This window comes from Lactuca virosa, chromosome 1 (genome assembly GCF_052849685.1).
Source record: "Lactuca virosa cultivar CGN04683 chromosome 1, Lactuca_virosa_CGN04683_v6, whole genome shotgun sequence".
In the NCBI taxonomy this organism is placed as follows: Eukaryota; Viridiplantae; Streptophyta; class Magnoliopsida; order Asterales; family Asteraceae; genus Lactuca; species Lactuca virosa.
In genome coordinates, this window is record NC_136426.1 from 176,736,100 (window position 1) to 176,808,188 (window position 72,089).

At 35.8% G+C, this 72,089-nt stretch overlaps 2 protein-coding genes, 1 long non-coding RNA gene and 1 other non-coding gene across 4 annotated transcripts; all 4 read left to right on the top strand.

Annotated features, from left to right (window-relative positions):
• Window positions 1-22,587: 22,587 nt before the first annotated feature.
• Window positions 22,588-23,091, top strand: LOC145124451 (uncharacterized). Its single transcript, XM_079059779.1, has 2 exons — window positions 22,588-22,848; window positions 22,948-23,091. Exons 1-2 carry the CDS (start codon window positions 22,588-22,590, stop codon window positions 23,089-23,091), a joined length of 405 nt encoding a protein of 134 aa, XP_078915905.1.
• A 6,215-nt stretch (window positions 23,092-29,306) lies between these two features.
• Window positions 29,307-30,939, top strand: LOC145161701 (uncharacterized). The gene is made up of 2 exons (XR_013738601.1): window positions 29,307-29,465; window positions 30,580-30,939. It is a non-coding gene; the product is annotated as an uncharacterized LOC145161701 (long non-coding RNA).
• Window positions 29,563-29,649, top strand: LOC145151874 (small nucleolar RNA snoR116). Its single transcript, XR_013732423.1, has one exon. It is a non-coding gene; the product is annotated as a small nucleolar RNA snoR116 (small nucleolar RNA).
• Window positions 30,940-33,269: 2,330 nt separating the features above from the next.
• Window positions 33,270-34,888, top strand: LOC145124457 (uncharacterized). The gene is made up of 3 exons (XM_079059791.1): window positions 33,270-33,461; window positions 33,989-34,628; window positions 34,698-34,888. The coding sequence occupies exons 1-3, from the start codon at window positions 33,270-33,272 to the stop codon at window positions 34,886-34,888; spliced, it is 1,023 nt and encodes a 340-aa protein (XP_078915917.1).
• Window positions 34,889-72,089: the final 37,201 nt, after the last annotated feature.

Below are 72,089 nucleotides of genomic sequence, written 5' to 3' on the forward strand. Positions count from 1 at the left end.
CTGGTCATCAAACCAAATCAGAATCTTATCATCGAATTGAATCCGTTCGTCTATGATTCGTACATGCTTCATGTGGTTGAGTGTCTCAAGTACTCCCCGCTGGTGATTGCTCTAACTCAGGTTGAATATGTTCCCATGTCACTGCTCTCACAGGTCTATTCATCTGCTATATACGACAAACGCAAGGAAAGGATCTTCTTTGACATCTTCAATCACAAGACTTCTGTCTCAAAGGCTCACTTTTTTTCTCTGCTACATCTTCCTTCAGACGCCTCTGTCATCTCTCCTGAGTTCATCACCACTACACAATTGTTCACTGTGTTCTATGACATGGGGTACACTGAGGTTCTAACCACGGTAACAAAGTTCAAGAAGTCATGCTTACCACCTCAATGGAATGGTCTTTTCACCCTCATCTTCAAGGGATTAGCAGAACGGGTTGCTGGGTTTGATGGTGCCAGCAAAGGCTTCATGACCATTCTTTATGGTCTCTATCATGGCATTAATCTAGATTATGGCTCTCTCATTTGGTCTCAACCGATGCAGAGTCTCAATTCCTCGACCAGATACTCTGAAATTTCGTGTGCACGCTTCTGGACGTTGATTACTCGAAGGGCTATTGAGCATTTTCAGGTTCCAATCATGGCCGATGCTATGATGTCTTCCATTCCCACTTTCCATACAACCAAAATCATTGTCACCGATCCAACCAAGTACATGTTTATTGGGTCCATTCCTGAATCAATGTACCGAAGTGTGGCTACTATAAGCAAGGTCATGACTGAATACATAAAACTTTCTCCTATGGGACCAAGGTGTAACATCCAGATTTCCAGGTATCATAATTTAAGTATTTATTTTGAGTTAAGAGGAGGGATTCGATGAGTTGACGCCTAAACTCGTCGAGTAGGATCGCGACTGATGACTTGGATTAATGAATGGACTCGACGAGTCCGCGCTGTGGACAGAAAGCCTAAATCTTTGGGCCTGTGCCCTATTTAAAGGTCCTTATGGCCTTCATTGGCGGCCACGCACACCCTTGAGAGACCCTAACGAACCAGAGAGCATAGAGAGTGAGGGAAGGAGCTAATTACATCACCATTAGTGCATTCTTGCAAGAAGGAAGGAAGGGATTCAAGCTAGGCTGATTGAGGAGCTCAGATCTGCTCTCACTTCTTCAAAGGTTGATTTTTAAGGTATGAACCCATGCCTATTTTCGTGTATCTCATAGATCTCATGAATCTAGGGTTTCTTTACCCTTCTTTAGTTGGAATAGGGAGCATATGGAGTCCCATTGAGGAATAGACATTAGATCAGGACCTTGAGAGGTCCAGAGAGTCCCAATCATCCAGCTTTATGCAGTCCCATGAGAGTTTTGAGCCTAGGTTATCATTTTAAGAGTTATTTCATCAAATAGAGCCATATGTGTGATGCATGAACGTAAAGGTTGGACCTTTACGTGACTTTTGGGTGTTAGAAGGTCAGATCTACAAGTTAGAGAAACAGATCTGACCTCGGAAAGTCAAATGAGTGTTGTCATGGAGGAAACTCGTCGAGTCTATAAGACGACTCGACGAGTCAGATCGGGTTGCCCCGTGATTCGTGATCAAGGGTAGCCCGTCGAGTGAAAGGTTAACTCGACGAGTCGAGTGAAAGGTTAACTCAACGAGTCGAGTGAGGCCTTAATAGGATTCAGAGGACACGCATGGACTCGCCGAGTCACTCGAGTGCACTCGACTAGTCTGGTCAAAGTTGGACCGTTGACTGGAGTTGACTTCTGTTGACCTTAGGGTTTTGGTTAACTGATTCAAGAGAGGCCATGAAAGGGGTAGAATGGCCTTCTACCCATTCTTTAGAGATGAGAACATAAAGAGAGTATTGATTAGAGATATTATCATTCTGATAGGCGGAGGCTAGATCAGGGATATCGAGCACGAGAGTTACTAGACATCATACGAGGTGAGTCTTCTCACTATACATTACCTATAGTGGTATCTATGTGCAGACCGGAAGGTCTTATGTGTTATGTGCTTGCTTGAGATTATGTGCATTGTGATTTATGTATGCTATGTGATGTTAGACCAGACCGGAGGGTCCAACGACTTACGAGGCCAGAGGGTCCTCAACCAGACCGGACCTGAGGGTCCAACGATTTAGACCGGACCAGAGGGTCCAACGAGCTAGACCGGACCGGAGGGTCCAACGAGCTACGGGACTGGAGGGTCCCGCTGAGACAAACTGACCAGAGGGTCTTACCGAGTTATAGCCTCGAGTGGCTTATGTGTTGTATGTGTCATATTGGGGAACTCACTAAGCATTTATGCTTACCGTGTTATGTGATATGTGTTTCAGGTACCAGCGAGGATCGTGGGAAGGCGCCAGAATGATCTGTACACACTGATAGAGTATTATGTACTATGTATTGAGATTCTGGGATATGTTTTACTGAGATAACATTTGATACATTTGAGTTTTGAGATTACTTTATGAGATATGTTATGTTTTGAAAATGAAAAATCGTTTTGAAAATTTACGTCGTTACAAGTTGGTATCAGAGCCTTGGTTTGAGGGATTCAGATGCACCTTCGGGCGTATCTGAACTCAAACTGAGGATTTGAGAAAATTTTCATAAAAGAAACAATTTTTCTAAAAGAGTAAAAGGTCTTTGGAGAAAAGCAGAACGAAACAGTGTGTACGATCAACCAGCGCCCGAACGGTGATTTCCCAAAATACCCTTACATTATGTGTTATGAGATATTATGTGATGTGCTATGCATGCTAGAGTAGGCTAGGTATTCATATTTAGGACTAGAGTGGACTGATTTGTGATGCCTTAGCCTAGGAGATTACTGTTGCTATGAGTTACTTCGAGAGTAAGTAGGTAGTAGCGAGGAGCTTATGAGAGGTCTACTTGAGGGTAGCCTGTGATTAGCGAGATATAGACTACTTGTGATCTGGAATCCTAGGAGGAAGACTTGGGATGAATACCGATGCGGTGTGGAAGGTAGTATAGGGCCCGTACTACTGGAAACACCGGATCAATGGGCAGTCCAAGTAAGAATCCTTAGGGTACTAAGGAACAAGTAGGGTTGAGTTATCGAGTGCGAGTATACTCGAGCGAGTCTCTGATTTCTTTGTGTTGTGTTTCAGAGACATCATGGTTGGGACAGGCCACACTCCGGAGAGCAGCGGTGTTAGCGATGAGGAGATTCGTCGGATGATTCATGATGAGGTGGCCGCTGCTATTAGAGAGGCTATTCCGGAGATGTTTGGGTCTATCAAGACCACACTGATTGAGAAGTTTGACGAGCGATATGCTGTTGTTACCGAGGCGGCTGCTGCTGCAGCCACCGCAGCTGTCGCTGCCGCTGCCGCGAGGCCACAGGGGTGTGACTCGTTGCTGTACCGACAGTTCAGCAACACGAAGCCACCAGACTTTGATGGAACTCAGGATCCGATAGCCGCGATGAGGTGGATCTCTGACATTGAGGGATGCTTCTACACATGTTCATGTCTGGAGCATGTGAGAGTACGGTTCGCGCTGAACCAGCTTCGCTTGGGAGCGAAGGACTGGTGGAAGTTTGTGACGGCTGAATTCACCCCTGCAGAGATTACAGCGGTGACCTGGGAGAGGTTCACCACCATGTTCCGAGATGAGTATATTCCCCCGGTGGAGATGGAACGGTTGGCGCAGGAGTTCTTGTCCCTCAAGCAGGGGATGGAGTCCGTAACTGTGATTACACGGATGTTTCATGAGAGGGCGTTGTTTTGCCCTGAGCACGTGTCGACTGAGCAGGCACGTATGAGCCGATATCTGAGCATACTGAGGAGAGACATTCGTGAGTTCGTGGCGAACTCGACATACCGGACATTTGCCGAGCACCAGGCAAATGCTCGGAAGAGGGAGATCGAGCTAGAGACTCATGCCAGGGAGGAGGTCGAGTCTCAGAGGAGGGATAGGCGGCCGGTCCAGTCTCAGCCGGCAGCCAAGCGAGCGAAGCGCGCCGATTCGATATCTGGAGGACAGAAGGGCCGCACTTGTGGAAAGTGCGGAAAGATCCATGAGGGTGTGTGCAGAGCGGGGGTGTGCTACAAGTGTGGCAAGGAGGGGCATATCGCGAGGGATTGCCCTAAGGGGTTTGCAGTTTGCTTTCACTGCAACCAGACTGGCCACCAGAAGGCCGAGTGCCCACAGCTACTTTAGGGATCAGCACAGGGATCTGCACCTGCTGCTAGAGCTATCAAGGTCCGGCCAGCGAAGGAGGAGGCACCGAAGGCTCGCGGGAGAGCCTTTCAGTTGACAGCGGAGGAGGTCCGCGCAGCGCCCGATGTCGTGGCTGGTATGTATTCTTTTATATACTTATACTGAGTTCGAGATATTATGCTTATATTATGGTATGCATATGTACTTTCCTTGTGAATTTTGTACCTGCTTTGGTGTTATTTGACTCGGGTGCGAGTCGATCTTTCATGTTATTAGTGTTTAGTCAGCACATCAGTATCCGACGAGAGGCGTTGAGTCGACCTCTGCGAGTTTCTATAGCTGATGAGCGAGCGGTTTTTGCTACCGATGTGATTCGAGGATGTGTACTCGAGATTTTCGGTGTTGAGTTCCTGATAGATTTGGTACTGATTGTGATGGGGGATGTCTGTGTCATCGTGGGCATGGACTGGTTGAGCCGATTTGGAGCTGTTATCGACTGCGAGCGTCAGTTGGTGACCATACGAGACCCTAGTAGGGGAGTACTTACAGTGTATGGCGAGGGTACCCGATCTGGGGTAGCATTTTGCTCGGCTGCCAGGGCGAGACAGAGTCTACAGCAGGGCTGTAGAGGGTTTGTAGCCTATGTGATGGATACACGAGTTGCTGTAGAGAGGCCGAGTTCTGTCGATGAGGTTCCGATAGTGCGTGAATTTCCGGATGTTTTCCTCGAGGAATTGTCGGGTGTGCCTCCGGAGAGGCAGGTGGAGTTCCATATTGATTTGGTTCTGGGAGCGGCGCCTATTGCCATGACACCCTATCGCCTTACGCCACCAGAGATGCAGGAGTTATCCTCGCAGCTTCAGGAGCTGCTGAGGAAGGGATTCATCCGACCGAGTAGCTCGCCGTGGGGAGCGCCGATCCTTTTTGTCAAGAAAAAGGATGGTTCACACCAGATGTGCATTGATTACCGGGAGTTGAACAAATTGACGGTCAAGAACCGTTATCCACTACCGAGGATCGACGATCTGTTTGATCAGTTGCAGGGCGCATCTTGGTTCTCCAAGATAGACTTGAGGTCTGGATATCATCAGATGAGGGTACGTGATGAGGATATCCCGAAGATGGCGTTTAGGACTCGTTATGGGCATTACGAGTTCGTGGTGATGCCTTTTGGGCTCATCAATGCACCAACAGCATTCATGGATCTCATGAACCGAGTGTGCAGGCCGATGTTGGACCGATCGGTGATTGTGTTGATCGACAATATTCTAGTGTATTCGTGATCCAGAGAGCAGCATGAGGAGCACCTGAGAGAGATCCTTGGAGTATTGAGATCGGAGAGGCTTTATGCCAAATTCTCCAAGTGTAATTTCTGGTTACGATAGGTCCAGTTCTTGGGGCACCTCGTTAATCAGAATGGGATATTGGTCGATCCGGCCAAGATTGAGGATGTTATGAGCTGGGTGGTACCGAGATCCCCCACCGAGATCAGGAGTTTTCTGGGGTTGGCCGGCTATTATCGGAGATTTATCAGGGATTTCTCCAAGATTGCCGTTCCCCTTACCAGATTGACCCGGAAGGGCGTTTCTTTTACTTGGGGTCCCGAGCAGCAGACCTTATTTGAGACTCTTCGCCAGAAATTATGCGAAGCCCCGGTGTTAGCCCTTCCGGAGGGAATGGAGGATTTCGTGGTGTATTGTGATGCGTCTATATCGGGGTTGGGTGCGGTGCTTATGCAGAGAGGGCACGTGATAGCATACGCATCGAGGCAGCTGAAGCCTCATGAGACGAGGTATCCCACCCACGATTTGGAGTTGGGGGCAGTGGTGTTCGCCCTCAAGATATGACGCCATTATTTGTATGGGGTCCGGTGTACTATATGTTGGATTAATGTCTAATTCCATAACTATAATTGGTAAGACTTGACCCGACCCGGCATGGTCCATTTGGGTTGCATGGCATCATGCATTTGGATAGACTATAATGAGAAAAATAACAGTTAAGGTTGGTTAATATATTATAAGTTCTAATATATTAATAAGGTTATTTAATTAGTATTGATCAAGAATTAATTTGGAATTAATTAAGTGATCAAAAGGAGACTAATTAAATATATGGGTTGATTGTGTAAATCATTCATTCTTATATATGTGGGCTTGTGATCCAAGATTCCTTATGTTGGACTAAGTCCATGGGGTGACCCATGGATACTCCATGGAGGTTAAAATCCATGGAGTATAAGGAATGGGTAAAGTTATGAGTTACATGGTGTAACCCTAATAGCCACCATATAAAAGAATCCCATGGCTCAAGAAATCGTGCACTAATGTGTGAATATGAGGGCTAGACGATTTCAAGGAGTGTTCCATTTCTCTCAAGTCATTCCATGTGCATTTGGTGTTGTGTGAACCATTTGAGGTGTCACACTTGGGGCACTAGGCACTCAAGCTTCATGGAGACAAGCTACATCAAACAAAGGTATGTATTCTATCCATTTGATTACCTAAGTATCAAGTATTGTATGCTAGATAGGGTAATACCTTGGAAAGTTCATAATTGCATGTATAATAGAGAAAACATAGATCCAAGGTATTTAGGGTTGCATGTACACTTAGGAGTGTTAGAATGCTCAAAACCCATCAGTGGTATCAGAGCCAAGGCTTGTTTTCTTGTTATACTTGCAAAATTAGCTGAAAAATCGAATTTTGGAACCCCTGACAGCATATATTCGACTGTTTTGGCTAGAAATGGACTAGGAACATTACCCTTAGATGTTTTTGGACTTATAAACTTGTTTTTGATGTCGTAATGTTCATGCTAATCCAATTTCAAAGATAATTGTCAATAGATTCATGTTTTGTATTAGTTTAAAAGTTATGCTAATTACTTGAAAAAAAAATTTGATGTGAATTATCTTTGTTCATATGAGTTTATTAGATTAATAGAAAAGTTAATTGATTATGTGTTTTCAATCCATTTTAATCTAAGAGTTGATTCTAAAGTGTGTTTTTGTAAGTTGTCCTCAAGTTATATGAAAAGTCACATTTAAGTTTCATAAAACTCATAAAAAGTTGGCAATGGTTACAAAAATGAAGAGTCTTGTCCTCATTAAATGGTTTTATGACTCCATAACTTGTCCTCAAGTTATGGAGGTTCAAGAGTCACTTCATTAAATGATAAAATGTGTAACCTTAATTAGTTCCATAAGTTACAAAAATAAAGAAAAGTTACATTCTTTTATTAGTTTAAAGTCTTCCATAACTTGTCCTCAAGTTATGGAACTTGAAGAGTTTTTTTTTTAATTAAAACTACTTTAAACACATAAGTTATGGAATTAATTAGTTTTGAATATTTTCAAAACTTGCCCTCAAGTTTTGGAATTTGTAAAGTTTTCCCTATGAATACTTCAATTCCAAGTTAGCCCTTAGAATTTTAAAAGTTAAAATTCAACCCTTATACTTTATAGTATTATAAGTTAATAATAAATATATGTATAAGAGCAAGTCAGTCTTACCGTTAGTAGGCCTCATTCACGAAGCCGGTCTATAAGGGGGGGGGGGTATAAGGTTACTGCCTATAAAATGGCAGTTTAATGGGTGTCCACTCTCATCCACCGCTTCCTTGACTGGTGGAGGGTCGTTAGCCGAACGGGTAGGACAAGGACTATAATTCTCCCTTCATTAAAAGTATTAATGATAAATACTAAGTAACTAAACACTTATAAATTCCCAATCTTAGTTACTTAGGAAAATGTGAATAAGGTGCTAATCCATGAAATTACACTTTGCACTTTGTTTAAACCGTTAGTGGAGCGTGTGTGGTTAACCGGCACACTAACCTGGATTTAACAAAGTAGGCAAAGGGTAACTTAATATTTATCATAGTATCGGTGGAGCTCGTGTGGTTAACTGGCACATCGATTGAGGGGTAAATATTAAGGGTACCAAGTATATTTGCATGGTTACTTCACACCTTGTTTTGTGATCCTCGGCATCCCAGTCACAAAACCTGAAGGGCACACTCGAGATTGAAACATGCCATTGAAAAGTTCAATGAATCTCAAAAGATCTAGGAGTTTCAAATCTAATTAAAAACCTAATTACATTATTTCGTTTTTCATGGTGGAAATTGGTAAATCGTCATTTACCTACCTTCAACTATTTTATAACTCGGATTACGACATCCCTCTTCCAGTTATAAATAGGTTGTTGGATCCTAGCCTTAATATTTCATATTGGGTGTTATATTAAGGACTTTAGATCAACTATCTTGAATATCTCCCAAAAGATGTCTAGTTCAGACATCTATGATCTTCCCAAATCTCTTGGAACTTTACTTCCTCCACCTCCTCCAAATATTCTCCCTAACCCACAAGTTCAAGGTCACTCAAACCCTAATGGCAAGCAAGGTCTATGTGTGATCACATCTTAGAGATGAAGTCACATATTGACAAGCTGGGAGAGTTGGGTGTCAAAGTCTTGAGAAAGTTGGATGTTCAATCACTTTCTAAGTCACATAGTGAGTTCCTTTGGGACTACTATGAAACAGACTATGACATGAACCTTAATGATCATATCTATTTGCTTGGTGCTGCTGAATCAGCAATGATTTGGAACGATAGTAAAGCAAATTTGATTAGAAGATCAACTTCCCAAAAACTTTATGGACAGTGACAATGGTGACACTGGAAATCCAGAAAAAGCATTCTCTTCCCAATGGAAAGGGATTGGCCATAGTCAACCCGGTTGACCAAATGGTAAAGAGAAAGGCTAAGTCTGAGATAGTCCCATTACCAAAGGGTCCATATGTTTATTTTGCCAAAGGAAGGGGCGTTGATTGCAAAGCTGCCAAATTTACCTAAGGATGTTAAAGTCAATAAGTTTGACTCTACATCAGGTAGAGCCCATTATCTAACTCTGTTAAGTTCTATTCTGAGATCCTCATTACATGATGTGACTGGATCACATGTTGATGTTTTAAGAATCAAAGAATAGAGAGAAATCTTAAAGGAAGTATATGTTGATTCTGATCGCGAAGGTGGATTTCGATCGCATCAGAATTTTGAGCAAGGAATAGATAACAACAATTTTCCATGTGGATTGTAAGGATAAGTTTTTCCGCAAAGTTTTAAAATAAAAAAAAATTGTTTAATTTTATTTATTTGAAGTATCCTTACAATGGCATTTGTGGAAAATTGTTGCTTATATGATTCCACTGACAGCAATATTGGAAAATGGATTTGATTCTTTCACTTGTGGTAGTGTCTAAATTTACCAAATCAGGAAAGTTCCTCATCGCCCAAGTTTCAATTGGACCGAAACTTGGAATCATGCAAGTTGAATAGTATGATGAATGAGAACTTTCAAGCATTGGAAAATCAAGACTAATTACTTGTTCACATGGATGTGTGAGTCAAGTGAAGGACTAAAGGATCGAGTACACATTCTTGTGCACTGGTCAAGTCCACCACAAAAGATCGATAAGACTATTCGTCATGATTTACTAAAGCTTAGTAAATATGGTTATACTTACAAGTTTAAGTATAATTCTGAAACATTGGAAAAGATTCAATGTATGGCTGAACGAATGGGAAGAATCAAATTAGGAAGAAAGATAAAAGTTTCTCAAATCTGAAAAGATGGGAGAGTACTTTAGTATCATGTTTGTGATCATCTTAATGATTTAGAAATCATATCACAATTAGTCCTCTAAAGGTCATCTTAGTTCATTCTTATGACTAAGAAGAGGAGTCATGAATTGTTGAAATGGTTAGATCAGGAAGATGAGTCATACTTCGTTCCAAAACAATTCTTAGAGTCATACTCCAAGATTGTAACTTGAGTGACATATCTTAAAGAAAGGTTTAAAACACTTGTCAAATGTAAGAGTAAAAGTGTCCTACTCTTGTACATTTGAAATTGGTAAGTTGTGATGTTTTGGATAAAACAAAGACCAACTAAGGCCAATTGTGTGAAGTGTTTGTCTTGATAAAGAATCCGCACTATCTCTTGAATATTTGGCAAGATATTCTTATATGTCAAGAGGATAGTGGGAGTCTTAAAGATCCTAAAAAGAATTTCAAGAACTAATCAAGAATAAAACCTGAGGTTCTTCACTAGCACATGACTTGAGGTTTATAACCTATCGTGTTGACATATTCTGTGCCCATTCCAGTTAAAGTTGGCTTTGCATAGGAGTTCTGAAAGTTCTCAATTGGTTGCATAACAACTTGGAAGCAATGGCAGGCCCTGTACTGCCAGGTGGCAAGAAGTTAAGATTGCATAAGTTCAGTCCATATGAGTTTGGATTTGTCATTATCCTTGTCTTGTGACTATGGTTTTGACGATTCACATGGATAAGAACACATACACCATAAAATCTAAGGGTCATAAGGTTTCTCTCCGATTCATGAAAATGATGGTGAGGAAACACTTCCACCAAGTAGATTTGAAGCAGATGGCAAAAGGTCTAAACAATTGAGACTGTGATTACGGCATCCCTTTTCATAGTTCTGAAATTGTTTAGACACACATGCATGCTATCTAAGGAAAGGTGTATGATTTTGATAAAGTTTTATCAAAGCATCTCGTATCATAAATCTGAACTTTGGTAAGGAAGTCAATAAAGTATTGATTTCTAGAAGTCCAGCTGATTTCTGAGTACATGTCAAAGCTAGTGGGAGCATAAGTGTTATGCTAATAATCATCATGTTAGTGGGAGCATGATAATTATTGTTAGTGTTGCAAGTTAGCAATGTTAATTATAGAAAACAAAAGTTTCAATTCGTGAGGCTGCAGGGATTGAAAAAGTTGTTTTGCTATAATTAAGGGAGAGGATATACTTCATTTCAGTTCTAAAGGCTTAGATTGAGACCTTAATCATCTTTAGTCAAGAATATATATATGAATTTCATGTTGGATTGGTTCAACTTAAGGAAATTCTATATATTGCGTTCTCAAAATTCGATTATGATTACGACATCCCTCTTCATAGTCAAATTTTGAAAACATGGCAAATAAAAATATTGTAGCAAAAGACTGGTCTAGAATCATGTCTTTATGTGAGACATCATGAATCGTGTACCATTTGCTTTGGGTACAGGATCGATTGCATTTGCTATAATATTTGCCATTTCTAAATTTTTCCAAATGCCCAGAGGCATTAAGAAGGGAAAAGGTCTAGAATTGGATATGACTAAAATGATTAAGCAATTGTCGAGGACAATCTGAGGTTTACCAAAGATTGGTTGCTCAGGGACAGTTGGAAGTATAGTGCTAATTTTGGAAGGACCATATTGACATATTCTGAAAAGAGGCATCTCTTATTCAGAAGTGATAGTCAAAATGAGAATATGGAGTTGTCTCCATAGGTGGAAGTTATCTGTGTAAGATTAGAAAACTTAATGCAAGAAGCATGTCCAAAGCAATGTACTTTGAATATGAGACTTAGTTTCCATGGAGTTGATCTCCATTGGAATACCTTATAATGACTGTTGACAAGTCTTTGTGACTTTGTGCATATTCATTACAGGAGGGTCAGTGCATATAAGTTTAAAATCTAAACAGATTTCGATAAATGATAGAAATTTGAAATTCTCACATTTTTCGATAAGGATTTGGGAGTGTGAAATTAGAATCATTGAAATTATGTTCAATTGGTTTATTTCACAAAGTAAGGATCATAGACAAACATAGAGTGCATACTTGGTGTATGGCAAAGCTATTGTTTAATAAAAACATAGTGTACATGCTTGGAGCATGGGACAACTAGTGTTTTTAATTCAAGTATAAAGTTGATAAAACCGAAACAATGAATAATGAGTAATCAGTATGGTGATAAATAACAGTGTTTATTTATATTCATAGGGTTTGATACCATATTTGATTCATTTATTCTTGTGTTTCACTTTGCATGTTTTGACTTCCAGAATAACTAAGTCGCTCTTCCTGAATGATTAAGTTATTCAAACCATCCACAGTCGGTCATATGTTGGAAGTAGATATGAATCAAGACTGTCATGGGTTGGTTTGTAGAGGTCCAAGTTGGTGGACAAAGTGGTGCTACAACACTCATGAGTGCTCATAAGTTCTGAGTATTGGATTCAACCCGCGCTCATTTGAATCACTTCATGGATTTTATCACGAGTGATCATGAGACGATAATATCTTATATTCTTCAAACCTAGAGATATGAGTTGTTACTATGAGTTGGTTGTACATTGATTGCACGAAAACGCATTCGGTAACTCGATGTTATAAAACGTGCCTTTGTGTATGATTCAACAAGTAGTAGAACAAGCCATATGAGTCGAAGTTTATCCATTCCTTTTACCTTCGGGATAAAAGCGATATCTGTGGGCCCCTCGATGATTTTAAGATGATACATGTGAGTGCTTGGCCAAGCCAGGACTGATTTGATTTGTTCAATCAGTCAGTCATCATGAATCGGAAATCGGGAAACAACAAATGGACAGAGAGAATGATTGATAATCCATGTCTCAGTCCATATGATATCTAGAATGGAGGAATATATGATCCCTTATCTAATGGACAAGTCATTGACAAAGGTTAGAGTTCATCGACAAGGTCAGAGTTCGACAGAAGCTTTTGAGAGCTACGATTGCTGATCGGTTCCTGAAGTCATATGCAATAATAGTTTTAGACTTATCCAAGTGGGAGACTGTTGGATTAATGTCTAATTCCATAACTATAATTGGTAAGACTTGACCCGACCCGGCATGGTCCATTTGGCTTGCATGGCATCATGCATTTGGATAGACTATAATGAGAGAAATAACACTTAAGGTTGGTTAATATATTATAAGTTCTAATATATTAATAAGGTTATTTAATTAGTATTGATCAAGAATTAATTTGGAATTAATTAAGTGATCAAAAGGAGACTAATTAAATATATGGGTTGATTGTGTAAATCATTCATTCTTATATATGTGGGCTTGTGATCCAAGATTCCTTATGTTGGACTAAGTCCATGGGGTGACCCATGGATACTCCATGGAGGTTAAAATCCATGGAGCATAAGGAATGGGTAAAGTTATGAGTTACATGGTGTAACACTAATAGCCACCATATAAAAGAATCCCATGGCTCAAGAAATCGTGCACTAATGTGTGAATATGAGGGCTAGACGATTTCAAGGAGTGTTCCATTTCTCTCAAGTCATTCCATGTGCATTTGGTGTTGTGTGAACCATTTGAGGTGCCACACTTGGGGCACTAGGCACTCAAGCTTCATGGAGACAAGCTACATCAAACAAAGGTATGTATTCTATCCATTTGATTACCCAAGTATCAAGTATTGTATGCTAGATAGGGTAATACCTTGGAAAGTTCATAATTGCATGTATAATAGAGAAAACATAGATCCAAGGTATTTAGGGTTGCATGTACACTTAGGAGTGTTAGAATGCTCAAAACCCATCACTATATACACAGACCACAAGAGTTTGAAGTATCTAATGGATCAGCCCAACCTAAACATGCGCCAGAGGAGATGGTTGGATGTGGTAAAGGATTATGAATGTGAGATCATGTACCACCTGGGCAAGGCTAACTTGGTAGCCGATGCTCTGAGCCGCAGGGCGGTGAGCGCCCCGATTCGAGTTATATGTATGAGGATGAGGATGATGGTGATGACTCCGGTGTTGGACACCATTCGAGAGGCCCATGCAGAGGCTGTAAGACCGAAGAACCGCAAGAGAGAGCGGGTGATTGGGCAGGTATCCGAGTTTGTTACCGATAGCTGAGGGCTTATGACCTTTCATGGTCGGATTTGGGTGTCGTTTGCGAGCGGGGCACGTAGCATGTTGATGGAGGAGGCGCACAGATCGAGATTCTCGATCCATCCCGGGGCCACTAAGATGTATTTGGACTTGAAGAGAGATTATTGGTGGCCCTGTATGAAGAGGGATGTTGCGTGGGTAGTAGAGAGGTGCTTGACCTGTCGTCGGGTTAAGGCCGAGCACCAGCGTACGCATGGCAAGTTGCAGCCACTAGAGGTTCCCCAGTGGAAGTTGGAATAGATTTCTATGGACTTTATCATCAAGTTGCCGAGGACCGTGAGGGGTGTTGACGCAATTTGGGTGATTGTGGATCGGCTGGCGAAGAGCGTACACTTCCTTGCTATCAGTGAGAGCTCTTCTGCAGAGAGACTAGTAGAGTTGTACGTGAGAGAGGTGGTGTCTCAGCATGGAGTGCCGATCTCGATTGTGTCAGACCAAGATGTATGAGATTGCACTTCAGTACCGCTTATCACCCACAGACGGATGGGCAGAGTGAGCGGACGATACAGACGCTTGAGGACATGCTTCGAGCATGTGTCATGGACTTCGGTGGAAGTTGGGACACGTACCTACCTTTGGCTGAGTTTTCTTACAACAACAGCCACCATTCGAGTATTGGTATGCCTCCCTTTGAGCTGTTATATGGGAGGAGGTGTAGGACCCCCATCTGTTGGGGAGAGGTAGGACAGCAAGTGATGGGTAGCACTGAGATAGTGCTTAAGACGACTGAGCAAATACAGCAGGTCAGGCAGAGGTTACTGACGGCCCAGAGCCGCCAGAAGAGTTATGCGGATAGGCGGCGATTCGAGCTCGAGTTCCAGGTTGGAGACTTTGTACTTCTGAAGGTATCTCCTTGGAAAGGAGTGATCCGATTCAGGAAGAGGGGCAAACTGGGGCCCTGATACATTGGTCCTTTCAGGGTGATCGCCAGAGTGGGCAAGGTAGCATACCGTTTAGAGCTACCCGAGGAGTTGGGACAGATCCATGATACCTTCCACGTATCCCAATTGAGGAAGTGTATAGCCGATGAGACGGCAGTAGTGCCGCTAGAGGATATTCAGGTGGATCCGAGCCTGAATTACATTGAGAGGCCGATCGCGATCTTAGATCGGAAGATCAAGGTTCTGAGGAACAAAGAGGTGCCCCTGGTTCAGTTCCAGTGGCAACATCGGAGAGGGTCCGAGCTGACTTGGGAGCCGGAGACGGAGATGCGGGAGCAGCATCCAAAGTTTTTTGCAGAGTGAGACTTCGAGGGCGAAGTCTGATTCTAGTGGGGGAGAATTGTAACATCTGGATTTCCAGGTATCATAATTTAAGTATTTATTTTGAGTTAAGAGGAGGGACTCGACGAGTTGACGCCTAAATTCGTCGAGTAGGATCGCGACTGATGACTCGGATTAATGAATGGACTCGACGAGTCGGTGAGTCGACTCGACAAGTCCGCGCTGTGGACAGAAACCCTAAATCTTTGGGCATGTGCCCTATTTAAAGGTCCTTATGGCCTTCATTGGCGGCCACGCACACCGTTGAGAGACCCTAACGAACCAGAGAGCATAGAGAGTGAGGGAAGGAGCTAATTACATCACCATTAGTGCATTCTTGCAAGAAGGAAGGAAGGGATTCAAGCTAGGCTGATTGAGGAGCTCAGATCTGCTATCACTTCTTCAAAGGTTGCTTTTTAAGGTATGAACCCATGCCTATTTTCGTGTATATCATAGATCTCATGAATCTAGGGTTTCTTTACCCTTCTTTAGTTGGAATAGGGAGCATATGGAGTCCCATTGAGGAATAGACATTAGATCTGGACCTTGAGAGGTCCAGAGAGTCCCAATCATCCAGCTTTATGCAGTCCCATGAGAGTTTTGAGCCTAGGTTATCATTTTAAGAGTTATTTCATCAAATAGAGCCATATGTGTGATGCATGAACGTAAAGGTTGGACCTTTACGTGACTTTTGGGTGTTAGAAGGTCAGATCTACAAGTTAGAGAAACAGATCTGACCTCAGAAGTTCAAATGAGTGTTGCCATGGAGGAAACTCGCCGAGTCTATAAGAGGACTCGACGAGTCAGATCGGGTTGCCCCGTGATTTGTGATCAGTGGTAGCCCGTCGAGTGAAAGGTTAACTCGACGAGTCAAGTGAGGCCTTAAAAGGATTCAGAGGACACGCATGGACTCGCCGAGTCACCCGAGTGCACTCGACGAGTCTGGTCAAAGTTGGACCATTGACTGGAGTTGACTTCTGTTAACCTTAGGGTTTTGGTTAACTGATTCAAGAGAGGCCATGAAAGGGGTAGAATGGCCTTCTACCCATTCTTTAGAGATGAGAACATAAAGAGAGTATTGATTAGAGTTATTATCATTCTGATAGGTGGAGGCTAGATCAGGGATATCGAGCACGAGAGTTACTAGACATCATACGAGGTGAGTCTTCTCACTATACATTACCTAGAGTGGTATCTATGTGCAGACTGGAAGGTCTTATGTGTTATGTGCTTGCTTGAGATTATGTGCATTGTGATTTAGTATGCTTTGTGATGTTAGACCGGATCGGAGGGTCCAACGACTTACGAGGCCAGAGGGTCCTCAACCAGACCGGACCGGAGGGTCCAACGATTTAGACCGGACCAGAGGGTCCAACGAGCTAGACCGGACCGAAGGGTCCAACGAGCTACAGGACTGTAGGGTCCCGCTGAGACACACTGACCAGAGGGTCTTACCGAGTTATAGCCTCGAGTGGCTTATGTGTTGTATGTGGCATAATGGGGAACTCACTAAGCATTTATGCTACCCGTGTTATGTGATATGTGTTTCAGGTACCAGCGAGGATCGCGGGAAGGCGCCAGAATGATCTGTACACACTGATAAAGTATTATGTACTATGTATTGAGATTCTGGGATATGTTTTACTGAGATAAAATTTGATACATTTGAGTTTTGAGATTACTTTATGAGATATGTTATGTTTTGAAAATGAAAAATTGTTTTGAAAATTTACGTCGTTACACAAGGCAGTTGACTCCGGAGATGCAGAGTGCTCTGGATGCAGTTGAGAAACCAACAAAACGGGGGAAGAAACCGAATTCCAAAAAGAAAGAAGGTGCTTCATCTCAAGCTGCAACGCCCAAAAAGCGTAAAGTTGAAAAGGAAGCTCCCTCTGCTCCAAAGAAGAAAAAATTAAGAAGACGGCGAAGAAACCGAAGGAATCCTCGCCTAGTGACTCCGATTATGTTCCTTCTGATCAAGAGAAATCAGCCGAAGGTGAATATGTTCATCAAGAAGGTTCACCGAGAGGAAACACGCCTCCTCGGTCCCCTTCACCTCAGGTACTTGTCGCTGAATCTATTCCCACTCCTGCTCTTTCTCCATCTCATACTACCGTACTTATTTCAATCGAACCACTTCCACCACCTCTTTCTTTTGTACCCACTTCAACTATACTTCTACCACCACCAATAATTTCTCAAGCAACTTCAACAAAAACAACCACAACCGAACCTCTGGTTCGTGTCAACGTATCTGATACGGGGGCACTAACCTCAGGAACCGAAACCACTCTTACAAACCCACCTCCATCTCCATCACCTTCAACCGAATCTGGTCATACTCTTGGTGGAGCTGACATGGAATTTGACACATGCTACTATAGTCCTTATTGTGTTCAAAGCGAAGAAGATAATGATGCTCCAATCACTCAGCGTCACTTAAAGGATCTCAATGCCAAGCTTGATCAATTGCTTGATTCTTCTGCTACTCCATCCACTTCAGCATATTCTGATGCTGCTACGAAGGCTTTAATTGAAACTTTGATCAAACAACATGATCAATCCATACTCAAAGCTACTCAAGCTGTGGATGCCTCCACTCTCTCTTGCACCAATGCTATCGATGATGTAAAGTCTCTTATTTCAGAATCAAAGCTTTTCATGGAATCGTTTCAAACCACTGCAGACAACAATACCAGCAAAGCGAATGAAGCGATTGCCTCTATTTTTAAATCTCTTAAGGCTGAGAGGGAAAAATTTGAAGTGATTCACCAAAGTCTTCAAGCTGACAGAACTCTTCTTCTTTCTACTGTTAAAACAAGTCTCACCAACTTAAAAACCGATCTTGCCTTGGATAATAAGGTCATGGAAGATTTTGCTTTATCCCAAACCCAAGTTGCAACAGTTTCCTTGGAGCTTTCCAACGCGAATAAAGAAATTGAATCCCTCTGGACCGAACGCACAATCATCAAAAGCTGTGTGAACGATGTGCACTCTCTTCTTTCGAATCTTTTAGAGGCACATGATTCGGTTCTCACCATTTCTGTTAGACGTCATCTAACGGATAAACTTCGTCCGGCTATGGAGATGTTAAGTCGGATTGGGGGTGTTACAGAGCCCATTGCTACTCTGCAACAAGGGGGAGAAGTTACTCAAGATCCTCCTATTCAATCTTCTGAAAAAGAGTCTACTGCAAATCAACCGAAGGTCACCACTAAACCGAAGGGTAATGAAGCTTTGGGTTCTAGTGTGTTGGACAAAGAAAAAGGTCTAATGGGTCAAGGTGATGAGGAAGAAGAGACTGAGGAAGAATCATTGAAAAGAAAGAAGAAAGATAAAGAGCTTGATGAAACGCTCAAAGTGGCACGAGAAGAAGAAGAGAGAGAGAGAGAGAGAAAAGGGAAAAAGAGGCTCATGATACGTTGGAGAACAGGAAAGATTTGTTTCCTTTATGGACTCTGGAGAAGATGATCAAAGAAGCGATTGAGTTTCCTAGCACTCATTGGCTGGAACCAGTTGCCTCTTTTGATTGTGATAATACCAAGGACTCACAGTTTGATATGCCTATCACCCGAAAGGCGTTTCTGTTTCACTGTTTTGATGCGGTAGTGAATATCCCTTCTCCAGACCCGAAGGTTGATCGGGATCTTATTGAATTCTATCTTAAATATTCTCAACCACAGTACTTGACGTGGAGTGCACAGAAGATTACATCCGTCAAAGTATTGAAGCCAACTTCTGCATGGCCATTTGTCAACGTTAGTTTCAGAGTGACCCGAGGGTCAGATGATTCGGTTAATGTGTTTTCATTGGTTGATCTACCGAACCTGAATCCTCATGATTGGATTCTTCTGAACAACATTCTGCTTTCCGATCCACAGCAGTAAGAGCCCATCATTGATCATATCAAGAGAATGCTAGCTTCCTACATTCATGAGGTCGCAAAGATGGATCAGGAAATTGCTCTTGTTTTAAGGAAAAGGCCAACTGTCAAACCCATTGGGACATCATGCGATGCTTCCAAAATGCAGATGGGAAAGATTGATTCTAAGTATCGTGCTGTTATGTTTACACGAGCAGAAGGTCAGAAGTTTGTGTTCTATCTTGATGATAAACACTTGCCTGGAGCATATTTTAGACATAATCCACAGGTGTAAGCAAAACAAAGAGGCAGATAAGAAGAATTTCACAGATATGCTTCGGTGGTACATTGCTTTCCGATATACTCTTCTGGCTATCGTACCGAAGTTTTTCAAGACTATGAAGAAGACCATTGTTGCTCAACCGAAGTAGTCTCTCGCCACAATTGGCGTAAAGGGGGAGATTGTTGGGTTTAAAAGTGTTGCGCCATTGGGCTATTTTGTATGGTCTAGTTTTGTCACGGGTTTGGTCCTGTCCAACCGTGTCTATCTTTATAGGGGTTAGTATATAAGGTGCATGTATGCATCCTTTGTCATTAACACTTTCAATTATTATCTCATTGATTGTACTGTAAACCCTAGCACACCTCTACAGAGGAAGTTCTTAATCGATCTCTTCTGAGGTGTGACTATATTTTAATCATTCGACATACGGATTGATTCATTGAGTGTTCCAGTATTTATTATTCTTATCGTTTTACCTGTTAAAGATCTAATCGATATAAAGAGTTCTCAACTCATCACTTGTTTTATTTGTTATTTTTGGATTTTGTATGCTAGATCTAGATTTTGTAAGCTTTGGATGATTTGCATGCACAATAGAGAAACCTAGATCCAAAGCTTTAGAGTGCGTTTGGTTGGCAGGAAAGGATTGGAATTCGAGGGAAAAGGATTATAATTCCCTCGAATTCTTGCGTTTGGTTCAACTTAAGCAAGGAAAGGGAATAGTAAATGAGGAAAACATTCCTTCATACGTTGGAAACTACATTCCTTCAACAAATTGATGGAAATAATTCCATACCATTTAGGAAAGTGAAATATTACCATTATACCCCTTTTATTTTAACAAAACCCTTCTAAAAACAAAAACCCTATTCGAACGTATTCCTCAAATCGGACTCAGCCAACATCACAACCGACATCACAGTGCTCATCTTCTCTATTTTTTCAGCAAAATCGAATTGCAGGCTTCATCAAACTCAACTCGTTCTCTATCTCTTCATCAAGTGTGTGTATCGTTACAACTCGTATTCTTGATTTCTCTTGTTGTCTCTCTCTAGCGCGCTCTCTCTATCTCCCTCGTAATCTTGATTTCTATTGATTCTACCCACTATTTCTTGTTGTGAAAAGTCGATTTTAGGAAAATCGATTATCTAGATTTATGCAGTGAAAATCGATTTCCTGAAACATGTATGTAATTGTTTCCTGTTTTCTGTTGATTCACACTTGTCTTCTTGATTTCCTGAAAATCGATTTCAGTGATAATCAAACTTGTTCCTTTTTATTTTTATCAATAATATTGATTATCAAGTTGTTTCTGTGAAGATCTATGCTTATTCAAAAGTGTTGTTTCTATGAAAACCATGTTGTTTATCTTCCTGAAAATCAAAGTGTTATTAATTAATCAATTAGAACATCTTGTAACAACAGCAAACGTGAAAATAAAATTGTTCATCTGTTTTTCTTTTAACATCAGCATCTGTTAAAATTAAATGGTGTTGTTTACACTCTGAACATGATCTGAATTTGTATGCACATGAAAATGTCCCGACCTAGTTTAACAACATATAATCGTAGACAAAGACAAAATTCATTGATTTTGAAATGGCGGAATGTGGTTTTGCACATTGTTGTACTCCTCCTGTTAATGATGTTCAAAAACCATATAGATAAACGACATATTAAGCGGATTTCTTCAAATATAGATCGATACCAAATACTACATGAAATAGTTTATGAGAGTGACACCATGTCTATATCACAAATTAGGATGTCTCGAATGTGCTTTAAAAAGTTATGTCATATGCTTGAAACATTCGGAGGACTAAAACGAAGTAGGAATATGAATATTGATGAACAAGTTGCCATGTTTCTACATATTCTTGCTGATAATGTTAAGAATCGGGTCATCATAAGTCGCTTTCATCGTTCGGGAGAAACGATTAGTAGGCACTTTAGTCGAGTTTGTAATGTTGTCATACGATTGCATACTTGTTTGGTTAAGAGACCCGAACCTGCTCCCAATAACTCCACTGATCAAAGATGGAAATGGTTTAAGAATTGTTTAGGAGCTTTACATGGAAAATATATAAAGTGCCTAGTTCCAGCCGAAGAAAAGCCTAGATATAGAACAAGAGAGAATGACATTGCAACAAATGTTCTAGGGGTTTGTTCTTAAGATATGCAGTTTATCTACGTGTTACCGGGATGGGAGGGGTCGGCTGCGGATGGTAGAGTTCTTCGGGATGCTCTTCTTAGACCACATCGATTGAAAGTTCCAAGACCGGGTATGTAAATCTTATATATATATATATATATATATATATATATATATATATATATAAACCATAAATCTTATTTATATATATATTTTTAAACTATAAATCTTATTTATAAAACGTTATTAACTATAAATCTTATTTGCAGGTTATTATTTAGTTGATGTTGGATATACAAATGGAGAGGGTTTTCTAGCCCCGTATAGAGGGAAAAGGTATCACTTAAATGAATGGTGTCATGGGCACCAACCAACTACAGCAAATGAATTCTTTAACATGAAACATTCATCAACAAGAAATGTCATTGAACGATGTTTTGGCATTTTGAAGGGAAGATGGGGAATATTAAAGGACAATTCGTATTATCCAATTGAAATGAAAAATAAGATCATAATGGCATGTTGTCTACTACATAACTTCATACGACAAGAAATGGAAGTAGATCCTTTTGACAATGAATGTGATCGGGACGAGGGAACCGGAGATCTTGGACCTGAAGATGTTGATAATATTACTTCTGTAGGGACTTCGAATGAATGGACCATATTTAGAGATAATTTAGCGGAGTCCATGTTTGCATCTAGGGGCGCGGCAAATTAAATTGACATTTTGCTTATCTATTTATAATCTATCTCTATGTTGGACAAATTTTTGTATTGTTTGCTTATCGTTACGTTGAACAATTGTTGCTTGCTTAACGTTATGTTGGATAAATTGTTCCTTGTTTAATGTTATGTTGGACAATTGGCATTTTGCTTATCTATTTATAATGTATCTAAAATTAGTTGTGATACTTATCTATTGGTTTTTGTTATGTTTATATAGGTATGACAAGTCAAATTAGAAATTATAAGACATGGACAAACAATGAAGAAGCATAGCTAGTTGGGGCATTAGTGAATATGACAAATGCTGGAGGATTTAAATCCGATAATGGTTTTAAGTCGGGTTATTTGCAACATCTTGAGCAAGCATTAAAACAATCACTTCCGGACTCGGGTATTTTAGGTAAGCCACATATTGAGTCAAAGATAAAAACCATGAAGAGAGATTGGCAATGTGTCTACGATATGGTAAACAGTTCAAACACAAGTGGGTTTGGTTATGATTATGAAAAACATTGTGTTACTGTTGAGGATCCGGTTTGGGAGGCGTACCTACAGGTACATGATGTTATAATATTTGTATTTTTATAGTTTATAATGAAGCGACTATATGGAAATATTTTGTTTTTTTATATAAATTATCATGTTGGTAAATAGGTTCATAAAGAAGTGACTAGATGGAAACACAAATCATTTCCTTACTATGAAGATCTTTGCATTGTTTTTGGAAAAGACCGAACTCAAGGAAATAGAGCTAGATATTTCATTGAGAGGGAGCAAGATGTGAACTTAGAAGAATAAATGCAAGAGTCGGATGATGACTTCCTTGAATCCGAGGAAATTTGCCATAATACAACAGTGCAAAATGAGGAAACTTCACCAAGTGTTCGCTCTAATAAGAGGAAACGGCGTGCCGATGATGTGTTCCATAATGCGGTTGGTTTGAGTTACTGAAAGTCTTAAAGAAATATCAAAAGATTTGAGTCAAGGTATTAAATTTGACATGAAGATTAATGAATTGAGTGAGAAGATCCATCCGGAGATTTTAAAGATGAATTCATTAAGTCAAGTCGGGAAGTTCAAAGCTTTGACAAAGATAAGAAATGATCCTATAAACGTACAAAATTTTTGGCAAATTGAAGAAGGCGATAGAGAAGTTTGAGTCAAATACATTTTGGAAGGGTAGTATTATTAATTAGGATGTTAATTCGTATTTTGGATTTTTAAGCTCTTTTGGGATGTTTATTAGGATGTTACTTGGTATTTTGGATTTGTGTTTTTGGTATCTTCGATAAGGATTTATCGAAATATTGATATGCTTTTTGGTAACGTCATTATGATGCAAAGTGGAATGACTTTAACTTATGATGTTTATTAACATGATTTTCGTAATATGTTTGCATGAATGTTCAATCAATAAATTAAAATTTTACTATTTCAATAATTTATATAATATATGTTTACATATAACTTAAAAAACAAAGTAAAATTAAGCAAAACAGACAAAAGGGCAATTTTATCATTTTATATGAATTCCAATTCCATTTCCTACGAACCAAACAGAATCTGGAATTAATTCCAATTCCATTTCCTGCCAACCAAACAACATATGGAATTGGATTCAAATTCCTGACAGATTCCTTTTCCAATTCCAATTCAAATTCCTTCAGAAACATTCTACGAACCAAACATCACCTTAGGGTTTGCATGTGCACCACATGATTGATGTATTGCACAAAACCCAACAACAACATGGCCCAAATGGCTTAGGAAACAAACCTAACTCATATTGCTTTAGAAACAACGTGACACCTATAGGGAGACCGTAGAGTGTTGGATCCTAACAATGTGTCTAGGCATCCTAGTCCTAAGCTTCCCGTTATAAGATTGTTGAATATTTATGATTTTATTGTTCAGGAATAATATTAAATTGAAGACTTAGTATTTGAGATACATAAAATTTAATGGATTTCCAAATTTCTATTGTTTGTTATGACAAAATTTGGGCAACATAACGACTACTTTTATAATATGTTCCAGGTTTCAACCAACGTGAAACCAACAATTCCCATGATATTTAAAATTCACGTGATCAATACAATACAATATTTCGCAAATAACGACTCTTAAGACTTTAAGTCGATCATGTTATTTATTGCAGTAGAAACCCATATCTTAGTAAAAATGAGTTATATTTTTATAATTAATATAAAATATATTAATAAATTTTACATTCACATTTATATAACTTTTATATATATATATATATATATATATATATATATATATATATATATATATATATATATATATATATATATATATTAAAAGTTAATTTTCGGTAACATTAACTATCAATTATACGATTTCATAAAGACAAAATTACAAGAATGGTCCCTGTGTATGTCAAAACTAGCAACTTTGGTCCAAAATGGGTTTGGCTCGCAAGTATGGTCCAATAGTTTCGTTTTGTTGCGAGTTTAGTCCAATTTCCTATGAACTTTTTTATAATGACGGATTTGCCCCTTATTATTTTATTTTCCATTTTTCTTTTATTACAATAATTAAAAATAAAACAAAAATAAATTAAAAATAAAACAAAAATAATACTCTCTCTCTCTCTCTCTCTCCACCGTATTCCCCCCATATTTTTTTTCTTTTTACCCAAGAACAGTTCATCTTCTTCATCTCTTCCTTCTTAATCAATATGAGTTTGTGCATACCAGATTCCAGTGTTCCTGGATATAATCTCCATGATTCCATCATCGCCTCTCAAAAACCCATAAAGCAATGATGAAAACCCAGGAAATCGACTTCATGGAAGTTTCAGAAAATTTCTGAAAAATAACGAGGGGTGAGTTTCTGAAAATCGACTCCATGGATGTTTCCAAGGTGGGGTTTTTTTGGATATCTAATCCATGTCACCGCCGCTCATGGACATCGTCAATATATCTCCGTCCGATGGGCTTCATCAACTGCCTAGCAGCCCCGTGAAGATCTGAAAGAGCACCGCCACAGTTGTCCTTTTCCGATTATCTCTCTCACCGTCGATCTGAAACCCTTATCGGTGTTTCAAGGCCCTTCACCACCACCTGAATCGATTTCTACAATGAAACCTAAACCTAAACTTGAATCATTTCATCGCCCCTAAAAATCATTGTCAAATCCGAAGATGAAATGATGGAGGACGAAACATATCGGAGATGATGCGTCGCTAGGGTTTCGTGTGTGCTTGTATTTAGGGTTTCAGCCGTCGTTTAGGGTTTCGGATGAAAATCCTCATCCCGAAGAAGAAGATTTATCATCCTTAACCATCATTGAGATCTGAACATTTAGAGTTTTCTTGTCGTCATCCCTTGATGCTCATTAGATCTTGAAGACGGTGTCGCCAGAGGAGAGACACGATGGACGACTCAACAGATCTTGAAGACGGAGAAGGAGAGAATTCACGTGTTCAGATGACGATTTATACTCCGCCTCACATCCTAAATATGCAGATCTTTGTATATTTGTGTGTGTATTTGGATTTGTGTATATTTGGGGTTCCATTCTAAACCACTGAACTCGATCTCTTTCATGGTTACAAGTTTAGGATTTAGGAAATTCATATTTTTTTATGTGTTCTTGTATTTTAGATTTTTGATTATTTTTTGTGTGTTCATCTGGAGAGAGAGAGAGAGAGAGAGAGAGAGAGAGAGAGAGAGAGAGAGAGAGAGAGAGAGAGAGAGAGAATTTTATTTTTGTTTATTTTTAATTTATTTTTGTTTTATTTTTAATTGTTTTTAATTATTGTAATAAATGAAAATGGAAAATAAAATAATTAGGGGCAAATCCGTCATTATAAAAAAGTTCATAGGAAATTGGACTAAACTCGCAACAAAACGAAACTATTGGACCATCCTTGCGAGCCAAACCCATTTTGGACCAAAGTTGTTAGTTTTGACATACCACAGGGACCATTCTTGCAGTTTTGTCTTTCATAAATTTGATTTTTCCACCAAATATGACAATGTACTTTCATTTTATACGCGAATAATATTTTTGGTCATTTTTGTATCTTTTCATGCTTTCATGATATGCTTTAACTTATACATATAAAATCATCGTTTTTGTGAGTTATAATATCAACTTGTGTTATTGTAGCAATTTACATATAATCTTGTGGTTTTCTCAATAATTATATTAATATTCACGACAAAGTATAATTATATTATCTTTTAGCAATCTACTTTAACTTAATGAATTTATTAGTGATTTATCACATTTTTAGATTGCTATTTCATATACTTTTGACCAATAATAAAGTATGATGCTATTTTGTATATAAAACATGAAAGTCATCAAAACTTTAATAGACATGCATGTATTCTCCCCCAAAATATGAAAATCGTAAAAGAGAGGCCGTAGAAACTCACCCTTGAAGTGTAAGTTCGATTTGTTCGGAGTCGTTTTATTTTTGTAAAGCTTCATGTGAGAAATCGCATCTTGACACCTTTTTGTGCTAAAACAAACCCGAAACTTTTTTGTAATATTTTAAACCAAAGGGACATGTTTTGAAATACTTTATATTTAAAAGGGTTGTTTATGATTAATTAGCACAATTAGGGGCTGTTTTTTGATAAATTTTATCAAGAGGGTTGTTTTGGTCTTATAAAATAAATGGAGGGACTGTTTTTGGTAATGACTTAATCAATGGGACATGTTTTGAAAGGATTTATGTCAAGGGGGCTAAGTTTAATTTAAACCATATTTGCAGGGATTGATTTTGACATAATCACAAAATGTACAAATGGGACGGTGCGTCACCTTCACAGATTGGGAGAGGAATGGACAAATCGCTCGAATGGAGGCAGGAAGCTGCCGTCGACCACCTTGGCGTCAAGACCACCATGGCGTCAAGACTTCACCAAGGAGTTGTCATGTCGATTTGACTACGAATATGTACACTTAACTACCAAATTCAGACATCTAATAAGAATTGTCGTTTCACTAGTGACTTGTCATTTTACAAGAGTTTTGTCAAGTCAATTTGATTGCGAAAATCTACACTTTAACTATGATATTCATACAATTAATAAGAATTGACATGTCACCGACAACTTTTCATTTCAAAAGAGAGTTGTTATGTCAATTTGACTACTTTGGATATAAAAAGTATATATTCCCGATATTTAGATTTAGAATGTGATATGTCAATGGATAACCTTTGTTATATAGAACACAATGAAAAAAAATCACTTAAAACGTACTTCGTATTAAAGAGTTATGAAGGTTTAAAATCAAGTCTTCTTTCATATTTTTCACCGATGATCCTACTTTGGACCTAAAAAATCATGTATTCCTATCATCCAAATTTGGAGTGTGATATTTCCATGGATAATGAAAAAAACTTACCTAAACGAAGTTTGTATGAAAAAGTTATTAACGTTTAAAGTTAGCGAAAAAACTAGATTTTTGTAAGCATAATCTGAAAATATCTACCTATATTTTCTTGGTCAACATGGATATATTTCTGCCGTCAACGACGTCCCAAACATTGTTTAGGCCAGGGACGGCCTTATTGGAGTTCAACCGGTGCTTAAGAACAGGGCCCACCAAAACATAAGGGCCTAATTTTTTTCCTTGTTAGTATTAGGTTAACTTTACTACTTACATATTCCTGGAAATAGAAGAGGCCGATGCACACAAGCGGCAAATCAAAAAATCGAGGGGGGAAAACGCTTCGATTCTTGAACGCATGCCTACTATTGAAGGGTCTACAATCATCGACAAAAGTACGTAAAAATTCTATTTTTTTGTTTAAAATCAGATTTGGGTTTTGATGTTTTTGTTCTTACTTCTTTCTTTTCCAAAATCAGGATCTATTGAACTGTAAATTTACTCTTGACTTTCTTGTGGGTTTGATTCCTAAAATCAGAAGCTTTGAGTTTCTTTTGTCTTACTTCTTTCTTCACTAGAATCAGATCCATTTAGACCCATTTCACTGAATCAGAAGCCGCAATGTCCTACTAGATCTCACACTCTAAGTTTTCGAAAATCAAAAGAAAACCATATCCCCAAAGCTCCAATTCGGCTTGAGTTTTCGAAAAACCATAAGGTACAAAGAATTTTATTTTTTCTATCTTTTTTATTCGTATATGATAATATAAGTCATTATCTTTTTGATGTAGTATTTAATCTGGATTTTTACAGGATTTTTGAAGGACTTAGAATAAAAAGATTTGTAGTATCAGAAGGTCTTAGAAACATGTTTTTAATTTTATTATTACAATTGTAATTTTCATGTTTTTACATGTTTTAAGTACAACCAAGTTTTTATGTGTATTATTTTGAATGGTACTTGAACTTATGAATATTGCAATTAAAATGAAAAAGTATAACTTCTAGAGGCCAACCTGTATACGAAATTAATGAGTAATTTCATATACTTAAGACTTTTCATGAGAAACTAAATGGTCAAAGCATTGGTGGTGTCAAAAACTCCTTTATTGAAACATCAAATGAACTGTTGGATCCTTACATCAAATAAGAATAAACATGTGTTAAGCAAGTTAAATGAAATTAGCATACAACTCTTTGATCTTCAAAATTTTGGGGCCTATTTCTTACTAAATTGTACAGAGCCTTCAAAATCTCCGGACCGGCTCTGGTTTAGGCCCAAAAAAATCACATATGACCAAAATTTTCGCAGATGACCATCTGTAAAAATTATGACTATTTGATCAATTTTCATTTTTGGCGGTATACATGCTAAAAATCTGACTATTATAGTCATTTTCTCACGTAACAATCTAAAAATCACCAAAAATAATATAGTTTATAAATTATAAATTAGTTATAACGGGAAAAATATAACTTTAATCTCAATTTGTTGTTAAATGTGATTAACAAACCACTCAAAAGAAGCTAAAATGCTATAATTTTAAATTTGATTATTAAAAGTTAAGAAAAATAGTTAGTTTGTATTATAAAAAGTTGCGAAAAAGAAAATAATTGTGGACCGGCCCAATAAATTGTATAGTGGACGGACTAAACGGCGCTCAGCGCCATTTCTATGTGCATTTGGAAGTTGGAACTAGGGTTTCATTAGTTCGTATATAACTACGTCTTCAAGCAGCATCTAAATCAAAATCGTTCTTTCTTCCGTTATCACTTTCAAGGAATTGGCTTCTGAGGTTAGATTCATGGCTCTATATTCTTCTCGTTTTACTAATTAACGAATCTATTTTGTATGTTTGAGCATGTGTTTTTTCCTTTTCTAATTGCTGATCAAGGCAATGATGACGAAAACAAACATACCATCAAACTCTGAAAGCTTTACGCTTTTCTTTGATGATTATACAACATTCAACTGAGCCTAAGATTCCGTTTTCAAAATCTCGTATTAATTTCATTGATTGATATTTTTTTGAAGTTCAATTGGATTTATTTGGTAATAATGGCATGAAAGGCAACAAATTAGAGTCTCTGATGTGCTTTTTGGTAGTGTATTCAGTGCTGTACGTTGCCGATAACGATATATAACTGAGATTCTGGCATTTGTCTGTTTTACAAGGCTTATGCATTCAGATGTTCTTACATCTTTATCTATGTATATATTTTATCTTATAAAGTTCTTTCGTTGATTAAAATGCGATTTATGGCAACATTTTAGAGTCGCTGATGCGCTGATTCTATAGCGTTTTTAGTGCTGAACGTTTGCCTAAATGAATCGGAGCAGACTGGTTTGTGTCTCAAGTGTTACTGTTTGCTTGTGCAACCAGATGTTTCTACAATTTATAGTCAAAACTAACTGATTAAAAAAGTCTTACCTACAAATTGCAGATGGAATGAAAGTATTTTATAGATGTATTGTAATTCATCTATGAAATGGGATTATTTATATTTTAAACAATGATTTCATAGATTGAATGTGAACATTTCATAGATAGATGTAATTTTATAGATAGATATATGAAATGGAGTTAACTTGTTGGTATTGGACATGTCTCCGAAGTAGAAATGTGCATAAAATGCTTGTATGTTTGCTATTGTGTGTATTTTTGACTTTTTGGCTAATTTTTACAAAGTAATTAGCAAATTTGGCTATATTAGTAATTTTCTCTAAATAATTTACAACATTAATAGGTTAATACCTCAGGGTTATGAAAAAAATATTAATGATAATTTAAAATAGTATTAATAAAAAGAAGACTATTCATATATTTTAAATTGATTAATAAAAAGTAAACTATTGAATTTTTGTGAATAATAAAGATTTCATACTTGATATGTTCGATTTCACGCTAGTGGTGGAGATATGACTATCCTTAGGTCCAGCTACAAGAACCAAAACCATTGAATTGAAGGAGAAAAGCTGCCGTGTGTGGGGAAGAAGGAAGATTGTATAAGAATGCGAATGAAGGAAGGTGTTGTAAGAGTGTTAAAAAGGAGCAATCATACCTAAATTTGAGACCATAAGAGAGAATAGACTGAGATTTTGGGGATGCTGTGTCATTTGGTGACAAACAATCGTGTATATGTTGATTTTCTGAGTTCTGATTTTTAGGATTGAATGAATCGACTTAAAGGACCATGATAATAATTTTTGAAATTAACATAGAATTAGAAGAGCTCAGAAAATTTCGAATACAATTGATTCTTTTATTAGATATGATTTTGAAATTAACATGGAACCTTTAAAATTTAAAAAACTTAAATAAGAGAGAATGGACTGAGATTTTGGGGATGCTGTGTCATTTGGTGACAAACAATCGTTTTCTTTGTTCTGATTTTTAGGATTGAAAGAACGATTAAAGGACAATGATGATAATTTTTGAAATTAACATAGAATTAGAGGAGCTCAAAAATGTCGAATTCAATTGATTCTTTTAGTAGATATGATTTTGAAATTAACATGAAACCTTTAAAATTTAAAAAACTTAAATAAGAAATTGCAAATCACATGTGCTGTAAAGCCACATCTGATTGACATGTCATACGATCTTCCATACATTGTTACAAGTTATTAAAGTATTTTTATTAGAATTAAGATAAATTATGTTTCTAGCATCCAAACAAAGAAGTTTGTGTATTTGTAAATATTGATTGTTCTAGTGTTTCTTAGAGTAGTAGGTGTTCGCTGTGAATTATTTAAAGCGATTATATTTGGACACGCTTTGGATGAATATGTAATAGCAAGGACATCTACTTTTTCAGGAGATGTCGCGTTTTCCTTGAACAAGGCATTTTTTTTAAACCTACAAGATTTGAAGAGTGGATTGCAAACCTTTGATTTTCTCTGAAATGGTACAAGACATTTTTGTAAGCATGCCACCTTTAATTGTACAAGCATAAGGTGATTAGCCTCATACCATTTCAAAGAAAATCGCTGGTGATGCTTTAAGGAAGACAAAATCACATATGATGGAGAGAAAATCACAGAATTCATGAGTCATATGCGATAGTATAGGTATTTGATGCACAAGATGTGCATACGTGACTTGTACCATCGATGATCACTCCTTCCATATGTAATATTATGTTTAAATTTGTCTAAACGTTTAATTTTGTAAGCATATAGATACAAAGTTATCCTAAATGTATATAAGATGAAAAAAAAATTAAACAACTTATAAAATTATTGGAGGAAAAATCATTTTTAATAAAAAAAATTATTCAACATGAGAAAAGATGGAATATTTTTGGGGAAAAAGACGCGTATAGATAGGGGTGCAAACGAGCCAAGCCGAGCCTGAGCCTGGCCAGGCTCGGCTCGGGCTCGTTTAAGTTATATGAGGCTCGAGCTCGAGCTTTCTTTTACTGAGCTTGGCTCGAGCTCGTAAAGAGTATACAAGCTCGGCTCGGGCTCGGGTTCGACTCATTTTTATCTGACGTGCCTAAATAAGCTTAACCTTGGCTCGAGCTCGTTAAAAGGCTCGTTTACTAATACCCTAAATTCATAATTCCCCTAATATGTTTTTATTTTAATATATATAAATAATAATAATTTATATTATATAAAGGCTCGTTTAGGCTCGCGAGCCTAATCGAGCTTAGTGACATAGGCTTGGCTCGTGCTCGTTTAAAATCGGTTTCGAGTTGAGCTTTTAACGATCCGATCTCAGAGTAGCTCGCGAGTAGCTTGGCTCGTTTGCACCCCTACGTATAGACATTTTATGGGGGGTAATTTCAAAATTTAGTCACAAAACATGAAATTCCGGCTATAGACATGCATTCCGCGGATCACCCCTCTATGGGCTCCGTGGAATAACGAAATCTCCGCGGATCAAAAAAATGTGTACGATATAGACTTATAGACTGACCAAAGATTCTTCACAGAGATCCCTCTGCGGAGACATTAAACCCTCCACGGAGTGATTGTTTTTGACCTTCATTAAATCCTCCGCAGAGGTTGTGACGAGGGCTCCGTGGAGGCGTTAACCTCTCCGCGGAATGGGTTGTTATAAGGGTATTAGCGACGGTTTTTTGTGATATAAAGAATTTTTTTTCCCGATCTATATCCAAAAATCCATAAGGCGTAGGGGTGAATTTTTTTTCAAAGAAAATATAAGTTTTGTTATTTTATGTACGGAGGGTTTTTGGCAGTTGAGTAATAGGAGTAACACCTACGTTAGACCAAAGTTTAACAACTTAGGTTTACTGCTTCCCCCTACTTTTGACTGTCGGATATTGTTTGATTTGGTTAAAAGTAAGGCTAATACGTTCAATACTAATATATCATTGTCATTTCAACACCCGGTTCATGGGTATGTTATGAATATTGTAGACGAAGCAAATGTTCGTCAACTAAAAAACGTAATGTCTGAAACGAAGGAGATTGTGCATTTATATTTGGCGACGTTTGAGGGACGGGTCGAACAGAGAGAAGTGGTTGACAAGACTGTAACATTGTATCTGATAATGTTGAAGAGTGTCCACAAGAAGAAACTGTGGCAGTGAATATAGTGGAAGAAGAAAATTTAGACATGTTTTACGGTATGCCTCCCATACCTGATTGTCCTAATCCGATTGTTGAACCTAGACCATTTCATAGTTTAGGTCAAAATGATGATATGTTTGTTCGTCAAACGTATGATAACAAACAACAAATAATATTTGCTTTGAGTCTTAAAGAAACCAGAGAAAGGTTTCAGTTTAAGACCAAACATTCTAACAAAAACCGTTACGAGGTATATTGTGAAATTGAGAACTGTAGTTGGCGTTTATATGTAAAACGCCTTGATCCGACTGACGAATTTGAAATCAGGACTTTCAACAACGTGCACACATGTTCGTCATTACATATACACCCGAATCATAAGCACACAAATAAAAAAAATCATGGGTACTATATTGCATGAGATTATGGGAAAAAACTGTTCGAAGGTTTGGAGTCCTAATGAAATATCAAGGGATTTGATTGCTTTGCTAGAATTTAATGTAAGTTACAAACAAGCTTGGAGTTCAAAACAACATGCTATGGAACTGTTGTTGGGATCCTCTGAAGAATGTTTTTCCAAACTTCCTATTTATTTTCACAATTTGAAGAATCATAATCCCGGTATAGTGGCCTATATACAAATAGATTCTGAAGATTGTTTCAAGTGTTGTTTTATGCCATTGGGAGCACGGTAAATACAAAAAACATGTTATTTAATATATACTAATTTGTAAAAAAATGTAGAGTGTTTATGTGTTCAATACAAATATATTGCAGATACGAGCATTCAAACGTTATTGTCGTAAAGTCATAATTATGGATGGTGCCCATTTGAAGGGGGATTTTAAGGGAACCATATTGAATGCAGTAGCTATGGATGGGAACAACCAGATAGTGTCCGTTGCGCACGAAATATGCAAAAAAGAGAGCGGTCTTACTTGGAAATGGTTTTTTGAAAAGTCGTATGAATGCATTGGTGATTGTCAAGATTTGACCTTTGTAACTGATAGGGCCGATGCAATTCGGGTTAGTATTGAAAATGTTTTCCCAAACGCTCATCATGGCGTGTGTGCTTTTCATCTACTAGGAAACATAGTACACCGGTTTGGGAAAAATGATAAAACAAAATTCTTGTTTTGGAGGCTTGTGAGAGTTTACACAAGAAATGTATTTGAAGATTTGTGGTATCGATTTAGTTATACTAGGCCGCAAGTAGCGGCGTACCTAAGTGAAATTCCACGTGATAAATGGACTAGAGCATATTCCCTGTTGAAACGGTACGATTACATGACCTCCAACAGTGCAGAGTCCATGAATGCTTTATCTATAGATGCAAGGAAGATGCCTATAATACCCCTTCTTGAGTTCTTCAGTCATCTTTCACAAGAATGGTGTAACAAGCGTCACATCGATGGAGGTATTACTTTAATTATGTCGAATAATTAGTTAACTATATATTTGTTCTTTACATGGAAACGTTCAACAGTTCTAACAGAGTGGGCTGAAAAAGTAGTTAGCAAAACCGAAGAGCATATGACAGGATGGTCTGTTTCAGGTGTTTCAGATACAATATATCAAGTGCATGATTTCAAACATGGTGGCATAGTTGATCTGAGGCAAGAGACTTGTACATGCAAATATTGGGAAGGAACTGGTTTGCCTTGTGGTCTTGCATAATGGTTTTAAAGCACTTGAAAAAAAACTAACTTTGGACATCTGGCTATAGACGCTTACAAAATGGAAACGTATTGAAGTACGTATGAGGAGGCAGTTTACCCCCTTCCAGAACCCTATGATTGGGAGATTCCTAATGAGATGATGGTTTTTAAACCCCAATAATGGATACACGTCAAGCTGGTAGACCGAAAAACAAAAATCGTATCCCGTCACAAGGTGAGGAACCTATAGTAAAAAGGTGTAGTAGATGTGATAGTACAATACATAATGCAGCGACTTGTCCGACATTGGTCCAATGAAGTAAAAGAAGCCTATAAAATGTAGCGCGACGTAGGTAGTAAGACAAAAGGGAAAGGGACGCAAGGGACTCACGAGACGCTGGAGACGCACGTGACGCAAGAGACACTCTCATGCAGACGATGAAGAACTTTTTTAAGATGTGAACGGATATTACCTTTGTGAGTTTGATGGAAATGAGTGCAAGTATACGGACGTTTGGAATATCGTTAAAAATAAACAGTTTTTCATGTAAACGACTCTTTTATTTGTAATGTTTGTCAGTCATACATCATATTTGAATGTATCGTAATATTTTTTGGTGCATAATGTTTCAAAAAATAAAGGATAAATAACATAATACAAACGCAAAAAAAAAAAAAAAAATCCAACCATAGTACATATAAATAAAGCAATACAAACACAACACAAGTTAAAAATACAAGAGATATTTCAAAAGATTCCAAGGGGCTTCATAGTCGAAAATCTCTCTGTTGGTAATGGATTTGTATTCTTCTTTAGTCGCCTTCAAGATGACTTCCACAGTATCATTCACACGTGCGTCTTCAATCTTATGATATAAATCGTTGAATAACACAACTTCTGTTTTCAATTCATACCATTTTGCTGCTATATCAAGCGTGTTGTGATGGTTTTCTAAGGTGGTTTCAACGTCAGTGTTGAAGGTATTGGTTAAAAGGAGCCAAAATATTGTATCATCCAAACTGTTGTTCTCTTAGACATTAATATAAGCACGAGTTAGAAGCAAATACTCCTCAGCGGTCCATGGTTTTGAACCCATTGTAAAAGATACAAAGTAGATGCGATGATATAGATTAGATGAAATGATACTGATTTTTGAGTCATTGTATAGTGAAATGGCAGTCCGCGGAAGTGACTTGGCAGTCTACGAGACAAATATAATAACAAAAATAAAACACATATTTATATTAAACAAAATTACTAAAAACAGGTATTTCATATTAATATATACAAAGTTACTAAAATCAAGTTATATAGTGTCCCAAATAATATTTGTCATCCTATTTCTATAGAGAAATCTCGCATCTCTAAGTGGCTTATCAATCTTCATCGGTACCCCCGAAACAATCATTTCCATAAACATGAATACGAATACTCCACAACCCCCTCTATCTTCGATGTATTCCTGCTGTGGCGCGTCTATAGTTTCAACAAACTCCACAGTTGCATTGGCTCTGTGTCCATCAGGGAAATCGTTCTAGTACTCAATCACATCTAGCTCTGAGATAATACTATCCCCAAAACTTTCGAATTCTCCACCAATCTTGTACTTTGAGAATAAATTCATAGATCGTGCTGAATCATAAATGTGTACTTTCCAGGTATTCAAATGTAGCACTGCCAAAAACCAATGGACACCCACTTTTATGGGGAACAGAACCTGCAAACAAAAAACAATTGAATAGTCGTAAATTCGGTAATATTATATATATAGATAAATAATTATTAAACTAAACTAACCATATCCACATCCTTCCATTTAGGATAACCTCTAACACCATTTGCTACATTCCTAAAAAACGATTTTCCGAGTTGCAATTTGAGTTCTTGAGGGTATATCGTCTACCCTGCGTTCGTCGGCCGTCTTTCCATGAGCAAGTCACTCCATATTGCAATATGCTGTACATTTTAAAATAAAAATGTTACAATTATTTAGATAAATTATCGTCTAAAAAAGTAGTTAAAATTTAACGAATGTTACCGAAGAAATTAACCACCTAGAGTCAGTAACTGCAAGTAACCTTGACCAAAACTCCACATCCAGTAGGAGTATATGCAGCCTGTGTGTAGTGTTGAGGTTGAAAGAGATCACATTCCATTCTTTCCAAAAACCCAACGTACTAGCAACATAAAGACTGTCTAACAGTAGATGATTTGAAACATCATTAGTCTCTTCATTCACAATGTTTTCATTTGCTTTTTCAAGACACTCCACTGCTTTTTGTCCTTGCTTTGGTGATTTTCTTCAATTTTGGTGTGGATTGGATCTAAAAAATTAAAATGTTAAATAATTATCAATAACGTAATATTTTATAAATACACCAAATTTAAAATATAAGTTTTGTACCACTGTGAACGGTATCCGCTGATACCATGCAACACCCCTCTTTCATTGCGGCCTAACAATATGAGTCACTGTTTTTTTGTGATGTTGACCCACGTCCGGTGACGGCTCAATATGCATAGGTGTACGCCCAACTTCCCCCCTCCAAACCAGGCATAAATGTATCATCATAATGCAACTGTGTACCATGGTAATATGTTTCTTCCTCATTTTCATTTACCATGTCCTCCTTCTCTACAAATCCTGTATCTGGTTTATCTTTTTTCTGTAATACACGGTCTACTTTAGAAGTTAATTTAGCCACAATGCCTAATAGAAGCTTCATCAATGCCTTTGTGCTCGTTTTCTTCTTCTTTACTGACCATGTTGATGTGTCGCTTGACATATAAGTTCTTTCTACTTCAGGTTGTTGCGAGGTAGAAGCATTTGTGGCTGTTTCAGTCAAAGATGTTTCTGACTTGTACTAATTTCTTCGAGGAGGTGAGGCAACAATAGGTGGACTTTGTTTCCATGGGGGAGATTCTTCATGGTTAAGAGTCCAATTCACATAGCGAATATAAAACGACTCCATGAGCTCCATCTCGTTTTCCATGACAACAATAGGATGGTTGTTAGGCTGCAAAAATCAGATTGTTAGTTTAGCATGAAAAAAAATGGGAATTTGTAATTATATATAATTATAATATAAAAATCATACCACATACACGTTGATTATTCGATGGCATTGAACCCAAGATAACGGTGTTTTTCTTCTCTACGACCTCATTCGTGGCAATTCTGCCGGCATGCGTATATAGTACTATGTTGCCTCTTGGAAAGTCTCCAAAATCCATATCTATGGAAAAAAGGGAAGTACAATGCTATTATGGTATAAAAAACGAAAGTATGATAACTATTTAAATGCATTAAAAACTAACCTTAAACGGAAGCATAAAACCGACAACGGTATACTCGTGTACTTTCTTCAATTCGGGATTGACCTGCTTGAATATTCCAAATGTTTCTATTTTCTCAAACATTTCACGCATCAACCCAAAAGTATAGGTCCATAACTATGTACCCCACGCAAACCTGCAATTTTCAATTTATTTATTATAATTATTATTGTATTTATACACAATTTTTAAATGTAATACCTGTTCCAATCATCTATATTATCAGCAAGCTTGTATACTGCCGCGGGAATGACCGTTTTAACATCCCATCTGTGCAGACCTTTCAACATAAAAACAAACTGGATAAGCATTACAACATCTTCATCCCGAAGTGCCAAATAATTCAGAGACATAATGTAGTCTTCTAAATCTTTGAGCCGCAAACGTTCATCTGTAATGTGTGGGAACAACCGAGCACGAAGATTTGAATCTGACCGGCCTCTTTCGTCATGGAGTAAGTCCACATAAGGACCAAATCTTAACCCACTAATCAAAATATATCCAGTTTTACCGAAATCCAACTGCATCCCCTGTATCTCAAATATAAACCTTCCCATTTCAAACACTTCTTGAGACCTTACTTCATGCAACATCATCAAATGCACAAGTAAGAGGTCGCCATTAGAGACATGCATTCCTAAGAATCTTTCAAACAATGAAGCTTCAAATAATGCTCGTTGCGATTGTGTTAGGCACAAAAAATAGTCTTTAATGATCGTACCGACCACGCCTTTTAAAGTTAAATCTGCTTTTTAATCGAGATCATCGTGCTACAAAACATATACATTTAATTTAATATAAAACGTTAGTATTTGAAAATACAAAACAAGGTTTTAAAATTACATAGTTAATTTGGTCTAGGATATAAATAGCAACCTACTTTTTAGTTAATTAATAATTGATATAAAAGGGTAGAAAAAGGGGGAAATGGTATTTTAGGCCATTCCGCGGAGTGACCTATACTTCCGCGGAGACACATTTAACCCTTTTTAATTCATTCCGCCGAGAGTATACGTCAATCTGCGGAGGTCGGTCTGCGGAGTGATCTATTCCTCCGCGGAATGGATCTCACGTTTGAATCCTAAATCTAAATTTGAACATATATTGCAAGTTATCAATTGCATTTTTGTAACATTTTAATCTTAAATCTAAACAATACGACATTACTCGGGAGCCGTGCCCATCGGCGAAAATATTGGGGAAATTCCGCTCCATCGGCGCCGGAAATTCGTGGTTGAAGTCGTTGTCGTCGGAAAATGACGTGGTTGAACTCATTGTCGCCGAAAATGACAAGGTTGAAGACGATATCGCCGGAAAATCGAACCTTTCAGCCGATGCGGAGACACGAACAAGGAATGGAAGTCGTAGAGGAAATAGGGACTAGTGGGGGGACCAAAGAGGAGACCTGTTTTTTACAAAGAAGGAAGGGGGGAAATTACTAAAATACCCCCATTCCGTGGAGGTTTTGTATGTCTGCGGAGCCTATAGAGGGTGCTCCGCGGAATGCATGTCTATTGCCGGAATTTCGTGTTTTTGTGACTAAATTTCGAAAAACCCCTCCAAAAAATGTCTATAAGCGTTTTTTCCCATATTTTTGAGTTTAGGGTCCAAATTATGGGCGTGTTGTATGAAGATGACCCTAAATTGCAATCTTTTATTTTTTTTATTTTTTATTTTATTTTTTATGTTTGATAACTTTTTGCTACAATTAGTCATTACAAAATTGGTTATATTTGTAATTTTTTTTTATCTAGTGGATTATTAGCGAAATCAATTTGTATTATCAACTTGTCTTTTTAATTAATCCATTATTAGATCTACAATCGCCTGCAAATTTTATAATAAAATTTTGAGTAAATTATAAGAATGGTCCCTATGGTTTAGTGTAATTTGTGTGTTTGGTCCTTAACTTATTTTTTTAACTCGAAAGGTCCCTACTGTTTGTTTTTGTTACGTGTTTGGTCTTTGTCTTACCTAAAAAGACTATTTTTCCTTTGATTTTTTTAATTTATTTAAATAAACACATCCCCAACCCACCCTCCTTGCTTTACCTTACCTGCCCCGCTATTTTCCCTATTTAAATAGTAGTCTTTTTAGGTAAGAAATGGACAAAGCGTGTAACAAAAGCAAACAGTAGGGATCAAGCGTGTAATAAAAACAAATAGTAAGGACCTTCTGAGTTAAAAAAACAAGTTAGGGACCAAGTATGCAAATTACCCCAAACCATAGGGACCATTCATGTAATTTACTCTAAATTTTTGTTTAACAAAAGATATCATTTTACAAAGTGAGCTTCATTGTAGCTTATGATAAAATCTTAATGTGAATATAAATTAACAAATTATATTATAGACAAAACTTCATAAATGGTCTCTCTGGTATCTTAAAATCTAAAGTTTAGTCCCTAAGTTTAAAAAACCTCACAAATGGTTCTTGTGGTTTCAAAACTTTTGATGTTTGGTCCTTATGCCTCACTCCGTCAACTTCCTACCATTAAGTGAGGGACATTTTCGTCATTTCACTACCCTATAGACCATTTATGAGGTTTTTTTTCTTAATTAAAAAAATGAAATTTAATATTTAAGGTCTCTCTCACACACACACATACACACACAAAGTCAACTTATTTTTCCTTGAACTGCAAATTCATTACCATATTTCAAAACATCACCGATTCAACATAGTGAAATTTGTTCCAATAACATGTCCTCTTCGATTCAACCCATTAAACACAAACTAGCATTTCAGATCAAACACAGGGTATCAAAGTATCATATCGTTCCAAATTTTTTTTCTCAAAATGAACTACAATCAAGTCCAACATCCAAATTGATACTACAATAGGGACTGACAACAAACTGAAAGCCATTAATCAAGATCAAAATGATCTAAACAAACTTGAATATGACAGATTCTGGAAAATGAAGGATACGAGGGGAGGAAAAAAAATCCTAAAATCACCGATAATGAACAAGTTCAACCAATATCTGAAATTGATTGATGATAACGAGATAGTAATTCCGATCGATAACATTAGAAAGATTCATTTCAGATTCACAATTTACGAATAAAAACTGATGATGAGATGCGTGAATTTTGAAGAGTACTTCCTAGAAACTCACTAATGTAGGTGTTGGTTCTTGGAGTCTAGAGAACTGAAGACATCGATCAGCCACCCATGACAGTAGTCGACATTGCTGTGTATTGCTCAACTGTTGGCAGCTCCTCCTAGGGCCACCATATCGTCTCCGACTGACCACCCACATCTAGATCTGTGATACAAAATCGACAAACCACACACCTCTATGAATGAAACGATGATCATCCCGAAGCCAATCAAGTGGGTTTATGCCCCTAATGTCTGAAACCTATAGCAATTATCGGCTTCTCTAATTGGGTTTGATTCTTGTAGAGACTTGCTTCGATTTATGTTGTTCTTGACTCAATGATTTCATAACAATAATCTACGAATTTGGAAACTCCGGCAAGATACGAGCCTTGTTCTCCTCGGCGACCTTTAAATTCCAAAAAAGCATCACGAGACGAGCACCGCGCTTAGCCAGGACTAGAGCCGTCTCAGCTCCCGATCCGTGACGTCACACCAGATGAAATTGAAAAAGTGAAATAAACAAAAGCAAAAAACTAGATCAGATTAAAAAAACGAAAAGGATTTTGCATCTCTCCACTAATAATACGAGAGAGAGAGAGAGAGAGAGAGAGAGAGAGAGAGAGAGAGAGAGAGAGAGAGAGAGAGAGAGAGAGAGAGAGAGAGAGAGAGAGAGAGATCTTACATATTAAATTTCTTTTTTTTTAAATGAGAAAAAAACCTCATAAATGGTCCTTGGTGCAGTGAAATGACGAAAATGTCATTCACTTAATGGTAGGAAGTTGACGGAGTGAGGCATAAGGACCAAACATCAAAAGTTTTGAAACCACAGAACCATTTGTGAGGTTTTTTAAGCTTAAGGACTAAACTTCAGATTTTGAGATATCACAGGGACCATTTATGAACTTTTGTCTATATTATATTAGATTTTTTTTATTGGGCTTGGGTTCGGAGCTCGTTAGCTTGTTTTTCCTTTTTTTCGCCTGGCCTCTTTCTTTTACACCTCCTTCCTTGGTATCTTGTATAGGGACTGTTTAGCTAAGGCCATGTTGATCCTATCGGTTTTAAGAATGTCATGTCGTTTCATTGTGAACCTTTTGAGATTATTCATATTAAAATTCATAATGAACTGGTTAGATTATATGAACTGAACAACAAGTTGGTAAGTATCTATGTAACTGGCGTTTTGTATAATCGGGAAGCCCAATTACTTCGGCTAATCAATGTGCCTTCATCTTAACGATATGTACATTGTACTTTCACCTTCTTGTATCTTGCAATCCATGAGAGATCTCACTAGGTCAAACCGCTTTTGTTTAGATTGTACTTGGAACATTTTCTTAAATTGCATAGCGATAAGATACGCCTTAAGATTCTTGAAACTCTATTGGAGTTTGGAAGCATGGTTGCTAGCATGCAACGTGAACCTCTGTTGTATTGACTTAGGGACATGACTATTGTATTCTTTTAGTTGAGCTATGGTTGCATTTTCCACATGAGGTTTAAGGAATAGTTCCTAGAGAAAGGTTCCTCAATATCCCAACCTTTCTAATCGTACTTCAGCACAATTATCAAAATCTGATACCAGTAAAGATAACTCAAACCATTTGGTTTATCCTTCGAGAGGATACCAAGCAGTAAAATGTTTGAACATGAAGTATTCATGTTTGAAGATAGGTAAAACCTTTACACTTCTAATCTCTATTGAACTCTTATATATTTATGGGATTCTTAGGCAGGTTTAATCCATCTATGATTATCTCTTCTTGTGACGTGTATGCCACATATCCCAAGCTGAGATAGTAAATCGAACATTTAAACCATACATGGCATCCAACTCAAGACTCTTAGGTATAGCGAACAACACTTCACTTTTTGAAAGTCCAATCGACATGTTTGGCTAAAGCAGTTTCCCATGTAGGAAGGCCATTAGAATAAGTATGTATTTCAAATGAATAACATATGATTTACTTTAAGAAAAAGTGGAATTTGATTTTTAGTTAATAATTTTAACTTATTTTTGACAAAGCAATTTTAAAATATTTATAAACTTTTTATAAATTTTATTATTGTCAATAGTTATTACATTAACAAAATGTTGTGTTTTAATATAAATGGAAGTATAAAAATATGAATGCAATTTTTATAAAAGTATATGCCAAGTGGTAGATGAAGATTACGATGTTGATATAAACAATGACCTTAGTTTGATTGTTTCATGTGTTAATTCTATCCGAAGATTGCTAGATGAAGAGTACGTTCCAGATTTAACGTACACTGCTCCTTCCAAAGAATCATATTGGGATATTCCTTTGTCCCTAAATGGAGCATTCTACAAAGTCTTTAATGAATTTGATATTCGACTATTCGAAAGCAGTAAATTGCCCTTGGAGTTTGAGAGACTTTGTTAGTTCCACAAGAAACATGAAAAGAAACCAAAAAGTCGTGGACACCGAAGAAAACAAAATACACAAGGTTTTTCAAGAAGACAAGCTTTAAAAAGGTTGACTTTTACTGTATACAATAAAGCCTAATGTAAAAGATTTTGGAGATGACTCAAGCATATTTCATTGAAATGAACCCCCAAAGAATTGTTTTTTATAGCCAGGAAGTTTCATGAAGAGACCAAGCGTCACCACAACTACAAACCACCCTACTTTATAGTACTATATTTTCTATTGGCCTTAGTACTTGACTTTGTTGCAATCGATGGCGATTTGAGCTACATAATCACTGATGAACTGGTAGACCCGATTGATTCCTCTCTAGAAGGAATTCAAGATCGCAAATGCAAAATGACTAACGAACCAAAACTTGGTTTGATTTTTCATGAAGGGAAGTCAGGGGAGAAGAAGTTCTTACATTTAAGGCAAATACACATATACACCAATCTCGTATCGAAGGAGTTGTTGATGCAATCATGTGTTCAAAATACATAGGCCCGACGACGGTGGACGATCCGGGCGAGCGCCTAGGGTAATATCCACAATTATAACATTTTATATAGTTATTTCCTCGTTTATATATCCAATTATGTTGACATTCTTCTTGTTCTGTGTTTACGTATGTATATGTTATTTTGGTTATATTATTATCACTATCACTATATATACTGTATATTGATTCATTATCAGAATTATCAGAATTTAGAGGTTCTATATTATATTCTCCTATTTGTTCTATTAAATTGCTTTTTTCTATATTCTTATTTTTATTTGGGCATTTGTTAGCTAAATGTTTAACATCACCACAGATAAAACATTTACAATTTCTTGTTTGTGGCCTTTTTACATATTTATTGTAAACTTCTTTATTTGTTTTTCAGGGGTCAATGGTGACTGTTTATGAAAGTAAAAACTTAGAGCATTGAGGATTTGAACTTTGAATGATGAAGCCTCTGGAACTGTCTAAATATGCCATAAGTTGTCTAACAAACATTGTTGGTCTTCTGTCAAGTTTACTCCAATCATGGGCCTAAACTTGGGATTTTTAATAATTGGGCAACAGTCATAAAATATATACAGTGTCAAAATCCCCTTTACAAGGGATGTTGTAGTTTCCAGGAAGCCATGAATATTGCTCGAGAACATTTTGGGTTAAACAGTTTTTTCATAGAACCCGAACAGGTGAAAACATTTTCAGAAATAGCAAAAACTAGTCCAGAGCAAATGATTAAAGCTCGGGAAGAAATTATTGTTAAGTTACAACAACAACTTATGCAATCTGGAAAAGATACACAACATATACAAAGCCAGATTGAAAATAATATTTTGAAACAAAAAATAAAAATTCTTGAAGCAAAAAATGTACAGCTTATACAAAGGAATGAGAAGAAAGATGAGAAATTAAAAACAGCAATATACAGAAACTATGAATGTTTTAAAGCTCGCATTTTAGATCTCCCTTGGAGACAAACGTTGAGACCAGTACTTGATCAATTTAAAGAATTTGAGCAAATGGTGTCCCAAAAAATTTGTATAGAATTTCCATCAATTCTATATACATTACAGCAGAAGATTGTACAGATTGCTTTTCAAGAAATCAATTATAAAGGAGTTACAGTAATCCAGAGATTGAATGATGAAGGTGAAGATACTCCCATACTCCTGTTACAGATAAACCTAAAGACTACAGACATGCCAGAGGAACAGATAATTAATTTTTATCATAATGGAATGATAGATTACTTAGAATTCTGCCTCAATAGTAGCACAGAAAGTCTTCTTAATAAGTTAGGAGAAAATTTTATTTTAACAGCCGGAAACATCGCCTCTCACAGCATCAGTCCAATTATTGGGTGCAAAATTTTTTCTTCTTTTCCAGCAGCGGATGAACATACATACAGACCTGCTAGAAAAAGGATCTTCATCACTCAAAGAACGGTACAACATGGCTATCTTAAAAAGTTATCATGCAAACAAGAAATAGATTTTGGAACTCTACAGAATCTTTCAAATGAAGATATATGCACAGCTCAAAAAACACCTTTACTACCTGAAAGTTTTCGTTGGGAAAATTATAAACTCCTAGCAGAAGGACATTACTTACAAATTTGGTCTCATCAAAACTGGCATATGCTCTTGCCATTCAGCGGTGAAGGAGATACACTTTTGAGACTAGAGGATATCATGAACAGTGAATAACAGATTGACACAAACCCAGGATCACCGGTTTCTATCGACAGTACTCATCGGGACTTTTAGCAAGTAATGATTAGGATGCAAAGAGACAGAATAAAATAAATTCAAGGCCCATTTATGTAAAATTCTTTTAAATTATTGATTCATATGGTGGTGCTGTCATTTCATACTTTATGTAAAGATCAATTTATCTTGATCGAATATTATGTCTTGTAAATAGGTAACGTGTCAATATAGAAGTGTGCTAGTAGGTATCATGTCTTTATTGAAAGATTATTCCTATGTTATCCCTTGTATATATAAATAGATGCAACTCGTTGTAAATCAAGCAAGAGAGTGTTCATAATAAAAAAAATCTTGTTTATCAAATTTCCTCATGTCTTTCTAAACGATCTATTTCCTATTCTCTTAGCCTATCTCTTACATTCCTAGTTCTTTCAAGCACTTCATATTATATCCCTTATACATAAAAAAAAAGAGCTGCTGTTGCACATACAACTCTGGTTGCTCCTCCCCTCATAGCCTTCTTTGTAAGTTTACTCTTCTTGATTTTATTTCTTGTTCATATTATGTTTATGGTTTAACGGTAAACCCGGAAAAAACCGCCATACCCCCTTATTTGGTATCAGAGCAAATAAGGGGGTATGGCGGTTTTTTCCGGGTTTACCGTTAAACCATAAACATAATATAAACAAGAAATAAAATCAAGAAGAGTAAACTTACAAAGAAGGCTATGAGGGGAGGAGCAACCAGAGTTGTATGTGCAACAGCAGCTCTTTTTTTATGTATAAGGGATATAATATGAAGTGCTTGAAAGAACTAGGAATGTAAGAGATAGGCTAAGAGAATAGGAAATAGATCGTTTAGAAAGACATGAGGAAATTTGATAAACAAGATTTTTTTTATTATGAACACTCTCTTGCTTGATTTACAACGAGTTGCATCTATTTATATATACAAGGGATAACATAGGAATAACCTTTCAATAAAGACATGATACCTACTAGCACACTTCTATATTGACACGTTACCTATTTACAAGACATAATATTCGATCAAGATAAATTGATCTTTACATAAAGTATGAAATGACAGCACCACCATATGAATCAATAATTCAAAAGAATTTTACATAAATGGCCCTTGAATTTATTTTATTCTGTCTCTTTGCATCCTAATTATTACTTGCTAAAAGTCCCGATGAGTACTGTCGATAGAAACCGGTGATCCTGGGTTTGTGTCAATCTGTTCTTCACTGTTCATGATATCCTCTAGTCTCAAAAGTGTATCTCCTTCACCGCTGAATGGCAAGAGCATATGCCAGTTTTGATGAGACCAAATTTGTAAGTAATGTCCTTCTGCTAGGAGTTTATAATTTTCCCAACGAAAACTTTCAGGTAGTAAAGGTGTTTTTTGAGCTGTGCATATATCTTCATTTGAAAGATTCTGTAGAGATCCAAAATCTATTTCTTGTTTGCATGATAACTTTTTAAGATAGCCATGTTGTACCGTTCTTTGAGTGATGAAGATCCTTTTTCTAGCAGGTCTGTATGTATGTTCATCCGCTGCTGGAAAAGAAGAAAAAATTTTGCACCCAATAATTGGACTGATGCTGTGAGAGGCGATGTTTCCGGCTGTTAAAATAAATTTTTCTCCTAACTTATTAAGAAGACTTTCTGTGCTACTATTGAGGCAGAATTCTAAGTAATCTATCATTCCATTATGATAAAAATTAATTATCTGTTCCTCTGGCATGTCTGTAGTCTTTAGGTTTATCTGTAACAGGAGTATGGGAGTATCTTCACCTTCATCATTCAATCTCTGGATTACTGTAACTCCTTTATAATTGATTTCTTGAAAAGCAATCTGTACAATCTTCTGCTGTAATTTATATAGAATTGATGGAAATTCTATACAAATTTTTTGGGACACCATTTGCTCAAATTCTTTAAATTGATCAAGTACTGGTCTCAACGTTTGTCTCCAAGGGAGATCTAAAATGCGAGCTTTAAAACATTCATAGTTTCTGTATATTGCTGTTTTTAATTTCTCATCTTTCTTCTCATTCCTTTGTATAAGCTGTACATTTTTTGCTTCAAGAATTTTTATTTTTTGTTTCAAAATATTATTTTCAATCTGGCTTTGTATATGTTGTGTATCTTTTCCAGATTGCATAAGTTGTTGTTGTAACTTAGCAATAATTTTTCCTGAGCTTTAATCATTTGCTCTGGACTAGTTTTTGCTATTTCTGAAAATGTTTTCACCTGTTCGGGTTCTATGAAAAAACTGTTTAACCCAAAATGTTCTCGAGCAATATTCATGGCTTCCTGGAAACTACAACATCCCTTGTAAAGGGGATTTTGACACTGTATATATTTTATGACTGTTGCCCAATTATTAAAAATCCCAACTTTAGTGCCCCTGATGATAACATAATGTGTAAACTTCTTTATTTGTTTTTCAGGGGTCAATGGTGACTGTTTATGAAAGTAAAAACTTAGAGCATTGAGGATTTGAACTTTGAATGATGAAGCCTGTGGAACTGTCTGAATATGCCATAAGTTGTCTAACAACCATTGTTGGTCTTCTGTCAAGTTTACTCCAATCATGGGCCTAAACTTTGTACGTTCATCGAAGCAAATTGGTAAAGTGCAGTTACCAAATGTCATAACGGCTTCTCTGTTCTGTGTATATTGTGTATTTTTTGAAGGTCCTGTCCTATAATATGCATGTTGAATATTTTGAGATTGTGGTCTTCCCTGCAAGAGGTTATTATTATGTGTAATACTCGCTATTTCCATATACGGAATCGAGTTTTGTTGTGTGGGTTTATGTAGATATTCTCTCTTTATTGCTGAATCCAATAATTTCTCTGTTGATGTTGTGTTTCTATCTTCCTCTGAAGAAATGCTCATGGAAGAGGAACTCCTTTTTTGCTGTGTAGGCTGTATTAATTTGTTCTTTCCTTTGTTTTGACTATCCATCTGCAGAAAACAATCTGTTAATGTTTCTGGATAGCATATCAGCTATTCCATTATTTTCTCCCTTTATATGTTCAAAATTTATTTTATATCCACTTCCTTGTATTGTATTTTGTAAATTAATCCATCGTGTCCTATTTATTTTCTTACTTTGATCATTTTTAATAAAACGAATTATAGCCTCACAATCTGTTCTAACTGTAAATTCTTTATGTAAAAATATCTTAAATTTTTCTAAAGCATTTATTAAAGCTTGTATTTCGTAGTCTATAGAAGTCCAATTCATTCCTGTCTTATTAAAGCTTCCACTAGCATATGAGCATATTTTTTCTGTATCTTTTGGGCTATATTTATCGGGTTTACAAAGGAGAACGGCTCCCCATCCTTCTTTGCATCCATCAACTTCTATTATTATATAATCAGTAACTAATGGTAATTCTAATGATTTGAAATTTTTAACTGCTTCTTTAATTACTTTAACTAATTTAATGTCTTCTTGGTTGAAATGTCTTTGTCCATTTTTTGTTGTTTTACTATATAATGGTCCTACTAACTTTGAAAGATTAGGAATAAACTTTCGTGCATAATTAACCAGTCCTAAAAAAGCTTGTATCTGTTTTAGATTTTCAAACTTTTCTGGGAATTCTAAAATTTTTGTCGATATATGACTTTGTAATTCAATTTTTCCATTTCCTATTTCTAAACCAAGAAATGATATTTTTCTTTTAAACAATTCCATTTTTCTTTTAGAAATAACAATACCATTCTTTTTTATTTCTTCAAATATTTTCTGTAAATGCTTCTCATGTTCCTGTACTGTTTCACTGGCAACCAAAATATCATCAATATATACTAAACAAAAATCATATTTCATAAAAATACTGTCCATAAACCTTTGAAATATAGATGGAGCATTTTTAAGCCCAAAACTTAAAACATTCCATTCATATTGTCCTTCAGAACATGTAAATGCTGTCCATGATTTAAAGTTTTCTTCAAGCTGTAACTGATTGTATCCAGATTTTAGATCAAATTTGCTAAAAACTTTTTTCTTTTGTATCAAGTTTATTAAAGAGTCTTTATTAGGGATATTGTAACCATCATCTTCTGTATTATCATTTAGTCTTTTATAATCATAAACTATTCTAGCTTTTCCTCTTTTTATTTCAGAATGATTTCTTACTATAAAAGCTGCTGATCTATGTGGACTTTCTGATTTTATAATTAATCCTTGTTCTATCATTTCTGGTATTTGTCTTTTAAATTCTTCTTTATCTAAAGGATTATATTCTATATTTGCTGTTCTTATTGTAATATCAGGATTTTTTAATTTAAATTTACAAATATAGTTAACTTTTGATTTTGTAATATCTTCTCCTATAAGTCCAATTTTCTCTAAGTGTAAAATTATAGGATGATTCATGCTCTTGGTTATATCTTTTCCTTTTTCTAACTCATGTGTTAAAAATTCTGTTAATAGCTTGATTGTTTCATTTTCAACATTTGTTTTAATTTGATTATGTTTTAAAAAGTCTAGTTTACCTTGTCCACCACGCTTTTGCGCAAACTCTGAGGTATTGGTATATTTATGTGTTGGAAAACTATAGATATGTTTACTAAGTGTGATAAAATTACGTGTTAATGTGATAGCGCCATTTAAGGCAAAAATAAAATTTAATCCGAGAATAAAATCATTAGATTTTACATATTCTGGATTGATATTAACCTGTGGGATATCATATTTCATACTATAGTTACCAGCAAAGTCTAGAAATTGAATACCTGTTGGTTCTAAATAATGTGTGATAGTTATTAATCTGTGTTCGATTGTTCTTGTCATTAATTTATATGAAAACTCTTTATGATATGGTTTTGGTGCTAGATAATAAGATATAACACTTTTAGTTGCTCCTGTATCTACTAATGCTGTAAAATCTAGAAATTTATTATTATCTAACCATAATCTACATTGTTGGTTTATCATGTTGGGTGATCCATCTGTTTGTATTAATGTATGTTCATTTGTTATTTGAGACATTTGGTTTATTTCATTTACTTCGTTTTCCTCAATATTGATCTTTTTCTTTTTATCTAACACATCCTCTAAAATACTTACTTTATTTTCTAAAGTTTGTATTTTTAATTTATGTAATTCGGCTATTATTTCTAATTTTTCTATCTTTTCCGATTGTAACCCGAATTTTACTTCTTTATTTTCTTTTTCAGTTTTTTCTTTATTTATTTCTAAATTATATAGCTTTTTAAGGCATATGTAACAAATTTCTGTAAAACATATATTACATTGTGATCTTTTTTCTATACTAGGGTAATATCCACAATTAGAACATTTTATATAGTTATTTCCTCGTTTATTTATCCAATTATGTTGACATTCTTCTTGTTCTGTGTTTACGTATGTATATGTTATTTTGGTTATATTATTATCACTATCACTATATATACTGTATATTGATTCATTATCAGAATTATCAGAATTTAGAGGTTCTATATTATACTCTCCTATTTGTTCTATTAAATTGCTTTTTTCTATATTCTTATTTTTATTTGGGCATTTGTTAGCTAAATGTTTAACATCACCACAGATAAAACATTTACAATTTCTTGTTTGTGGCCTTTTTACATATTTATTTTTATAGTATGGTTTATTCCCTTTTTTATATGATGTGCTTTTTCGTAATTTCTTTTTTCTTTCATAATGTCCATATGCTTGAGGTGTATAAATTGCTGATTTACAAAAGGCATAAGCATTTTTCTTTAATTGTTCTTGTAAAGCTACTTCTTTACAGTTATCTTCTAATATAGCGAATGTATATGTGATCCTAGGTCCTATTCCTAGGTTTTTCTGTTCTCCATATTGTTGTTTCCATGTTTCATGTATATATCTTCCTAAATCTCCTGGAAGTTTTATAAAATATTTATCACATAAATTATCATCCATTGCTTGCCCAGTTTGTGATAATAATCTAGTAAAATCTAATGTGAATTCATTAATATATTTCATATCTGCTATACTTAATTGTTCAAGATTCCTAATAGCTGTATCTTGTATTAATGTATTATTTTTTGCAGGATCTACCCCTAAAATTAATGTTCTTATTTGACTAGTAAAATTATATGGGTTATCACCTAAGGCTTTTAATTTATTAATTTCATCTGGATCTTGTGCTTTTTTACTTTGCCAAATACCCAAAGCTATTGGGCCTAAGGTTGTTTCTAAATAAGCAAACATGTCCATACTATCTTTTTTATTAGTTTCCCACATTCTAACGAGTACTTGTTCCCATGACAAAATTTCATCTATCCAAAGTTGTGGTTTTTGTTTTTCTAATAATAACATGCTTCCACTATATATATTTCCAATTGGTAATCGGCTACCTTTTCCTTTATAATTAGATTCTCCGTTATATGTAACTGTTGGTTGTGACCATATTTCTCGTCCTATACTGTCTTCTGTATTAGTGCCTGGTTCACTCCATTCCATTTTAGGTCTTTTTCTGATATTTGTCATATATGTATCATTATTCATAAAGACTTGTTCTTTTTTATAAAAATCTGATAACATAGTTTTTCCTTGTGATATATTTTCTACTAATGGTAAATTATAATATTCCTGTAATTTATTATAACTTTCTTCGTATGTTAATCCTAAATCTGTTATGCATTCTATAATCATATCATCTACCTCGTCTTGTATATTTAATTCTGTAAATTTTCTATTGATAATATGTCCAATTGTTTTATTAATTTCTTCTGTTTTAAAACTTGTATATGTTTCTTCTTCTATATAATCTATAATACTTAAATCATAATCTATATGTTCTTCTTTTTCAAATTTGCTAAATCCTAATTCCATTGGTTCACTTTCTTTTTCATTATCTGTATCATATATTGGTTCAGTATCGTATTCTATATTCATAAAGCTATACTCTGTATTTTCCTCCTCGTCACTTTGTTTTACTATTTCTTTTTTAAAATTTATAAATCTAAGACTTTGTATACCATCACTTCCTTCATATATATAGCTTTTCTTTGGAATTAAAACTTCATCTTCTTGTTCTTTCAAATCGTTTAACGACCATTCTAATCCTGCTAAATCTTCTGGATCTATTTTTATAGGATCTATCATTTTTATGGATTTTGATGCTATTGTATTTACTATACCTTCTATATTAACTTTATATTTCATTCCTGATCTATTACTTGCTTTTCCTAAAACTCCTATACTTATTACTATATTGTTACCTTCATAATTTTCATATCCTTTAGTTTGTAACGCTATTTTAATATTATGTAAATCTTTTATATATTTTAATATTCCAGGTGTACAATAAAATAGTGCAGTATTTTGACTCAAGTCTACCTCCATTCTTGAGATTATTGCCTTTTTTAAATCTGTTTTCCATGCTTTATCTAATAATAATGCTAATATTTTTGTTCCTAAATTTTTTCTTCCTAAAGCTTTTATTCCTATAATAACTAATCATAGATGTACGAAATGTTTCTTTGACTGTTTTATATTTTGTATTGTTTCTGGAGAAAATAAATCTATTGTTACTGTATTATCTACTACCCTTAAACTTTCTTCTCTACTACTTCGTATTAATACTGTATTAACGTTTAACATTCCAGTTTGATATAATATTCTGGGGTTTAATATATCCAGCTGATGTTGGTTATATAAATTTATATTTCTATCTAAATCAATTTCTTCTTCTAATTGTACAATTTGTTGGTTACTATTAGTTCCTGATCCTCTTCTAATTATTCTGTTTATAAATGTGTCCGATGTAATTATATCTTGTATATTACTAGTTGAATTTCTAGCTTCTTGTAATGTTCTGCTACGTCCTAAGAAACTTCTACTATTATTCATTTTCTTGGTAACCAATGTTTATAAGGTTTAGGTTTTCTTATTATTTTACTGTCTTCAATATTTAATTGGTTAATTCCGTTTATAATTTTGTCTAAATCACTTTCTATACTGGGTATGATGGGAGGATTTTTAACTTCTATTAATGTATTTATTTTTTCAATAATTTGTAATAATAAACTGATTATAAAATTAAATAATATAGGATATGTTTTATCACTTTTTCCTGTGCCCGAATATCTAGTAAATCCTGTAACTTCTTCTTTATTATCTTCTGGTTTATATTTTTTAACGTCTTCTAAAGCTCTAATGTATTCTTTAGAGTTTTTCAGTTTTAACTTTCAACGATAGTTTTAACGACCTGTAATATTTCTTCTAACGTATTTATTTTAGGCTCAAATTGTAATAATTGATTTTCTATTTTATTTATAAGTTGTTTTGTCTCTATTTCTATTCTTTTAGGTTTATTATTTTCTAATTGATAACTTAATTGCTGAATTTCTTCTTTACTTGGAATTAATCGTTTTATATCTTTTAGTTCTTTAATAATTTGATTATTTTGTTCTTTAATATATCCTAGGTTGTCTATTAATTTAGTTAAAAACTCGGTTTTTATAGTTGTATTTTTAACTATTTTTTCTATTATATTTTTATTATTTTTAAATTCTTTTTCTAAACTTTCTCCTAGATTAATAATTAAATCTGTTATACCGTTTAAGTGTATAGTTTCTGTATGTAGACTATGTTTATATTTGTTTTTAAATCTGCAAACAAAATTATAATTTTCAAAGAGACTTTTAGTAGGATCAACGCTTTTATTATATTCAAGATTTAAGAAGTCTAGTTTTTTGAAGTTGGTTGAATTGTATTTGTTAAAAATATACGATCTGATTACCACGAATAAAAGGCTCAGTTACCAGTTACTTACTGGGTGACAGATATATATATTTAATGAGATTAGATGCGGAAAGATAAAAAGTGCGGAATAAATAAATACTGGAAAGCTATAAATGAAATAAATGACAGTATTTAAATGACATAAAGCTGTAATAAAATATATAAATATAGATATAGTAGGTGGGTTTTGAACTGGACTTGTGGAACGACTGGTCTATAAAGTACGTTTGTCAAATAAATGACTGAACGGCTTAGGGTTGGACTGGATCTTAATAGACTGTGTCTCTATTTGTTCAATGTTCAATCAGGTATAAGTAACATAAAATTTATTCAAAATTCTGTTACTCAATTGTTTATACAGTAAGACAAATACACTGGTTTTTATGTAATTGTATTTAAGGTATTTCTGGTTGCTTTGAAAGGTTGTTGTTGGTAAGGTAGGTATGTTGTCTTGGTTGATTTGGGTATGGGTATTGGTTGATTTGGGTGTTGGTATGGGTTGTTTTGGGTGTTGGTATTGGTTGTTTTGGGTGTTGGTATCGGTTGTTTTGAAAGTTGGTATTGGTTGTTTTGGAAGTTGGTATTGGTTGTTTTGATGTGAGAGAGGTGTTTGGTGGTGATTGGTGTAGTACACAAAGGTGGTATAGGCTTTGTTTGATGGGTTGAATGTGAGGAAGACGATGAATAGTGTTTGTGTTCTTGAGTTGTCTTTGAAGAAGAGGTTGTTCTTGAAGCTTGTTGGTCTTGGCTTTGGCTTTCTTCTTTTGGAGTGAAAGAGTTACAGAATATTACAATGAAAACTCTTTAAACACTCTCTAACACACACAATACACTCACATACATCCACACACACACACACATACTCACGTATGCTTTCTCTCTCTCTCTCTCTCTCTCTCTCTTTTTGGTGTATTTACCCACAACACTCCCACACTTTGGTGATTTTATTCACACTTTGGTGTTTTTCACTACTCCTCTCTTCTTGCATGCATCTATATATATATGCACAAATACTCCAGGCAACTCTCATTTGTTTAAGGGAAAGTAAACATTGTTGAGGAGTGAAAGCTGGAAAGAAGTTGGAAGCATGCAAGTGGGTTTTCTTCTTTTGTGCTGTCTTTGCTTTCTTTCCTCACAGCACATACACATATACACTATGCATGTGCATGTATATATATTCAAAAGTAATTTCTAGGTGGTATGTATGCTGGAAGTGATGATGAAGCTGTGAGTTTAGAAAGAAAGAAGAAACACATGTGATGGAGATTTTTGCTTTTGTGTTTTCTTGTTTCTTCCTTCATATGTAAATGCTGGAAGTGATGATGAAGCTGTGAGTTTAGAAAGAAAGAAGAAACACATGTGATGGAGATACAACCTGAAATAACTGATAATATTTGTTAGATAACATCAAAACAGTTCGTCTTATTTCAGTGATGGTCACATACAAAAACATTTTCCAACAATTTCCCCCTATGTGATCATTGATGAAATAAGGACAAATATTATCACATTAACAGTTTTAATCTTGAAGATTTGGGATAATTGTTTTTGTCAAAGATAAGATATATATAAAACATAGTGATCGTTTTGAAAGCTTGTGACTTTGTTTAACATATCTTATGTAAAAGATTTTCAGAAATTTGTTTCCGAATCAAAGTCTCGGGTTCGGTTATCAAAGGGTAGCCATATATGTATCTAAAGAGATTTCTTAAGATTTTATAGCATTATTTCTGACGACAAGTGGTTTAACAGGTCGATTCAGATGAACGCTTATTGGTATAGCTCACACTTCACTTGGGTGTTTGGTTGTTCTGGCAGCAGAACAGGTTAATGATCACTAAAAATGAGTGATATCTCTCTCTGACGACTCACACTCATATTGGAGGTGTTCAGCTATGCTTTTCCTGTAAGTCACTTAGTCTCATTATTAGATAATCAATCACATAAGACTGGTTTCGGCATTACTCAGCGGGTTTCTTCATTCATGCCATTAAAGTTCACTCTCTCTCCGTCGGGAAATACATGTAGAGGGGTTTAGTAATTTTCATAGTGTAGTTTGCAACTAAGATTCTTCAGTGATGAAGGCTACAGTATCCCGGGAAATCCATTGTTGTTGCAGCTTCTTCTTTGATAGTATCCTGTTTGTTGATCAATATCGATTTATTGTAAAAAGATATTTTGTTTTAGCATTGAGAATTTGCTACATTTGAGACCTTTTTAAGAGTATTTGACTTGAGTGATTGAGATATCTTCTTTTGTGAAAAATGGTTAAAACAAATCGCGGGATTTTATGATTTTTGTTTTGAAATAACCATTTGGTTGAAAGTTTGTTTGAAAATACCAAATATAGAATATATTTTTTTTGTTTTGTTTGGTATATCTTTATTGAATCCATTTGTTTTCTTGTTGATTTGTCTTTGAGGATTAGATGTTGATAGATATTTGTTTCTCCTTTGGTTTTCTTGTAAGGATATGTCGTTGTTTGCTTGATGGATCATGGGATCGCAAGTCTTCATTTTTGGTTGGCTTTTATCTAGGTAGGGATAGGTGGCATAAAAGACAGTTTGTCTAGTATGTAAGAAATGAATGTATCGTCCCTGGTCATTTTGATATCTAAGCAAAAATGAGACCGTGACAAGGTATAATTGGGTATACCTTATAAGCAATAGTGACACACCTAAGCTCACAAGAAATGAATTCCACAATGATTTAGATCGACGAGGCACAAATTCTCACATGGGTTTTTGTTTTCATCTGAACCTCCTAACCTTATGTCCCTTGATTGTTTAAAATCGTCAATAATGAAATAAAATCGAAGGAAATAAAGTTATATACATTATGAAAAGTAGGATATTTGAACCTTCACTCCAATTGAGAATCAATATGACTTAAAATCTTCATCGAGCATAAGCATCTGAAAATTAAGTCAAGAGAAGATTAATCACAAGGTTCTATAAAAGCTTATTATGGCAAGTCTTTTATTAAATTTTTTTTTGAAGATTTGTTTTTCTGAATGTTTTTGGAAATATTGGTTATTTGAATGTTTTTGGTATTTTTTAAAAGGAAAGCAATTTTCAATTGTTTTTGAATTTTCCTTTTGAATGAAAGTAAACACACTTTTGTACAAACAAAAAGTAAAAGTTTAAGGATAGATGTTATCTGGATTTAACATTCCTAGACGGCCTAGGAAGTATTGAAACTTTGTTTCATCGAGAGCCTTAGTGAAGACATCAGCAATTTGATCTTCGATGTTGATGAAGTGCAATTCGATATGACCCTTTTGAATGTTGTCTTTGATGAAATGATATCGAATATCGATGTGCTTTGTCAATGGTGAACGGGATTGTGAGAAATGGCAATTGCACTGGTTGAGTCACAAAATATGGGAATTTGTGAAATTTTGAAGCCATAGTCTCGCAGTTGAGTTTGCATCCATATGACTTGCGAACAACAGCTGGCGGCAGCGACGTATTCAGCTTCTGCTGTTGATGTGGATACACAAGTCTGTTTCTTTGAAGTCCAACTCACTAGTCTACCTCCTAGGAATTGACAGCTACCAGATGTACTCTTTCTATCTAACTTGCATCCTCCATAGTCTGAGTCGGTGAAAGCGTTCAGCTGAAAATCGGATTTAGCTGGATACCAAAGGCCAAGTTTGGGAGTGCCTTTTAGGTATTTGAAGATGCGTTTCACAGCAACTACATGGGATTCCATAGGATTTGCTTGGTATCTGGCACAGACACATGTAGAAAACATGATGTCAGGTCTGCTGGCAGTGAGGTATAAGAGTGATCTGATCATTCCACGATATCTTTTCTGATCAACAGGTTTGCCATTTAAGTCTGCATCGATTTTGTATCCAAATGCCATTGGGGTTTTTGCGGTATTGGATTTGTCCATTGAAAAGCGAGTGAGTAGGTTTTTGACATAATTCTCTTGGTTGATGAAAATGCCATCAGTTGACTGTTTGATTTGAAGTCCGAGAAAAGTAGTCATCTCCCCAATCATGCTTATTTCAAATTTGCTCTTCATTAGATCTGCAAACTTAATACTCAAAGATTCATCAGTAGAACCGAAAATAATGTCATCAACATATATTTGTACGATTAAAAGATGTTTATAATAGATTTTACGAAAGAGGGTTTGATCGATTGAACCTCTTTTAAAACCTGATTCTCCGAGAAAGGTTGTCAATGTGGCATACCAGGCTCGGGGTGCTTGTTTCAAGCCATAGACCGCTTTCTGCAATTTGAAGCTGTGATCAGGAAATTTGGGATCTTCGAAACCTGGTGGTTGTTGGATGTATACATCGCGATCTAACTCTCCATGTAGGAATGCACATTTAACATCCATTTGGAATACTTTGAAGTTCTTATGTGCAGCATATGCAAGAAAGATGCGAATTGCTTCAATTCTGGCAACTGGAGCATATGTTTCATCGTAGTCGATTCCTTCTTGTTGTGAATATCCTTTGACTATGAGAGGTGCCTTGTTTCGACAAACGATTCCTTGATCGTCAATTTTGTTTCTGAATACCCATCTTGAACCTATAACAGAAACATCGGGTGGGGTAGGGACAAGATTCCATACGTCATTTCTTTCAAATTCTTCTAGCTCTTCTTGCATAGCTTTTACCCAGTCTGGATCTTTGAGAGCAGAATGTATGGTTTTGGGTTCAGTCATGGATAAGAAGGCTCCAAATAAACAATCATTAGAAGTTGCGGCTCTAGTTTGGATGCCTGAGTTTGGATCTCCGATGATTTGGTCAGTTGGGTGGTTTCTGGTCCATTTTATTAAGCGATTCTCTTCCACTATAATAATTGGAATTTCAGTATCCCATTGTTCTTTTCCGGGAGTTTCATCTTGGAATAGGTTTGAAGGTTCCCCCATAAATGATGCATCGGGATTGTTTTGGATATTTGGGGATGGGGTATTTAAAGGAGGATTTGGTGTTTGTTCCAATGAAGAAGTATGCGTAGGTGGTTCCCCCTCGAATTGATCTGCATCATTTCGGTTTGTCTGTGGAGTTCCTTCAGTGGTTGTTCTTGTAGAATCAATAGAAGTAGTTAGAAGTTCAGAATTGTAAGCGGTTTTGGGTTGTTCAAAAAGTAAATCAAGATCGATTTCAATATCTCTGTCAGGAGAAGGTGTTTGTTGAATTGGATTTTGAAAAATATTATCGATCATTTTTGAACCAAAATGTTCACGATCCAATTTCCTGACATAAAATTCATCGAAATGAACATCGGTACTTTCTTCAATTACTCTGGTACGTTTGTTCAGTACTCGATAAGCAGCTGAGGAAAACGAGTAACCAAGGAAAATTCCTTCGTCCGACCTTGATTCAAATTTTGAAAGGTGATCTTTATTGTTCTTTATGAAGCATCGACAACCAAAAATATGGAAAAATTTGATGTTTGGTTTTCGGTTGTTAATGACTTTATATGGTGTTTTATGAAGATGTTTATGGATTAAGGAACGATTTTGAGTGTAGCAAGCTGTGGCTATTGCTTCTGCCCAGAAGTATTGTGGCAGATCAGCGAAGATAAGCATTGATCTTGCAGCTTCACATAGAGTTCTGTTCCTTCTTTCGACAATGCCGTTCTGTTGTGGAGTGTATGGGGCTGAGAAGTTATGTTCAATTCCTTTGTCTTTGAGAAATGAATCTAGAGTCTTGTTTTTGAACTCTAAACCATTATCACTTCGGATTCTTCGAACAGGTCGTTTGAGCTTCAGTTCGATTTGTTTGATGAAGTTGATCATTTCTTCAGGTGCTTCTGATTTTAGTCTTAAGAAAAAGACCCAAGTAAAGCGCGAGAAGCCATCAACGACAACAAGAATGTACTTCTTCCCTTGTATGGTTTGGGTTTTGGCAGGGCCACAAAGGTCTATGTGCAGTAATTCTAGTGGTTCGGATACACTAGATTCTGAGATGCTTTTGTGAGTCGATTTGGAAAGTTTTCCTTTTTCACATGCGGCACAAAGAGTTTCATTATCAAGCTTCAGAAGTGGCAGTCCTCTAACAAGATCATCGCCGATCAGTTTGTTGATGTACCCAAAGTTTAGATGGGAAAGGCGGCGGTGCCATAACCAACTGATATCTGCTGGGGCTTTTGATAGCAGACATATATCGGGTTTACCATAGATAAGATCCATGTCAAGTGGATACATATTTCCGGCACGGTAAGAATCAACAATGATTTCTTTGGTTTTGGCGTCCATGATCAAGCTTCTTTGTTTGGTGAATAGGACTTCAAGATTGTTATCACACAGTTGAGAAACACTGATGAGGTTGTGTTTCAGGTCATCGACATAGGCAACTTTCTTTATGGTGAAGTTACCATTTGTTATGTTTCCATAACCTTTGATTTTTGCCGTCATGTTGTTGCCGAAGGTAACATCTTGATTTGTTTGGGTGGGTTTGAAGTCACGCAGGTAGTTTCGGTTTCCTGTCATATGCTTGGAGCAGCCACTATCAATATACCATGTATCATCATTGGGTTCTCCAACATTAAATACCTACAATTAGACAGAAGGTTTAGGTACCCAAATCTGAATGGGTCCTGGTTTGTTAGTTGTTGTTATTTTGGGTGTTTTGCTTAATGAATTTCTTATAGCATTTGACTTCACGTTTCTATAAGAGTTTGGTTTATTAGGATGGAATGGTTGAGGTTTGATTTTATTTATCAAGTTTTCCCAAATGTGATTTGTTTTTGAAAACCTGTGGGTTTATAAAATCTGTGATTTGGTGAACGATATCCTAGATGTGAAGATTTGTTTGAAAAGTTCTCTTCATATCTGGGATGTGATTGGCGGTTATGAAAAGCTTTTTGAAGATGATGGTTTGGAACTTTCTGATTTGGTCGTTTTTTAAAGTTCCTTGAATGGTTAAAGGTGATCTCTTGAAAGCGGTTTTCAAAAGGTTTTTGAAAAGGTTTTGGTTTTGTTTGGAAACCTGTTTTTGAGGTATGAGGTAAGGTTGAACTGGTTTCTTTGGTTTGTTTTCAAAAACTTTTGGTTTGTTAAGTGGGGTTATGGTTGCTTCATTGGTATGTTTGATTTGGTTTGTTGAAGAACTAGCAGAGTTTGTTTCAGATTTTACAACTCTTTTGATAGACTTTTTGGAAATAGTGAAAGCAGTGTCATCTGGGCTACAGTCGATAACTGTTTCGTCATCTGAATCTTCCTCATTAGCAGATGTGAAAAGATCTGGAAGAGTGGATTCAGAGTTTTCACAAATTGTCATGTTTTCTTGTTTAGCTAGTTCATTTTCAAAGGATTCTCTTCCAATTCCTGGTCTGTAATTCGTATCAATTTTGCCAGTTCCTAAGGTGTTTGCCTTGGTGAAAATATCATCACTTAGCTTTCTGGCAATTTTGATAGAATCCATGTTCCATACCAATCTTTTGTTTTATGTTTCAAGAAAATTGATTTGTTTAAAGGAATCAGTCAGTTTTTCATTTAAAGCATTGTATTTTTCGGTTGATTCTTGAAGGTTTTGTTTCAACTGAAGGATTTCCATTTCTAAAACATCTTTTGTTTCAGAAGAAATGGCCGACTGAATTTTTTGTTCCAAATCCCTTTTCTGAATTAGGGTTTGATTTAATTGTTCCAAGACGTGATTATAATCTTCTGATTTTCTTTCAACGTCTCTTTCCAATTTGTTCTTTATCCTTGTCGATTCTCCAAATTTGAGTTGCAAGGTTTGTAACTCAGATTTGCAGATATCGGAATTGATCATTGTGTCATGATATTTTTTGAGATCAGCTTCTAGACTTTTCTCAATCTTGGTTATATGGGACTCAAAAATTGATTTCGAAAGACCAAGTTCAGAGATCATAGACCATACCTGTTCTATGACGTTTGGAGCTCTTGAAGGTCTATCAACACCAACTACGAAACAGAAGTTTGATTGTGTTGGTTCATTGTCAGCTTCGTCTTCAGAAGTTGGCCAGTATTCCACGTTTGGTTCATGGATTGCCATCAATGCTCTTTGCTTATCTTGATTTTCCTGTTTCTTTAATTCATCGGCTTTTTGAGCGTAGTATGCTGAGTCTTTGACTTTGGTTTTGTTTTTGGCTCGGCATTCTCTGGCATAGTGATTAGTTCCTTTGCAGTTGTGACAAATGATCACTTCTTCATCACTGTCATCCTTTTTACTTTTAATCGGAAGTCTTTCAGGAGCTTGAGTTTGGATTTGTTGGGAAGATTGGGAAGGGTTCTGTTGGAATCCAAAATTTTGGTTGTTTTGAAAGCCATTGTTTTGATTAGTGTAAATTTGATTTTGGAATCCTCTGTTTTGGTTTTGAAAACTGTTGTTTTGGTTATTGTTATGATGACTTGAGTTGGGATTGTTTTGAAATCCCTGGTTTTGAAAACCTTGGTTTGAATTGTTTTGGAAGGAAGGTCTTTGAAAATTTTGTCCAAAATAAGGTCTTGGTTGAAAACCTGAGTTGTTTTGAACAGGTTGAGGTCTTGGTTGAAATCCAGAATTATTTTGTCCAAATGATGGTCGGTTTTGAAAATTTGGTTTAAAATTCGATTGACCGTGATTTGGAATAAATCTCTGGAGGTTTGTGTTTGCTACCAAAGCACATAGTTGTTGGTAGTCTGCTTCATCATTTAAATCAGATTGATCAAAAGAATTGTTCAAAAAGGGTTGGTTTTGAAAAGATGTCTGATTAAAATGATTGAAGTTTTGTTCATTAAAAGGTGTTTGGTTTTGAGAAGATGTGGAAACGAGAGCAAGTGGTCCTACAAAAGCTGTAGTGGTTGGTGGGTCAATCGAGGATTCATACGATTGAAGTTCTCCATACAAATTGTATAGAGTTTCAGTATGAATGGCTGGATTTCCCTGAATGATGAGTTTAACCATCTTCCAGCTTTCGTAAAGATTGTTTAGAAACTTGAGATTTATCTCGTGTTGTGTCTTTTTGATGCCCAAATTGTTCATTTTTACCATGATAAAATTGAACCTATCATGAGCATCATGAATGGTTTCTGATGAAAGCATCTTGAAATTATCGAATTCATTTAAAACATATGTTCTTTTGTTTCCAATAATTCTTTGATTTCCACAAAAACGATTTTTTAAATTCTCCCAGATTTGATTTGCAGTCAACAGCATTATGTCATCCATTTGACTTAGAATACTGTGGGGAATTCCAGACACAAGTTCCTTTTTGGCTTGGAGTTGCAGCTTTTTTTCGGTTTCAGCAAGAGTGGCTTGATTTGTAGCAAGAGTAGCCGTATTTTCTGGAGTAACATATGTTCCTTCTACACAATTCCAGACATTTTCATTTATGGAGTTGAGATGAAGATTCATTCGGCCAACCCACGAATTATACTCTTCAGGAATAAGTATGGGTGCCCGTGAACCAGATCCCAAGCTGTTAGCAATAGAAACAAAGTTCATGTTGGAGTAATTAGCAGAAGACATAATAAATTTTTTTTTTTGAAAGGATTTTGAACAAGTGATATTAAAATGAAAATTTCAAAGAAACGCTAATGGAAGGTTTTAAAAAAAAACGCTAACCAAAGGTTTTCGACAAAAATTTCAAAGTAAATCACGCAAGCTCTGATACCAATTGTTAAAAATATACGATCTGATTACCACGAATAAAAGGCTCAGTTACCAGTTACTGGGTGACAGATATATATATTTAATGAGATTAGATGCGGAAAGATAAAAAGTGCGGAATAAATAAATACTGGAAAGCTATAAATGACTGAAAGCTATAAATGAAATAAATGACAGTATTTAAATGACATAAAGCTGTAATAAAATATATAAATATAGATATAGTAGGTGGGTTTTGAACTGGACTTTTGGAACGACTGGTCTATAAAGTACGTTTGTCAAATAAATGACTGAACGGCTTAGGGTTGGACTGGATCTTAATAGACTGTGTCTCTATTTGTTCAATGTTCAATCAGGTATAAGTAACATAAAATTTATTCAAAATTCTGTTACTCAATTGTTTATACAGTAAGACAAATACACTGGTTTTTATGTAATTGTATTTAAGGTATTTCTGGTTGTTTTGAAAGGTTGTTGTTGGTAAGGTAGGTATGTTGTCTTGGTTGATTTGGGTATGGGTATTGGTTTATTTGGGTGTTGGTATGGGTTGTTTTGGGTGTTGGTATTGGTTGTTTTGGGTGTTGGTATCAGTTGTTTTGAAAGTTGGTATTGGTTGTTTTGGAAGTTGGTATTGGTTGTTTTGATGTGAGAGAGGTGTTTGGTGGTGATTGGTGTAGTAAACAAAGGTGGTATAGGCTTTGTTTGATGGGTTGAATGTGAGGAAGATGATGAATAGTGTTTGTGTTCTTGAGTTGTTTTTGAAGAAGAGGTTGTTCTTGAAGCTTGTTGGTCTTGGCTTTGGCTTTCTTCTTTTGGAGTGAAAGAGTTACAGAATATTACAATGAAAACTCTTTAAACACTCTCTAACACACACAATACACTCACATACATCCACACACACACATACTCACGTATGCTCTCTCTCTCTCTCTCTCTCACTCTCTCTCTTTTTGGTGTATTTACCCACAACACTCCCACACTTTGGTGATTTTATTCACACTTTGGTGTTTTTCACTACTCCTCTCTTCTTGCATGCATCTATATATATATGCACAAATACTCCAGGCAACTCTCATTTGTTTAAGGGAAAGTAAACATTGTTGAGGAGTGAAAGCTGGAAAGAAGTTGGAAGCATGCAAGTGGGTTTTCTTCTTTTGTGCTGTCTTTGCTTTCTTTCCTCACAGCACATACACATATACACTATGCATGTGCATGTATATATATTCAAAAGTAATTTCTAGGTGGTATGTATGCTGGAAGTGATGATGAAGCTGTGAGTTTAGAAAGAAAGAAGAAACACATGTGATGGAGATTTTTGCTTTTGTGTTTTCTTGTTTCTTCCTTCATATGTATATATATACGATACATGTATATATATATATATATATGTATATATATACATATACACACAATATACATATATATAATATATATTCGTGGGTATTTCTTGCATGGATGAGTTTTACGCGGGTGTGCGCGCGGGCCGCGGGTCGGTCGCGTGCATGGCTGCTTCTTGCGATCTGAATAGCTGAAGTAAAAATTCGATGTACGCGGGTATGGGCGCGGGTCGCGGGTATGGGTGCGGGCCGTGGGTAGGTCGCGTCTTGCGTTCTGAATAGCTGAAGTGAAAATCTCGATCTAAGCGGGTATGGGCGCGGGCCGCGGGTCGGTCGCTGGACCTGATCAGTTTTGTGCGGTTTGTCATGCGGGCCGCGGGCTGTTCGTTTTGGTTCTGAATTTTGGATTTGATCCATGATATCCGCGGGTATGTGAGTCGAGTCGGGTTCGTGAATCATCTTGCTTTGGTTTGATTCGTTTTTGATCTTTGTATTCGGTTTTGCAAGTGGTTTGAGTTGCATGACTTGAGTCTTGAGATTCTTATCTTCATGGGGTTTGAGACTTGTCGAGTTGTGAATTTACATCTTTGCGTTTTTGTCATTCACGTGTTTTCGTATATACCGTTTTGATTATGTATTGATACAACCTGAAATAACTGATAATATTTGTTAAATAACATCAAAACAGTTCGTCTTATTTCAGTGATGGTCACATACAAAAACATTTTCCAACAGTATTGTTTAAGGTCGAGATAATTTTTTGATGGATCAATGATTATAAAGATTCCTATCTCTTAGCTAAATCTTATATTCCTTTAGTTCTTTATTAAGATTTTCTTATATCCCTTGACATAACATATTCTTTACAAAATTTTAATGTTACAAAAACTTTAAAATAAAATTATACAACCCAAACAAAACTATCATATCTCCTTAAATTATATTAAAACATAAAACAATCCCATAATCTTCACCTGAGAGAGTTCTCGACATAAAAATATGGACTTAAGCAAAACATGCTGCCAGAAAAATCGAGCTTGTCTCAGTCTTTTAGATCATAGAACGTCCTATGCTCTGATACCAAATAAGGGGGTATGGCGGTTTTTTCCGGGTTTACCGTTAAACCATAAACATAATATGAACAAGAAATAAAATCAAGAAGAGTAAACTTACAAAGAAGCCTATGAGGGGAGGAGCAACCAGAGTTGTATGTGCAACAGCAGCTCTTTTTTTTTTATGTATAAGGGATATAATATGAAGTGCTTGAAAGAACTAGGAATGTAAGAGATAGGCTAAGAGAATAGGAAATAGATCGTTTAGAAAGACATGAGGAAATTTGATAAACAAGATTTTTTTTATTATGAACACTCTCTTGCTTGCTAAAAGTCCTATAAATCCAGAATACGAACAAGAAATAAAATCAAGAAGAGTAAACTTACAAAGAAGGCTATGAGGGGAGGAGCAACCAGAGTTGTATGTGAAACAACAGCTCTTTTTATTTTTATTTTTTTTATGTATAAGGGATATAATATGAAGTGCTTGAAAGAACTAGGAATGTAAGAGATAGGCTAAGAGAATAGGAAATAGATCGTTTAGAAAGACATGAGGAAATTTGATAAACAAGATTTTTTTTATTATGAACACTCTCTTGCTTGATTTACAACGAGTTGCATCTATTTATATATACAAGGGATAACATAGGAATAACCTTTCAATAAAGACATGATACCTACTAGCACACTTCTATATTGACACGTTACCTATTTACAAGACATAATATTCGATCAAGATAAATTGATCTTTACATAAAGTATGAAATGACAGCACCACCATATGAATCAATAATTCAAAAGAATTTTACATAAATGGCCCTTGAATTTATTTTATTATGTCTCTTTTCATCCTAATCATTACATGCTAAAAGTCTCGATGAGTACTGTCGATAGAAACCGGTGATCCTGGGTCTGTGTCAATCTGTTCTTCACTGTTCATGATATCCTCTAGTCTCAAAAGTGTATCTCCTTCACCGCTGAATGGCAAGAGCATATGCCAGTTTTGATGAGACCAAATTTGTAAGTAATGTCCTTCTGCTAGGAGTTTATAATTTTCCCAACGAAAACTTTCAGGTAGTAAAGGTGTTTTTTGAGCTGTGCATATATCTTCATTTGAAAGATTCTGTAGAGTTCCAAAATCTATTTCTTGTTTGCATGATAACTTTTTAAGATACCCATGTTGTACCGTTCTTTGAGTAATGAAGATCCTTTTTCTAGCAGGTCTGTATGTATGTTCATCTGCTGCTGGAAAAGAAGAAAAAATTTTGCACCCAATAATTGGACTGATGCTGTGAGAGGCGATGTTTCCGGCTGTTAAAATAAAATTTTCTCCTAACTTATTAAGAAGACTTTCTGTGCTACTATTGAGGCAGAATTCTAAGTAATCTATCATTCCATTATGATAAAAATTAATTATCTGTTCCTCTGGCATGTCTGTAGTCTTTAGGTTTATCTATAACAGGAGTATGGGAGTATCTTCACCTTCATCATTCAATCTCTGGATTACTGTAACTCCTTTATAATTGATTTCTTGAAAAGCAATCTGTACAATCTTCTGCTGTAATTTATACAGAATTGATGGAAATTATATACAAATTTTTTGGGACACCATTTGCTCAAATTCTTTAAATTGATCAAGTACTGGTCTCAACGTTTGTCTCCAAGGGAGATCTAAAATGCGAGATTTAAAACATTCATAGTTTCTGTATATTGTTGTTTTTAATTTCTCATCTTTCTTCTCATTCCTTTGTATAAGCTGTACATTTTTTGCTTCAAGAATTTTTATTCTTTGTTTCAAAATATTATTTTCAATCTGGCTTTGTATATGTTGTGTATCTTTTCCAGATTGCATAAGTTGTTGTTGTAACTTAGCAATAATTTCTTCCTGAGCTTTAATCATTTGCTCTGGACTAGTTTTTGCTATTTCTGAAAATGTTTTCACCTGTTCGGGTTATATGAAAAAACTGTTTAACCCAAAATGTTCTCGAGCAATATTCATGGCTTCCTGGAAACTACAACATCCCAAATAAGGGGGTATGGCGGTTTTTTCCGGGTTTACCGTTAAACCATAAACATCATATGAACAAGAAATAAAATCAAGAAGAGTAAACTTACAAAGAAGGCTATGAGGGGAGGAGCAACCAGAGTTGTATGTGCAACAGCAGCTCTTTTTTTTATTTTTTTTATGTATAAGGGATATAATATGAAGTGCTTGAAAGAACTAGGAATGTAAGAGATAGGCTAAGAGAATAGGAAATAGATCGTTTAGAAAGACATGAGGAAATTTGATAAACAAGATTTTTTTTTATTATGAACACTCTCTTGCTTGATTTACAACGAGTTGCATCTATTTATATATACAAGGGATAACATAGGAATAACCTTTCAATAAAGACATGATACCTACTAGCACACTTCTATATTGACACGTTACCTATTTACAAGACATAATATTCGATCAAGATAAAATGATCTTTACATAAAGTATGAAATGACAGCACCACCATATGAATCAATAATTCAAAAGAATTTTACATAAATGGCCCTTGAATTTATTTTATTCTGTCTCTTTGCATCCTAATCATTACATGCTAAAAGTCCCGATGAGTACTGTCGATAGAAACCGGTGATCCTGGGTCTGTGTCAATCTGTTCTTCACTGTTCATGATATCCTCTAGTCTCAAAAGTGTATCTCCTTCACCGCTGAATGGCAAGAGCATATGCCAGTTTTGATGAGACCAAATTTGTAAGTAATGTCCTTCTGCTAGGAGTTTATAATTTTCCCAACGAAAACTTTCAGGTAGTAAAGGTGTTTTTTGAGCTGTGCATATATTTTCATTTGAAAGATTCTGTAGAGTTCGAAAATCTATTTCTTGTTTGCATGATAACTTTTTAAGATAGCCATGTTGTACCGTTCTTTGAGTGATGAAGATCCTTTTTCTAGCAGGTCTGTATGTATGTTCATCCGCTGCTGGAAAAGAAGAAAAAATTTTGCACCTAATAATTGGACTGATGCTGTGAGAGGCGATGTTTCCGGCTGTTAAAATAAATTTTCTCCTAACTTATTAAGAAGACTTTATGTGCTACTATTGAGGCAGAATTCTAAGTAATCTATCATTCCATTATGATAAAAATTAATTATCTGTTCCTCTGACATGTCAGTAGTCTTTAGGTTTATCTGTAACAGGAGTATGGGAGTATCTTCACCTTCATCATTCAATCTCTGGATTACTGTAACTCCTTTATAATTGATTTCTTGAAAAGCAATCTGTACAATCTTCTGCTGTAATTTATATAGAATTGATGGAAATTCTATACAAATTTTTTGGGACACCATTTGCTCAAACTCTTTAAATTGATCAAGTACTGGTCTCAACGTTTGTCTCCAAGGGAGATCTAAAATGCGAGCTTTAAAACATTCATAGTTTCTGTATATTGCTGTTTTTAATTTCTCATCTTTCTTCTCATTCCTTTGTATAAGCTGTACATTTTTTGCTTCAAGAATTTTTATTTTTTGTTTCAAAATATTATTTTCAATCTGGCTTTGTATATGTTGTGTATCTTTTCCAGATTGCATAAGTTGTTGTTGTAACTTAGCAATAATTTCTTCCTGAGCTTTAATCATTTGCTCTGGACTAGTTTTTTGCTATTTCTGAAAATGTTTTCACCTGTTCGGGTTCTATGAAAAAACTGTTTAACCTAAAATGTTCTCGAGCAATATTCATGGCTTCCTGGAAACTACAACATCCCTTGTAAAGGGGATTTTGACACTGTATATATTTTATGACTGTTGCCCAATTATTAAAAATCCCAACTTTAGTGCCCCTGATGATAACATAATGTGTAAACTTCTTTATTTGTTTTTCAGGGGTCAATGGTGACTGTTTATGAAAGTAAAAACTTAGAGCATTGAGGATTTGAACTTTGAATGATGAAGCCTGTGGAACTGTCTGAATATGCCATAAGTTGTCTAACAAACATTGTTGGTCTTCTGTCAAGTTTACTCCAATCATGGGCCTAAACTTTTTACGTTCATCGAAGCAAATTGGTAAAGTGCAGTTACCAAATGTCATAACGGCTTCTCTGTTCTATGTATATTGTGTATTTTTTGAAGGTCCTGTCCTATAATATGCATGTTGAATATTTTGAGATTGTGGTCTTCCCTGCAAGAGGTTATTATTATGTGTAATACTCGCTATTTCCATATACGGAATCGAGTTTTGTTGTGTGGGTTTATGTAGATATTCTGTCTTTATTGCTGAATCCAATAATTTATCTGTTGATGTTGTGTTTCTATCTTCCTCTGAAGAAATGCTCATGGAAGAGGAACTCCTTTTTTGCTGTGTAGGCTGTATTAATTTGTTCTTTCCTTTGTTTTGACTATCCATCTGCAGAAAACAATCTGTTAATGTTTCTGGATAGCATATCAGCTATTCCATTATTTTCTCCCTTTATATGTTCAAAATTTATTTTATATCCACTTCCTTGTATTGTATTTTGTAAATTAATCCATCGTGTCCTATTTATTTTCTTACTTTGATCATTTTTAATAAAACGAACTATAGCCTCACAATCTGTTCTAACTGTAAATTCTTTATGTAAAAATATCTTAAATTTTTCTAAAGCATTTATTAAAGCTTGTATTTCGTAGTCTATAGAAGTCCAATTCATTCCTGTCTTATTAAAGCTTCCACTAGCATATGAGCATATTTTTTCTGTATCTTTTGGGCTATATTTATCGGGTTTACAAAGGAGAACGGCTCCCCATCCTTCTTTGCATCCATCAACTTCTATTATTATATAATCAGTAACTAATGGTAATTCTAATGATTTGATATTTTTAACTGCTTCTTTAATTACTTTAACTAATTTAATGTCTTCTTGGTTGAAATGTCTTTGTCCATTTTTTGTTGTTTTAGTATATAATGGTCCTACTAACTTTGAAAGATTAGGAATAAACTTTCATGCATAATTAACCAGTCCTAAAAAAGCTTGTATCTGTTTTAGATTTTCAAACTTTTCTGGGAATTCTAAAATTTTTGTTGATATATGACTTTGTAATTCAATTTTTCCATTTCCTATTTCTAAACCAAGAAATGATATTTTTCTTTTAAACAATTCCATTTTTCTTTTAGAAATAACAATACCATTCTTTTTTATTTCTTCAAATATTTTCTGTAAATGCTTCTCATGTTCCTGTACTGTTTCACTGGCAACCAAAATATCATCAATATATACTAAACAAAAATCATATTTCAGAAAAATATTGTCCATAAACCTTTGAAATATAGATGGAGCATTTTTAAGCCCAAAACTTAAAACATTCCATTCATATTGTCCTTCAGAACATGTAAATGATGTCCATGATTTAAAGTTTTCTTCAAGCTGTAACTGATTGT

Bases quoted from the DNA above. Each gene is read 5' to 3' on its own strand.
- LOC145124451 (XM_079059779.1), top strand. From the start codon at position 22,588: ATGACAAATGCTGGAGGATTTAAATCCGATAATGGTTTTAAGTCGGGT. The intron at 22,849-22,947 runs GTACATGATGTT...GTTGGTAAATAG, and splicing joins TTTGGGAGGCGTACCTACAG to GTTCATAAAGAAGTGACTAG.
- LOC145124457 (XM_079059791.1), top strand. From the start codon at position 33,270: ATGCCTCCCATACCTGATTGTCCTAATCCGATTGTTGAACCTAGACCA. The intron at 33,462-33,988 runs GTATATTGTGAA...AATATATTGCAG, and splicing joins CTAACAAAAACCGTTACGAG to ATACGAGCATTCAAACGTTA. The intron at 34,629-34,697 runs GTATTACTTTAA...AACGTTCAACAG, and splicing joins CAAGCGTCACATCGATGGAG to TTCTAACAGAGTGGGCTGAA.